This window comes from Dreissena polymorpha, chromosome 1, assembly GCF_020536995.1.
Source record: "Dreissena polymorpha isolate Duluth1 chromosome 1, UMN_Dpol_1.0, whole genome shotgun sequence".
NCBI lineage: Eukaryota > Metazoa > Mollusca > Bivalvia > Myida > Dreissenidae > Dreissena > Dreissena polymorpha.
Window position 1 is genome coordinate 129052346 of NC_068355.1, and position 72089 is coordinate 129124434.

The following is a 72089-nucleotide window of genomic DNA, read 5'->3' on the forward strand; positions in this document are numbered from 1 at the left end:
TAATTCAACTTTTCAGAGGACACAATGTACTGGTTAATCACAGAAAATGTTTTGCGAGTGTTTTTATTAGCATAAGGCTGTCATGCAATCGAGATGACATTAATAATGATTTTGCTTCTACGTCCATGCGATTAATATAATTTTCTTGACGTTATGGAACACATGGTATTTTAAACATATTTTGTGTTGTTGTATACGTACTAGACGAATAAATGACAACAGTCGTCGAAAACATTATATTCATTAACATCATTAGACGTTGTGGTAACAGAATTAAATGAATGAATCACTCAAAGTGTGCATATCAAAGGGTATGATATAGTTCCAACAAATTCATTGTTATACCTGTGCATCGTTAGCTTGTCATTATAAAAAACATCTTCCCGAAACAGCAGTATGGTGCCTGTCCTCAATGCATGCCGACTGTAGCCGCTTCTGGATTTAAATTACCTTCCACATTCAGAACAAAGCCAAGAAACGAATGTTGTTTCTATATCCGTCTGAAAATAATAGGTTAAACTTTGTAAACACATTTTGCGCATAAACTATTTTATATGTTTAAACTATACAATAAAACTGACATGGAACTATTATCGGGAATACGTTTTAATTTTGCCTTACCATGTATAAAACCTTTATAATAATTGGGTTAACGCATAAACGCAATTGGTTGCAGGCTAAATGACATCACATGTACATGTATATTTTGCCGTCATAATGTTATACATCCACAATTATTTACATGAACTAGGTAAAAACGGATGTTAACGAAGCAGTGTACAAAATAAAAACAATACAAACCAATGAAGTAATAATCCGACGTTACGTAGCAGTAGCTTTACGTTAATGTAACAAATCGACCACCACATTTAAACCGAAAAGTATTTTGATTAGGCTTTAATATGTGGCGTAAAAATATAAACCCAGTTGCTTAAGCAGTTTGCTATATTTTCATCAAGAGGGCGAATTTTTCATTGTGAAACCCAGCAAAGATCACAAAATACATGGCGAACAGTCCTCGCTTAAAAAATTTGCACCGAGTAAAGTCGAGTTTTAGCTCGATTTTTAACACAAAATAAACGCTCATACCCTTCTTAGCAATGTGGCTGGAAAGTGGGCAGCCTTAAAAAAATAAATTCCGTCAACAAAGAGTAGAAAACAGCAAAAAATACCTGTTTCGGCACGGTCGTCGCCATCTTGATTCCGTTTAGATCGTCACGTGATTACCCCCTCTGATACAGCTACTCCAGTTTGATTGTGAGTCGGACAGTTTTGATATTGAGTCGGACAGTGAGAGATGTCAGAGTAAATGACCATGCATTATATGGTTTAATACTATTTTAAGTCAATAATGCAAAAAATATTTGTTCTTTTAATGTTTTTCAATATTTGGGTTAAATTGAAATGAATTAATCAAATTATATGATGTAAAATTACTTATATACTTACGCTAATCGACCAGTGGTTGCTACACGCGCTTCTAAGCTCGGCGACCCGGGTTCGACTTCGCTCCCGGTGCATACAAGTTCGATTGGTGGTTGCCATACTAGACCAGCGAGGTTTTGCTAAATTTATTTTCACACTATTCACGAGTATCAGGTTAATATTGGGCAACTATATAGTTACGATGCCTTGCTAAATGCACTACGTGTGTTAGCGTGTGTGGACATGAACGTCTATGAAGCCCATCGGGTATCGAAATCACGTTGAAGATTCGTGTTTTTAAAGTAAAGACAAATACAATGTACAGCATAACTTCAAATTATATTTATGAGTAATCCAGTTACAAAACCAAAACCACTCAAACATGTGTGTACGCGACTTTTTCTTTTCTTTTGGTGCATTACATGTCATGGCCGTGTGCCTGTTTGCTGCAGTTACCTGAGGGCTTCGCAAGGAGAACTCAGGGTTCCGAGCATTGAGCTTTATCAATATCCACCACATGCCACGCTTAAACGATGCGCCTTTCTAATCGGCAAAAATCCCCACATACCTTATAATGTTACCTTTATTTAACCCAAGACATCTGGCCGCTTATGAAGTGGCGGCCTCAAAAACAGACTTTTCATCAGTCGATGACATTTTGGGCATTTTACCCCAGGTAGCGCCGTGCTTTACCAGTCACCCTATCAGGCAAAGACGATTTGGGAACATTATATTCATCGCGGCGAACAGACATCCCGATTATATGGAGCCACTGAAATATCAAAAATTAAGCCGACACGTTTTAAATAAAAAAAATATTTATTGGCAAATATAAACAAACATAATGAATAAAACATTGAACAAAACACGGACTCTAGATTACACGGATAAGAAACGGGACCGTTACGCCAAATATCTTGTTGTGTCTAAGTCACGTGACCGTGTCGTCACTATCTTTCTTTATCGAAGCGCCGAGGTTATACATTTGATGTACCCACTCACGTATTTTGTTAAATTATAGTTTCATTTATAGGCCGATTTTGACAAATTATATATCATTAGAAAGCTTACGTAACGTTGTTTTCAGATATATAAATATATATTAAGTTTTTCTTCTGATTTCGGCAGCCCGGCGAGTTATAACTTTAACTTTTGCAAATATCATACCGTTTTGGAGTTTAAGAATCTAGATTTACGGTTGACATGTTCGTACTTTATACCGATTTGTAGCGTTTATATTTGGAGTCCAGTTTTAAAAATTACATCTTGCTTAGGAGAATAGAATTCTGTATATGATAGAAAAAAATGGTTTAAAAATGAAAGCAAGTAAGGAATGAAGGCGGAAGAAAGTAGCGCGCGGTCCTAACGAACCGAACTGATGCTAAGGTCTTGGCTATTAGGCTTGTGTTAAGATACCGGCCATTGAATTTCCTTTGCCATGATTATTATATTTTTTATGGAATATATTGAAATATTTTGTTCTAGAGACATATCAATAAAGCTAAGTATTAATGAAGCTTAATAAATTAACGATTTCAGCTCTTGATTATAACACAGAAAGGGTGTTAATTTTATGATGAAACAGCGTATATAGCGGACCCTCTTGATATTTTTCGGCTTTGCATACTTCAAATATAATGGGTGTCAAAACATTCATCGTTTGTTGTTTATTATCAAAAAAGGTAATTATGTAAAATTATATGAAAGGTTATTGACCATAAATTATCAATTAATTAAAATTATTTAAAGATTCTTGAAAATCACGGTCAACTGTCTATGCACGTATATTGAAATATCTTTATAAGTTATCAGAGTTATAAATATATAGAATTCTAAATTATAACTCTGTATTATTTGTATTTTTCTTAAAGATTATTTAACCCCGTTGTGGTCAAATGAGAATGCTGTTTTTAATCATGTTGTTCCGTACACTACCATACACTCTTTATAGGACTACGAAATGACAGAGTTTTTTACCGGTACCTGTTAAATACGTTAAATGTTAAGTATTAGATTTTTTTAAATGTTTAAAATGTACATGTATAGGTATTAAGCACTTATAATTATTATGATTAAGCTGGCTGACATCTATACAGTATTTAGTTAATGGCAATCTGTATGGGCAGATGACTATAAATGTTTTCAATACGCTACATATCTTATAAACGCAAAATTGAGTATTTGGCGTTACATTACTCCAAGAAATAACCACTAATACCACGAGAAGACAATGAGGTATCATAAAAAGTGTAAACTGACCAGACATTGCCACCTGTGGTTAGGGACCAATATACAAATATAGGTCCCTGCTGTGCCGTATGACACCAAAGTATTATTTAGTATTGGTCGGCACAGTATCTGATCATAACGAGATAATTGGTTTGTGCTGAACACAGGGGCAATAAAACCACAGATCTATCAATAAACAAGACTATTGAGATATCTTTTATTGAACACCGCGATAAAAATGCTCAAACCACGGACTCTAGATAACACGGATAAGAAACATGGCAACATTATCAGAATCAGCACTGCTATATGTGTAATCACCTAACAATTCGTCTAAAAATAATGTATATATTTGAGTTGAAGACGATGTACTGTTGTAAAAGTCTGAATAAACTATTTGTCTGCCTGTCTAAATCTAAGCCGTCATCGTCCCAGTGAAAAAAAATCTGATTTTGAATAGTTGGACATGATGCCCTGATGTCAAAATACGAAATGACCCGCGTAACACCGACCGTGATTTTCAAGAATCTTTAATAAATCGATAATTTAAGGTATATAACATTTCATATAATTATACATAATTACCTCGTTGATAATAAACAGCAAACGATGAATGTTTTTGACACCCATTTTATTTCAAGTATGCATGCAAAGCCGAATAATATCGAGAGGGTCCGCTATATACGCTGTTTCATCATAAATTTAACATCCTGTCTGTTTTATAAACAAGAGCTGAAATCGTTAATTTATTAAGATTCATTTATAATAAGCTTTATTGATATGTTTCGTGAACAAAATAATACAATATATTCCATAAAAAATATAATAATATGGCAAAGGAAATTCAATGGCCGGTTTCTAAACAAAAGCATCATCGCCAAGACCGTAGCATCAGTTCAGTGCGTTTTTTAAAGAATTTTTTTTCTATCGTATACAGAATTCTATTCTCCTAAGCAAGATGTAATTTTTAAAACTGACCTCCAAATATAAACGCTACAAATTGGTATTAAGTACGAACATGTCAACCGTAAATCTAGATTCTAAAACTCCAAAGCGGTATGATATTTGCAAAAGTTAAAGTTATAACTCGCCGGGCTGTCGAAATCAGAAGAAAAACTTAATATATATTTATATATCTTTTTACTACGTAACGTAAGCTTTTTAATGATATATAATTTGTCAAAATCGGCCTAGAAATGAAACTATGATTTAACAAAAGACGTGAGTGGTTACATCAAAATGTATAACCTCGGCGCTTCGCTGTACGCTAATTGTAAAAGATCGATAGCCACAACACTGTAAAACGCGCGGTGGTAAAACATTAAATGTGTATTTCTTGTGTTTTACTCGCTATAAATCCATTAATAACAACGGGAATATACTAAAAGTTATATTTTTTGAAAGAGGAATTAATAAGCAACAAGATAACGTATAAACCAATAAAATCAGATGAATAGTTTTTGCATAAGATTGAATTTACTACAGTAAGGGTCAAATACTCGATTCATCTCCTATCAATATACACTCCGTGAACAAAAGAAACTGTCAACTGTAGCTGCACTGTCAAATTTCACAGAATGTTAATAAATTTTATATATGTATGAACTCTTTAATATCTCAGGCTCAGCTATGGAGTCTGCATCTGTTTCGCAGCAACGGTAGCCGATACTGCAATTCTACACCGGCCCGCGCAGCTTTGAAAACTTTTCTGGGGACATTTTGGCCCGAAGGTAACACGACCCTTTTGCAATACAGTCTTGAGCTTTAGGGCATCTACGGCGAAGATACTATCGGCGCTGGTGCAGGTGTGAGTCTCCATAAACTGCAATCGCATTATGTACAGTGCTTTCTGTTACCAGGTTCATGACGACAATAATGCAATGCACCGACTTCTTGCTGCTTCGCACCTGTATGGTGCATACCGACAACACAAAACTTGCGGATTATCACGTTCTTCATCCTATTAATTAAACAGTGAAATACGACAGCACAAACTATAAACTACAAAGTGCAAACAGTGTAAAATAGTGGTAAAATCCTATTATTACCAACGTAGCCCAATTTCTCACATGATATTTTTGTATGAATTAACATCGTTAGATATCAACGAATTTCGGAAAGCGCAATATGTAAGAATTTAGTTGACATGCTCATTTTGTGCTGGAAATAAACTTTTAAGCAAAAGTAGTAAAAAACACACACTTTGCACAAATTAATTAGAACAATCTAGCACAGACCGATTTAACTGTTTGATGAATGGAACATATAAGAGCTAATGGACTTGTCAACATTTGCATTTAGTTCCACGTAAACACGTAATAAAATAGGCTTATTTCTGTATTTTAGACCTATCTGTAAACTTTCATATGTAAATATAGGTTCAACATTGTTTATTCAAAACTGACAATGAGTCTGACAGTGTCCGACTTAATATCAAATTGCATTGTTTTGCTGTCCGACTTAATATCTAAAATGGTTCATGTTGTCGGTGGGGAAATTTGTTGATCAATTCAAAGAAACTACGATTAAACTTTAATTTAGTTTACAAAATGATCATAAATCTACAGCTTAAACAATGACGTAAATTGCTCAAACAGATGTCAATACTCCTAAACTGTTTCAAACGCAAACAATACTTACTTCTTGTGTATTGTCAATTTTGAAATTTGCGCCCGTGAAGGTATTTTTAGAAATGAACTTCAGGAATGCTGGGAAGAACACCACAACAGACAAACGACTTATTTGATTGGTTTCAATATTTATTTCGGTTAATGTACACTTGTTTACATGCTGAACTGTCTAAAATCGACAGAAAAACGGGTCCAAAAACGTCCGACTTCAGATCGTGTCCGACTCACGATCACTTTACCCTATGGATATGCCGTGTGTGATCCGATGCATCAATGGCGCCCATGTTAAGGTAGTGCACCTCTAATGATTTCCCGCGATTTCTTCGAAGGTTGAAGAGCCTACTGTTAGGTGCCGTAGCCTAGTGGTTAAGGCGATAGACTAGAAATCTTTTGGGATATCCCCGCGCAGGTTCGAATCCTGCCGACGACGTATACTTTTTTGCGACGCGTTTTATTTATTTTCTAACGTAATTTGATTTAATATGGCATATAAGCTATATTTATTGTTAAATATGTTGCAATTTTTATGCACATTCTTCAATTATTAAAATTAAAACACCGTTATGGCGAAATTGGGTGATTTACTGTTGAAAATACGAACCATGCATGTTGCATTTTTATTTTTATTTCAAAAAGTAAACGGTAAATCTGTCTATTTCTTGGTATATTTGCTGTATAAAGTGTTTCGATAAAAACCAAGTCTAAAATATGACTTAAATGATACTATTTTGAATTTTATGACACTTTGTTTTTAACCGACCCAATTTTTACTTGGCTGAAATCACTTACATTTCATGGCGCTCTTCCATAGATAAAATTTTTTAAAAAATAAATGTCTGTAAAAGAATACTTATTTCATCTTGTTTAAACTTTAAACACCTTTACAGCATCTGTACACACCAACTGCATGCCCATATTTGGAAATTTGAATGAATTATGGAACTTTTATATACCCTAGGGGTGAAAATAAACTGGACAAAAGCCGAGCGTGGGGGTGGTTTTGAAAAAATCGGTATATTTTTTTTAAAAGCATGGAAAGCCTACCTACAAATTTGCATGTAGTTCAATGAAATGATGCTGATTAAGAAAATAATTAATTAGATTATATTTGGATATGTGCCCATTAGAGGTGCACTACCTTAAAATCATTTCTCCGAGATGCGAGAACAGGGAACGACAAAAGTACAAACAAAAACCAAAAACACGTTCGAACTAGTAAAAGTAGTATCTTACCTTTAATAATCCTTTAAAATCCATAAACAATCCATTTAACTCAATAATTGACGATTTTGCATCTAGGGTCTTTAATAAGTAGTTTAGCATAGTTAAATAAAGACCCTTATGCCATCCTATCACTATATTCAAATGAATTTTTGAACTCGATAAACTTTCGTCTTCGTCACTCGCTACGTCATGTACTCTACATTACTGCTGTTCAAATGAACCGGAGCAGTTTATCAAATAATAGCCGTTGGTAAACTCGGATGCATTTGCAGATTTCTGCATACAAACCTAACATAAACTTGCACAATGATTTATTTGTCTGTATAAAATGCCCTTATTGTACAAGAAAATAATTTAATATATTAATACACAAAGAATGGAAAACATTCCATTACACAACAGATAAATGAGTGAATAATACCCGTGTACAAAATGGGATATTCCGAATTCCAGTGTGGTGCTATTTTTACCATCTTATACTTTACACATCCAGATGGGGTAATCACGTGACAAACAAGATGGCGACGTCCATGCCGAGGCAGGTTTTTTTCGTCGTTTTATACCCTTTATTACTTGTATTTTATTTGTTTATCCCGGTCACTTTCCAGCCATATTAGGAAGAAAGTTACTGTTTTTTTTTCATAGTAATATTCGCTCTTTATTTCGACTTTACGCGGTGCGAAATTTCTTAGCGGGATGACCTAATTAGGACTCCACTAAGAAAATTTGCGGGGAGTAAAGTCGAGATATAAAGCGAATTTAAATACGAAATATACAATAATCAACTTTTTACTGATTTGGCTGGAATGTGAGCGTCATTTAAAAAATAAACAGAAGTAATAAAGGGTATAAAACGGCGAAAAATAACTGTCTCGGTATGGAGGTCGCCATCTTGACTATCACGTGATTACCCCCTCTGACATCTCTATGCCTAACAAGAATTAAATCAGAAAGCAAATATTGCAGATTATTTCTGAATTGTGCGATACTTGTATGGCTTGTTGTACATTCTAAAATGTCAAAAGTATATGCACGGATTATAAACATACACATTTCACAAAATACGGAAAATGTTATAAATTGACAATGCAAATATGTCGATATAGAATCTACAGTACATGTACAAGAAAAATAAGTCGCATTTATAATAAATCGTCAAAAAGACTCGCACTTTTCTCAATTGCAATATGCAAGATTTGACTATAGACAGAGTGATTTTTGGATGTAATTTTAAGTTAATTATACACTCAGCGTTGTGCTTTGAATGTGTAAAAATCGTTTTTTGGCGAAATATATTATTTTATAACGCAGTCATGAAAACGGGCTATAAGCTAAATGAGAAGAATAGGCTAGCATGTAACGACGACCATGTATATATTACATTACTTAAAACAACAAGAAAAGTAGGCGTCTTTGCAAGCAGTCTCTCGCCGTTGGAAGCACCAGGGATTCCACTAAATGATGCAAATCCCGACATCATCATATTTTTTCCCCTGGTCATATGTTCGTAAACACTTCAAATAATTTGTTGAACTCATAGTTAAAAAGACACTTTATTTTATTGTGAATTCATTTGTAAATGAATTTGATAAAAAAAATACATGTCGCTGTTTATTTTGTGTGTTAACGAAATCGAAGCGTGATACTTCGCGCGAAAATTATGTCATTAGAAAATGCATTGTGGGAATGTTTTGGTTAAAGTTACCGGTGGTTAAATTCAACTTTGCGCGGTAAGGTTACTTTGCGGTATATCGTGTTTATACAATCGAGTTAACTTGAAGGTTACTAAACCTGAATAACCGCAAACTTACCAAGGTTTGAAAGTTACCGAGCGGTAACTTTAGCCAGCGTTTATACAATTGGAGTAAGCTGTAAAAGTCTAACGCTTAGACCATTTTGCCATCCGTGCTCATACAATGTGTAATGTATTTTATATTTTACATAAGCGACCCTCGTGTTGTTATAAAATACAACGTCAATAACAGAACTCTCCAAATTATTCAATCGTTTCGCGTTGCAACGCTGTATAATTTTCCTGGTTTTTGAATCGTCAAAAGATGCATATAATGGATATTTTAGAGCATGGCAAATGTTAAGTATTACTGTTTCCTCACAAATATCTTAGCAACAACGAAAATGTGCGACTCTGTAACAATTTTGTTTAATTTTGTTAATTTACCAAAACGTGAAAATGTTCCTTTAAAGGAACAACAAAGTAAATCGTATGAATCAAACAACTCAGAGTTTTAGAAAACAGTCGGGATAGTAGTTCTAGGATCTGAACGCCATAATAAAATACCCATCGAAGTTAAAACAGTCCACGAAACTTTCACGCGTGAACATTACCAACATTAATAAGCGTGTGGAGATTTTCTTCCAAAACTTTATTGCAACCGATTAAAATTACCCATTAAAAAACAAACCATCGGATCTACGCAACTGGATAGCGGTATTAGTATACTAGATGTTTTAAGGGGCCTTTTCACAGATTTTGGCATATTTTGAAGTGTGTCATTAAACGCTTTATATTGATAAATGTAAACATTGGATCTAAGAAGCTCCAGTAAAAATCAACAATACAATTTAAAAAAGAAAAAAAAAGTAAACCTCAGCAGGGCTCAAACCAGTGACCTCTGGAGTCCTGGAGTAAAAATCAATTAGACCTCTCGTCCATCCTGCCATGTATGTCTGATAGACGTATTTTACACTTTATACAAGGTAAGTATTGATGCAAAGCATCAAAGTGTAAAAGGAGCTCAATAAAGTTACATGGAACGATTTTTTTCTAGTGTAAATATTAATATATTGGCCAGTTATTTTAAACAAAATAGAAAAAGATACTGGTATAACCATTATCTATGATTTTGTGTTATAACTCCCAAATAACCATTATCTATAATGTTGTGTTATAATCCCCAAATAACCATTATCTATGATTTTGTGTTGTAACGCCCAAACTTTTCATAGTTCATTTTATTTACATAGGTTTCCTTTTTTTACTGGCATCCGTGTGCAGTTTTCATTAATGGAACAGAACTGTGTAGATTTTAAAAAATCTGCTTCATCTTGTAAGCGTAATTTCATATTTTTCTCAACTTCAAGGGGAGATGATTCTGAACTTATTCTTTCGTTGCTCATTTACGATAGGGGTTGAGTACTCATTGATATGAAAACACTGTAAAAGTTTGAAAAAAAATGAATGAAAACTGTAAATTGCATAAAGGAGCTGCATTTAACTATACTTTGAAATTCACTAAAAGATCATAATAGATTTATTGCTCCGATATTCATCATTTTCAATAGGGTTCGAATAAAACTGATATAAAAACACTTAACAAGTTTGAAAAGATTCAGACGAAAGTTGTGAAATCTTTTAAACAAGTGGCAATTCTTTATTTTCTCAAATTTAATATAAAAAATTCTGGACTTATTGGCCCGATGTTTCTCATTTTAAATGAGGTAAAATGCTCATTGATATGGATTCACTGTAAGTTTGGAAAGAATCTGATGAAAAATGTTGACATAATCACCTAACCAAGCAGTTTTTCACTTTTATTTTTTAATTCATAATTCTGGACTTATGGTCCGATATTGCTCACATAGGGTTTGGGTTGGGTCCTCATTGATAAAAAACCTGTGCAAGTTTGGAAAGAATCGGATGAAAATTTTGGACCTTGAACAAGAATTTCAAATTTTCTCAAATTCTAAGGAAGATAACTATGGACGTAATGGTCGGATAATGCTAAAGGGTCCATACCACCTGGATAGTAATACGTGTCGCGCTTCGCGCTCTATATGTGGTTCTTAAAAAAACTCCAAGGAGTGCTTGACTCTAGGGGAACGTGTTGCTGGGACACAGCTCCTCCTTGATAAGCGGCTGCTTCCTTTATCGCAACTCATTGTTACAATCAATAATACGTGTCGCGCTTCGCGCTCTATATGTGGTAGGGATAGTACTTAGGGCCTATGATAGACAACCATAAAAAATACATGGATAATAGATGTGTTGTTTGCATTTATTTGTTAATATTTAAACACGTGTATTTTTATAAGATATTTAAGTGATGTAAGAATTTTTAATTAACGTTGTCACCATGCGACCCCCATTAATTTTAATAAAAATGTCAAATTGTAGTAAAATGGATTTTAAAATGTCTACATCAAAACAAAAAGTTAACATAGAACACAAATAAAATAATTTGATTCTAATGGGGCTCGAACCTTGGGCCTCTCACGTGTGAAGCGAGCGTGTAACCACTACACTACGGAACCGCTTGAAAAATCACCTTCTTACTAAGATATTAATAAATGACTGTAGTGTAACGGTTATCAATAAAGCAATAAACCGTGTAATCGCTGTCGTCTTGTAAAATTGAAGAAAATACGCGTTAACCAAAACTCAATCAGCAAAAGTCTGCGCTATTGTTAGAAAAACCACAAAATAAATATATTTTGATTATATACAAAACCAGAAAGTTTCACCGGTTCGCGTATTTGCCCAGTCCCTGTGATCTTTTATTATAGCCCAGTCCCTGTGATTAGTTATTTATTAAAAGAATAAGCTTTGCATTATTGGCAATAAATGTTGTAGTAAATGTAATAGGCACAAATGCAGTACTTATTTAAACTAATTTACACAAAAAATCATCACTATGCAAGATATTATGACAACAAAAATATATACATTGACCCGTAAAATAACTTCTCCTCCCAAAAGCGAAAAAAAAACGTATTACATACTGGTCGCCGCACTTCAGTGCGACGCCAATGAGCAATCTTCGTAGTTTCGCAAAATTAAACGAAAACAACAGAACTCTCCAAATTATCCGATCGTTTCGCGTTGCAACGCTTTATAATTTTCAGGTTTTTAAATCGTCAAAAGATGCATATATTGGATATATTAGAGCATGGTAAATGTTCAGTTTTACTGTTTCCTCACAAATATCATAACTTAAACGAAAATTTGCGAATCTGAAACAACTTTTTCAATTTTGTCAATTTTCCAAAACGTGAAAAGGCCTCTTTATAACGCAATAAATAGTCTCTATTAAAACATATCTTCAGGCTTTGATCAGGAATGTTATTTGATAACAATACTGGTTTACATTAATGGCACAAATTATTCTGCGTATGTTTTGAGATGGGAAAAATTCCAAAATCATGAAAAAACAGGTAAAATAACACCTGTATTTGAAATCCAGGCGTAGTAAAACTGATCATTTATCAACGCTAACCAAACACCTTATGTAAAAACCGTTTTTCGCTTGAAATAATTATATAAAATATTATTAATAATATCAATAAACGTGCCTATTTAAGAACTAATTAAACAACATATTTTATGTTTCGGAAAGAACGCTCAAGATGAAGTAAATGCTAACAAATATTTACCTACCTGCCTTGATATTAAAAACAAGAGGCCCATGAGGGCCTGAATCGCTCTACTGCTATAAACACTGTGCAAGTTTGGAAACTGTGTACTTAATAGCGCAAACAAGGAGAATTTTCTCACATTCAAGGGGAGATTATTGTGTACTTATTTCTCCGATACTGCTCATATTCAATTTGTTTCAAGTCCTCAATGATATAAAGATACTGTGCAAATTTGGAAATTATTGGATGAAAACGGTGGAATTAATTGCGTAAATATGCGGGATTTCAAATTTTTCTCATATTCAAGGGGAAGTCATTCTGGACTTATTGCTTCGATATTGCTCTTTTTAAACAAGAGCTGTCAGAGGACAGCGCGCTCGACTATTCGAGTGCTTCATATTGAATAATTTATTAGACGATCTTTCAAAAATAAATAAAAGGAAAAAAACATATTTTTTTTTATTTGGGGGTGGGGTAGGGGGTTGAGAGGGGGGTATAATGTGGGGTGTGGTCATTTATTAGATGATCTTTCAAAAATAAAAAAACGGAAAAAACTTTTTTTAAGGGGGGGGGGGCAGAGATTCTGGGTTGGGGCGTGGGGTATTGTTAGGGTGGAAGCCATTGTGGTATTCAGGTAAGTGTTGTTTTGTCAAAGTATTAAAACAATCTGATCATAAATAAATAAGTTATGGCAATGTAACTAAAGTAATATGCATAATGTAAATGGAAAAAGGGCCATAATTCTTACAAAATGCTTGATACAGTTATCTGCTCTTGTTTATAGATTGGAATCATGTTGGTAAAGAAGTTTGCAAAATATGAAAGCAATATGTCAAGGGACTGTGCACTTTTGCCAAGAATTGGATGAAAATTATGGACTTAAGCACATAAAAAACTGAATTTTCCTTTTTTTTCTCAAATTCAAGGGGAGATAATTCTGGACTTATAACTCCGATATTGCTAATTTTCAATAGGGTTTGACTCATCATTCAGATAAAGACACTGTGCAAGTATGGAAATAATTGGATGAAAACTCTGGACTTTATTGCGTAAACAAGCATTATTTCACAATTTTCTCAAATTCAAGGGGTTATAATTCTGGACTTTTTACTCTGATGTAACCCATTTTCAATAGGGTTTGATTCCTCATTAATAAAGACACTGAACAAGTTTGAAAAGAATCGGATGAAAACTGTGGACTTTATCGCGTAAACAAGAAAAAGTCTAACGCACGGACGGACTGAAAGCACGCCATCCCATAAGCTATTCTGGCCTTTGGCCAGTAGAGCTAAAAATGACTTTAAACGTTACGTTTCATAAAGAAGGTGAATAGCATGCGTAACGCATATAGAAACTACTTGCACGCGTTGAAACGTTCCGTTCTATACCCTGGTTGTCTCCTAAAATGGAACTCGAATACCATTACAGAAAAGCTTGTATATCTGTAACTATACGTGTATGATTTGCCGAGAGAAACGCGCCTTCAAGCAATCGTTGGCTTGCGTGATCTGTTAAAGTGCATGCAAAAGTCGAAAAATGTATTATTTTATTCGTTTTATACACATCCAGTTCATGTAAACAGTCATTCGAAAAGTGGAAAAACGTACCTAAAAACGTTATTAATAGTTGTAACTTATTTGGTATTTTAAATAATGAACTCTAATTATCGTTTATTTTTCTATCATTATAATGCAATAGTCTTGTTATGTAATGTTACTAGATCTATTTTTCCCCATTAGAGTAGCCAACACAAGCTGTCCCAAGACTCGACTATTCTTCGTCTATAATTGTATATATTCAAAAATATTAAGATCTAAGGGAGAACACTGCGCAAAAAATCAATCACGACTTATCCCTCCAAAACAGCGGAGCGCCCCTCGTTTTTCGTATACCATTAAGTTTATTAAAGATTAATTCAATTCAAGAGCGGTGAATGGAAACAGGCACTGTGTTTCAATTTTCAAATATTGATTATTGTATAATTAAAATTGAAACGAAATATGATTAGGGAAATAAGATTTGTGTTTTGTTTTGTTATTAGTACACCAAAAAACGATACAAAGAACTCAACTATGTTTTTATTTTTTGTTTTTGTTCTGGTTATAAGAAAATCCGAATATATGAACTAATATACGTTGATTTTTGTTTTTCGTTGTGTCGAATTCAAAATTAAAATGGAAAAGACGGTATATACACGGACCCGATTTCGCTGAAATCGTAGAAAAGCGAAAGTCTTACAATAGTTTTCAATTTTATTTAATTAAAAAATTAACAAAGCACATGTATACGCTAGTGTTATAAAATACACAAATTAAGTTAGAGATATGGCAGTTGTAGATACTTTCAACAACGAATACTTAAGTATAAAATAAGGCACTCATTATCATATTATCACAGTATGTTTTGTTCATTATGGCACTAAGCAACACACACACAATTGTGAAATCTCAATATTGATTTGCAGCCAGTATATGCATTGTATGCATGGTTATTAAACTGTTGCAATAATCAAAATAATAATAGCAACCATAAAAACTCCACACACTTTTATCGGTTTGTGTTACATGTACATGGTAAGCTTTTATAGACTCAATTTAACATACGCATATAAAATATATATATTATAATGTCGTTATTGAGAAACGTATTTTAAGAGACTTTATTTTAAATCCGTAACAAAAATGCTGTTGACATATGAGTATAATTATAATAATTGAACATGACATTTAGTATTTTAACTAAGATATCATACAAAAAGAAGAAGCTATGAAATAAGAAAATATAAATTTAGATCAATTTATGCCCTTTTCAGTCGGTGAACGATTATAAAATTAGCGCTTTACGGACAATGAATCGACTATTCAAATAATATGCACGTTTATATTTCATGTTGTCACGTACTTAAGAAAACCCGCTGTTTGCGTATCCTTGATTCGTCTTATCATAGCTTATTGCATGTACATATGATTGCGGGGCAGGTGCGGACCCAATGGATGCAGCACCGTTTTGTGCAGATGGCTTGTTGATACATTTGGTCTTGACGATGAAGAACGCACCAACGGAAGCTGCAATCAGGGCAACGCCACCAATAACTATTCCGGCTATTGCTCCAGGAGGGAATGAATCTGATTTGCCTTGTGGTTCTGTTGAATAAGACAAAGACTTATATCTTTAAAATAAAACAAAACGTTCAGTTACCAAATGATTCAACTGACAATTTCAGAAGCATATGTATACATGTAGAATATTGTGTATACATTAATGCCGTCTAGGGTCAATGATTTTTATCCGTGAAAGTTAGTCATAATCAGATGGATAGAACGTTTTCAATTGGTTACAGCATAAACGTGTTTGTCCAATCAGATAAGGGAACAAACGTCACAGAATAGCATATTTGTACTTATAAGCATGTGAATAACATATGTGCATCTAAATCAGATGTTTCCAACAAAATCTGCGACGCATTAAAGATTTATGTATATATCTCTATTATACACATATGCCACTTAATATAGAAAACCATGGTTACGCGAACATATGAGTATCTAAATTAAAATGTTAACTTCGAAAAGTGCCATTTAAAAAAGGGGCGAAAATAAACACTAACGTTTTCTACGTGAAAAATCAAGTGAAAATAAAACTCTAGGGGTATCATCAGGTAAAAAATTATTGTTGACCTTCAGTTGTCTTTAATTTAGGACAAGTGACAAATAGCCTTTACCAGACAGGACAATACGTACACCATCGCCATAAACATGATACAGTCCGCACAGGCTAATCAGGGACAACACTTTCCGCCTAAATTGGATTTTTGCTAAGAAAAGACTTCATTTAAACGAAAAAGTCATACAAGTGGAAATTGTCCCTGATTAGCCTGTGCGGACTGCAAAGGCTAATCTTGGACGACACTTTACGCACATGCATTATGCCCAGTTTTCTCAGAACGCGACACCAATAATTAAAACTGAACTCATCCCCTTGCAACGATGAAATACCTGTTTCAAAACAAAATTAGTTACAATCATAGGCTAAAGTGTGTAGTGGAAAGTGTATCATGTGTTGCTATATTAAAACAAAAAGATTAATACCAGAACGTGCTTTCAATCCGAACTTCAGAGTTCGATCACTTAATTTGCCCATTGCCGTGCATTGTCAATACTATGAACTATTTTCAAACTGGTTTATAATTATACATTTGTATTAATCTTTAACTATATTTGAGTTTCGCATTTTACTTTTTACCCTTCCTTTCCGTTCCCTTGCGTCAAATACACACGTACGAAATTTCGCAATTGTAACATATCATATAAATACGCTTTGTTTTCGACAATAACATTACACATGAGTATGTTTCATGCACACACAACTTATTTGTTAAGTAGCATTCAATGTTTTAATATTTTATTTCATAATGAAAACCATAAAAATCGTTATATTTGTGTTGTTAAAGAATTTAAATATTTAAACGTCAGCTTTGATCATTGGCATATTACATACATGTGTACGTGCCAATATATTTTACATATACCATGCCATTTCGTATAAACAATGTCGAAGATAACATGCAAAATATCGATGTAATGTTTTTGTTTTACGCGCGATCTAACGATTGATAATGAATATACGTTTACCTTCTTTAATGCAAACGGTGACGTTGCATTTCAAATTGCCTGTCACACTCCGACATAGAACACTGTCGTCACAGTAACCGCCTTCTGTTCCGTCTAAAACAAAGCCAAAAACGCTTTTGTCATCGACATAGAACAAACACAATTTCAACTGACGTGCACAAATGTCCAGAAGAGAGATCGAAAGTAATAATCACGCTTTCTCTGGACATTTGTGTTTTAGTGTTTTTGCCAATTATAGACCTTTTTGGAAAATGAAGCATGGTTAATAACAGCGTTTGTTGGTTTTGAATGTTTTGAAGATTGCTGACCAAATGCTCTATCCGGATACTTTGGAAACGTCAACCTGATTTGATATAAACAATCGCTATCAATTTATTTTTACTGTAACATTATTAACAGGTTTTTTATCATTATCTACGGAAACTAGATTTACTCACATATTACAGTATAAAGCTGTAAAATGGATTGATGACAGTTGCTTAATCAAGACTCATAGCGATTCATTAGAGATTAAAAAGGAGTCCGCCTTCATATCTGATTCGACTAAACGCTGTTAAGAAATAAGTCTTGTTGATATTAATTGTTGAATACAGTTTGCACATATTGATTGTAGAAAAACGTACGTAAATATACATTTTAGTTAAATAACGAAGAGAACACTTGAAGTAGCACATTTTCCAATATCAATCAGGTGCTAGAAAGTAATGCATTCCCTTAAGTGTTTTATAATTCAATTGATGACACAGTTACCAATGCAACATATTTTGTTGATATAATTATTTTCTTAAATATATGTATTTCCTTGTATACGCAATGTTAAAATATATAAGTTTCTACGTATTAGTAGCGTTTTGTACTTCAATTATAAAATAGTTCTCTTATTATCTTCGAATAGTCAGACAGGTACCCTCTTAGCACTTACCGTAAATTACAATAATCTTATGCTATTAATACATATCGTTAGTCGATCAATTTTCCCTATAAACAAGTATTTCATACCATACCTTCAACGCAATAGTCATTGACTACGCGATATCCATTTGTGCACGTTACGCAGACGAGGGCTTCCTTCAAGCACCCGGCATTGGTGCCGCTACACGAAACGGTGCTGGAGCATGCGCCACCGGGGGATCCAGCTTTACAATAAATAATGCTTAATGTTGGAATTGATATAGGAAAAGCTATTATTGGATGCGTCAAAAGTAAAAAGAGGTTCATGCCTATTGATGAGTGAAACATGAACGGAAAACACATTGTCAAATCTATAGAATATTGTAATCTTATTACACACAATATAGCCACGTCCACATAGATTATTCAACCGTCACACTTATATTGTCAGGAAATTATTTATAAAAAAAACAACCGTTATACGGTAACATAAAACTCAAGATACATTGAATTCAAGATATTATTGTAAAGCTCCAGTAGTCTTCGATTTAACGTAAGATAATTAAAAACCCAACTTAGGAAAATGTTTATAAAACAGAAATGATAATACACTTATAGTGACAAAAAGCTTGGAATTTTGTATAGATATTACATTCAATTTCGTACATACCAGACGGTGATCCTAATTTAGGGTCTGTTATGGTCCCGAATATGAACAACTCCCACCTATATAGATTCAAAGCTGAACAAAAAAAAAAACGAAAAACTATTTGTAAGATATCGTTTGGTAATAGTAGCGATCCAATCAAAGTTCGGTGTAAAATAATACATTAATGTATTTATTTATTTGAAATAAGTTTACATGCCGCATTACATTTGCCAAATCAATCTTCTAAAACATGTCCTATCCGCAACAAATCAATTACGAGGAACGAACGTTTTGTTATGTTTAGTAAATGAGGGTATATGAATACTTCAAGGTACTATACTCATAAATAAGTGTGATTTATTTATATTAAAGCAATCCTACTATTTCCTCCGACCGTGTCCTTCAGTGCGATCTTCCACGTTCCAACCGCAGATTCTCTCCATAAATGCACGGTCATAAAGGTCCACTCAAATGCAGCATTGTTTGCGTCATTATTTCGATTACTGGAATAAATGTGCACCCAGACGAATGCCTATTTAAATACGTCCGAGAACGATTAAAGTGAAAATCACTTCTTAAGTATAATCGTCAAACCATTTGTGTTGCCTTATTTAAAGGTGTTGACATTAATTTACTTCCCAACTCAAACACGTCCCAAAGTGGTAACATAATTTACGATGGGTATCTCTATAAAAACAACATTATGTCACGGTCCACGCGATCTTACTTCAAGACGGTGACGTCTGTGCCAGCAGGTGACTCCAGATGTAGTTGTGTGTCACCTCTTCTCGTTGACTGGAAATAAACCTTGATCTCAACGTGCTCGGTGAAGGTTATCTTGCACTTGCTCATATCAATGGTATCAGTCGCCGTGTTTCCAACTGTATTACTTCTAGATAATCCAAGCACATAATTCGTGTTATATCGTTGACGTTGAAAATTATAAAAAATCAAAGGTCGAAAAATATCTTTACATATATTGATCGTTCAGTTTTGTCTAATGAATTATCGTTTCGGTTAAGTATAATTTCGTTTAGTTATTAAGTTTTATATAAACGTCCCTTATACAGCTGACATCATACATTTATATCGAGACAAACCCTTATAACTGGCTTAAAATCACTTTTTTGCAACCTATGTTATTCATTTTGATATTGATAATCATATTATTGAAACTATGAGACAAATGTCCAATTACTTTTGGGTTGTAGAAAACGCATAGCACTTGACTCTAGAAGGAACTGTCTGCCAATTCGGGGCTGCGGTAACCATTGCATCTGCGTTCATTAACCCGAATCCAAAATATGGGCTCACTACAATATTTTCTTATCGTTGTAAGCAAAATATATAATGTGTGTATTTTCGGAATGTTTCCGTTTGATGCAATAAAGTTAGAATACAAAACAAAAAATAAAAAAAGTATATTGAATTTTATACAAATGACATATCAAGTTTGTAATGCACAATTCACCGAAACGATCTGAGTGTTGATAATCACCTTTTTTACCCGCACCATTGGTGTAGAAACTCGCATTGAGTCCTGCATCTTTTGCATTCTCAACAATCAGATGTTGAACGTCTCTCCAATTCAAATTTGAACTTAAAAACAAATAAAAGCAAATTATGTGAATGTTATATGCTATTCAACTAAATTGTTTAACATAAAAATGTATTTTTGCTCTAAATACTTCACATCATAAACATGTATCTGTGCACTTTATTATTTAAGAATAAGCCTAAAATAAAGAAGCAATCAGGAATTTGTGCACTTTTTATATAAATAACTAGGAAAAAAAGACACGTTTGCACGTGATTTATATTTAAGAGTTCCAGCCTGTAATACCAGCCATTCCTGAATTTATTAAGTCATCAAATGGTCAAAACAAACTATTAAAATGGAAATCAACGACATAAAGGTTCGTGCTTTCTATACGACAGACATTAATTAATGTTATTATCTTGATTTAATTGTGGGTTATAGCATGATTACACTTCGAGGAAAAAATAATTTGTACTGTTGTGTAAATGTATACTTTTTTATTTAATATAAGACATACAATGCATACATGTATATGATCATAAAACAAAGTGAAACCATGTAGCAGCAATAATGTTCAAACATGTTAAACAAGATATGCTAATATATGCTTTTTTGACCTTGTGGTTTCCTTTTTATTAAACAAAAAAAATGTTAATATGTATTGTTTTCTTTGGTCGTTTGTGATTTTTAAGAAAGAAAAACAACAGAATAATCATGAATAAGGATGAGTTGCATAAAGTGGGTAAGAAGCATACTAGACTTTTTTTTATGAAAGTTTAATGTGTTTCCATTTTTTTTATCAATATATATGAAGTGTATCATTGTTTAGGTCTATTTCTTTTTCAATTTGATTCTTCAGTTTTAAATAATTGATAAAACAGTTCATTGTAGGTTTTTGTTTTTTGCATTTCATGCTGAATATAAAATATTTCATTAATATAATTATGTAATTTACAGCGTTATTAACCTCTTGTATTTTGAAGGTATTTATTTGTAAACTGATGTCTAAGAGAGATAGTTTAACATTTAATTGTTGTTTTTCTAGAAAGGTTGTCAATTGATTCCATAGAGATTGAATATGCTTACACTCCCAGAAAAGGTGTTCTATAGTTTCAATATGTTCACTACACATATCACATAAATGTATACTTACTTTGCATGCAAGGTTAGCGCTATTATCCCAGAAGCTAATGGGCAGGCAGACGATGTACCAGTGAAGTCATTCACGCACTTGTTAGATGGGCCAGTTGTTGTCTTAAACACACAATTGCAATGTTCCAATGTCTTGTTTCATTATGACATGTCTAAATTTCCCATTCTGTATAAATAATTTAGAAAAAAGCAGTAGCTTACGATATTTGGGTCTTTAGGATAATTGCCGCTGTATGTGCCGGCCAATGCCGCCGAGCAGTGTTCAGAGTACCAGGTTGGTGATCCTGACTTGCCAATGGCCGCGATTGCAATGGTGTATGTGCTGATGCTGTATCCATCACCCTGACAGTCATCAAAGTGCTCGCCTCCATTTCCTGACGCCCACGTGTAGATAGCCCCTTTACCACCCCTTCCCTGTGGGTATGTTATACGAATTATATTTCAAGTGTATCATTTATACCATTATATGATCTACACATGAGTAAAACAAAATACCACAGTTTCATCGGCATAAGTAGTGGTCGGAGAGGGACACTAGGTTTAACATTCAGGAAAACCGCCTGGATGTAAAATTATAATATTTATAAGAAGTTATTTACGTGTAATAATTATATTTGGTATATAAATACCAACCATTTGCCTTGATTCCGCATTTTATATGAACAACGAATATATGCTGCGATTTGTATGTCGAAAATCAACAGTTGTACCGGGAAAATGGTATTTGTTATTAGTTCTGTGTTATGGTTGACAACTTTGCATGATATTATGTGAGTAAAATTGTGCAAACTACCGTCAAATAACCCCTCAATGAACCAGGTATTCTTTTCCTAATAATTTGAATAATTCTGATTGAACCTTTGCAACGCCTTCTTCGAAGGCTGCATTGACAACTGCTGGTAGGGCGTCAAATTCTGTACCCGTCTCAGCGGGACCCCAGCTGTTGCTGTAGATGTCAATGTCGGACAACTTGTATATTAAGGCACGAGCCTCGACCGCTGCCGTTGCACCAATCTTTTCGTCCAATATTCTATAACCTGTAAATAGAAAAACCAAGTGACCATATTTGAATACCAAATTTATCGCGCGAGTATACTTACATGTATGTAAGCACTGGTAAAAGGCTATTGCATTTGTAAGTATTATGACATTATTAAGACTTATGATTCGTTCAACAACTTTAAGTACTTTCTTACATCGGTAGCTTGTTCAATTCAGTTTTAATACGTTTCTTGTGTTCACAATAATAAAAAATACACTTAATGATTATTATTTACTATACAAATGTATATTGTATACCAGCTATAGAAGCGCCGTGCGCTGTCCCTACCACACACTCAGAGTTCTTCAATGCTGCTGCAACACCGGCGCAATTCGTGCCATGCCTGCAATTTGATTAATTAACCCATGCATGCCTAGCGTCCTGAAAAAAGGACATTGCAAACAGCGTAGACCCAGATGAGACGCCGCATAATGCGGCGTCTCATCTGGGTCTGCGCTGTTTGCTTAAAGAAATTTCTGTAAGAAATATTCTAAATATAGAAATAAATATACCAGACACCCCTACTTTTGGAAATAAATTGATCCAATTTACAAGGATGGGAGAGTCCACTAGGCATAAATGGGTTAAGGATTGATGTACGCCTGACTTAGTGGCAGTCAACGTCAATCATCTTGACAATATATAATGTATCATTGTTGCTTAAAGAAGAAAAAGGTGACTGATGTTTTTTTCACTTCATTCTTCATACTAATAAACATCACAGTACTAGTAAATGCATGTCAGGTGCAATTTAGTCGATATTCTGTACATTTGTAGTGCAATTTATATATTTTACTGATCTAGTGTCAAAATCATAATGTATGTTTGATTATTTCGTACACATGCAACGAAACTTGCACATACACATGTTGTGATTTAAATTAATGTATTTAACCATATAAACGTACAAACATAGCCGTTAGACATGTGTGAAGTATGTCAAATATTTTGTCATGACGCTTTATTTTGTCATGTTTCAAAATTAAGAAAACTAATTACAACAGTAGATTTTTTATGGACATGCAATTAGTAACGTCGAATACTGTATCGGATAACTTAAATTGTTCATAAAAGAAAGACAACAGTGGCATTATAAAATGAACAGATTTTGGTTCTTCGGAGCTTTAACTACATCAATTTAAGTATCAACGTACAGTGATGCCATCAAGCCCTTTCAATTTTATGACACAATTAAGCGATCTATGTTTTATACGCTTAATTTGTTCATTCAAATATCACAAATATTCAGTTTGTTACATTGCAATATTTATTCCGATATACCATCACTTAATATTGCTGAGGTCTCATTCCTAAATCGATCAGTTAGAACTTAAAATCAAACAGCAGTTATTGCAGAATGTAAATACTTTGTCAGATGAATTGTCATACATGAACACTAAATTATTATTTATTATTTCTACAGCATTATTTAACCACTGTATGCCTAGCGTCTAGAAAAAAGGCATTGGCAAACAGCGTAGACCCAGATGAGACGCCACACGATGCGGCGTCTCATCTGGGTCTGCGCTGTTTGCTAAAAGGAATTTCTATAAGAAATTTTCTAAATATAGAAATAAATTTACTAGACATTCCTAATTTTGGAAATAAATTGATCCAATTTAGTAGGATTGGGGAGTCCATTAGGAATAAATGGGTTAAACTTCTAGTGCATAGGTTTTCATATGTAAATTTAAAATATACTTTTATTGAATTTTTGCTTCCTTAATAGTTTCAAAAGATTTTATTTTTGAAATTGCTTACATTATTTTTATCTAGCAAACAGGAGCTTACATATCATACAGATAAAAATCAACCCTATCCTATTCTGAAATAATAATGGGTAGAATTAATTCATTTGAAGCAGGTGCTTTAAACAAACACTTAAGCCAATACATTCAACCCTAGTGTAAAACTCGCATGATTTTATCGATGAAAGTCATGCGCCGGAAAACAAGGTAAACACATTCACTGGCAAAAACTGTCAGTGAGATCCTAAAAGTCAACACAGAGGTCGACCTACAGCCAATAGATGTAGTGGCCATGCACCGCATTCCAACCAAGAAGGGGCAGATCCGCCAAGTGATAATCAAATTACGTAACAACTCCGTGAAATCTGCCATCATGCGGAAAAGGGCACCAATGAAAAGCAACAGGTACAGGCTGGTGGATGACGTAACAAAGCCCAACCAGGGGCTCATCAACTTGCTTCTACTGCATCCGAATATCGACAGTGCGTGGTACTTTAATGGGGCGGTCTATGGGAAAACTGTTGCAGAAGAACGTATAAAGTTTGATATATATGACAATGTTAATGATGTCATAGAAAACTTCTGGCAGTAAAAAAGAATCGGCGGGAGCAGCCAGTAAGAGTGATGACATTTGCAAGCTAAAGTGTTATGTTCCACATCTTACATCTTTTATGATTGCATTTTTTAAATACAAAGTAACTGTAAACAACTGTTCTAACATTTAAATACCTTCTTTGTAATAACCATAAAACTTATTGAAAAATAAATAAATGAGAAAACTACAATCTATAACAAAAAAATCATTTAAATAAAGTGAATACTTGCAAACGTAAACAAAGATGCAAACTATATTATAATCGGATAAACTCTAAAAACTGACTATAGATTTTTGCCTTCTATTTTAAAGTATACCCTTATAGTCTATATTTATTTATACCTTTAAAAGATCATAGTCCTTATCAAATTTCTTAAGTGTATCTCCTGAATAGCACAACAAATCATAAATTTATACACAGGTGACGCAATAGCATGAAAGCATTTATATTTATCAAATGTTTATAGTAGAAATACTTATTTGTTTGTAGGTCTACTTTAAAAAAAACATAAATTAATGCTTCGATGATATTATTGTGTTCGATGTAATTAGACCCATTTTATATGAAGGGATTGTGTTAAATAATCTGTGTAGTTATATCCTATACTATAGTATATTCAGGATGAATATTTGTTTTTTCCTATATGTACATTATAGGTCAATTGTTCAAAATGAACTGTTGTTGCATAACTTGGGGTACATTAAGGTACATTATCTTGCAGCTGTCTTTGCAGTACTGAAAAAATTAAACATTGACAATACTGTTATTCTAACAATTTATCAACTAAAAAGATGTGTATATATGCGCTCTGTATATGCTTGACAAGTTTTACGCTGCGCTATTGTTTATATGAATTACATTATCATCACTAAAGAAGTTTCAATATTCGACTATTTAAATAATCACAGAATGTTATAATCAGTTGTTGTTAAAAATATATCTTAGAATCAACATAATAGTATAATACTCCTTTACCCAGTGAATTGCTATTTCACAAACTCATGCAGTTCATATAGACTAAATCATTGACTTCCCAATATAGACCTATGTAGGCCAATTAATAAGACTCTAGTGTCCTTGTATACTTTATCTTTTTGCCCACCATGGTTGCAATCTACAATTTTTGCTGCCACGCTTTCATTATCTTTTATTATTGAAAAAAAAATCACATTTTCACAATTTTTATAGTAAAAACATAATTTGCATATTGTTCTTGTATATATCTTCTAAAAATGCGCAATTATTAGCCTGCTTAAATGCGCTTTCGTAATTTAGTTGCGTCTATCTATAAATGAATATAAATGATATCTGCAACACATGATCGTTGATGACAATCATTCATTTATCAGGGATGTTTGTACCTTGCTTTAATTATATGATTAACATAAATGTTTTTTGTTGTAATAAGCATGCGTAGATGTAGATTTTATAAAAAAATGTGTTTAGATAAAATGAGTTTTCATTATAAAATTGATGACAATCCTTTATTTATCAGGGATGTTTTGTACCTTGCCTTAATTACATGATTAACACATATGTTTTGTTTGTAATAAGCATGTGTATGTGTATATTTTGTAAAAAACACGTCTAGATAAATTAAACTTTTCTTGTAAAAAATTATTACATAATGTCAGTCTTAAATATGAACGTCAATGTAAATTCTTATTCTATCAGGGATGCTTTGCACCTTACTATAATTATATGTGAAGCACACATGTTTTTGTTGTAATAAAGCATGTGTATTTGTAGATTTTATAAAAAAATATGTTTAGTTAAATTAAGCATTCACTTTTAAAATTTATTGCATAATGTATTAAATATTAAAATATGAAACTTCTGAAAAGAATGCAGAATTTACTGGCCATCAACATCTGTTGCATTCAGTTTTTGTTTTTGTTGTTGTTGTTTTTGTGTGAATCATGAAGACTTTCGTTTTTTTGTCACTTTTTCCTTTTCTTATGTTCACCACAAGGAATACACCACCAAAACAATAAAATGTAAAGAATGCTAGATATGTTGTAAAATTATGTATTTTGATGTAAATAAGTCCATATGTTTGATTGTAGCCACAATCATTCATTTTACTTTAAGCCTCCTTTTGTACATTTTGTTCTTTTGTTAATATATTGTATGTTTGTGTTTAATTTGCTGAATTATTTATGTTTCAACATGCAGAAGTTAAAAGTTATCATTATTGTATTTTATATATTGTACCAAGATACCTGTTTTATGATTTATATGTTAAAGCACTTTTGTCATCTGTATGAAAATGGATAATCTGAAATTAATCTCATACAACTGTAGGGGCCTAAATAACACTAAAAACGTAGAGATGTCTTACTTTGATTTTTTAAAAACAAAGCAAGCGCATATTTATTGTCTCCAAGACTGTCATTTTACTCCTGATATGAAAAATAAAATATATTCAGAGTGGGATGGAGAATGTTATTTTAGTTTTTGGCAATCAAATTCAAGAGGTATTTGCGTTTTGTTTAAAAAGAACTTACCAATCACAGTAAATAAAATTGAAAATGACTCTGTTGGAAACTACTTAATTTTAGATTTGACATATATGACCAACAGTTTTACCTTATATACAGTATACGGGACGAATAAAGATACGCCAACTTTCTTTACAGACCTCTTTAAAAAAATAACCCAATTTTAACACTGATAAATATATAATATGTGGGGACTTTGATTGTGTTTTAGATGTCAACTTAGATTATCAAAATCAAAATTACACATCCATTAACAATAATAATAATGCAAGAAAAACACTGCAATCTATTATAAGAGATAACAATATAATTGATACTTTCAGATATCTAAATGGCACTATCCAACAATTATACATGGAGACGCTTAACACCATTACAACAGGCTAGACTTTATTTTTTCCTAACTTCAAATAATCTGTCATCCAAAATTCGAAAATCTACTATTGATTCATGTTATAAGTAAGATCATTCCATCATCGACCTAAAAATAGTTTTTGAGGATATAGCACATGGAAATTCAACAATTCACTTTTAAAGGATATTGACTATTTAAATTGCACTAATACTTTGATAGAAAATATTAAACTACAGTACTGTATACCTTTCTACAACATAGAAAACATAGAAAATATCCACAATAGCAACATACAATTTGTTATCAACGACCAATTATTTCTGGAGACATTACTTATGGAAATAAGAGGAAAAACTATTTCATTTTCATCATATAAAGCTAAACAGTACAAAAACCATGAATCAAATTTAATTAAGAAAATTGATATGCATGTACTCCAAAATTCCTTAACTGAAACTGATTCAGACCAGTTACGTGCGCTACAAAATGAATTAGAAACTGTGAGGGAAAATAAACTTAAAGGGTCTCTTATTCGCTCTAGAGCTAAATGGATAGAAGATGGAGAAAACCCCCCTAAATACTTTTGCTCGCTCGAATCTAATCATAACACAAACAAGTCGATACTTTTTATTGAATTAGAAAACGGGGCTAAGTTATAAGAGCAAAACGACATTTAAAAAGAAGCTGTTTCATTAATAAAACATTATACAATAAAAATGACAACGAAATGAATTCTGTTTTTCTTTGACAATAAAAGATATACCGTTTAAGCTCTAGGTATACTATATTTAAATCATTCATTTTTGGATTAAAAATTCCAAGTAGTACATACCATTTAAGAGACATGTAGGACAATAAGTCAGAAATTAAGATGCGTGATATCAAATCACTCGACTTTCGCATAAGGGATATTACCATTAAGCCTCAAATCATGGTGCATTCAACAATAAAGTATGACCTTTAAATATTATATCTTAAAACACCATTGCTATAAACCTGCAGGGCTATAGATAACAAGCGCATTTGTGTTATTACCCAATTAAAATAACCCAAAACGTAATTAAATTCAAAACAAAGCGTACAAAAATGCACATGCAAATTTAATAAAGTAATTCCCGTAAAAAACCTTGCGTAACAAAACGCAATTCTTACGAACACCGGGCGTATTTTTAGACTAGTTATTTATCGAAAAAAAATGTACCGGATAGTTTATATGCCGTCCTATTTAGGTCACATAACCCCAAACCGGAACTACTGTTTACAGGGTTACATGCAGTCAACTTGATACTTAGCACACATTGTTCAGTGCATGCTGCATAGGATTTGTAAAATACACTGCAAATGGTATGTTTTGGTATCAAATTGAAGGAATATTTGTACGCAATTAAAAAAAGCCATTTTTGTGCTCTACTTTTTCTGTTGATGGTTCCCGGCTTTGAAAGTAGGTCATACTATTTGAGCCCAAAATGGCGGCCTCCACATCTGTCAAAACCGATGTGCCTATTCTAAGGTAAATATTTTGAGTTACAACTCATAGAATTTAATGACATGCATTTTTTTGGCAAAAGATTATGCATTTTTCTTTTTAATAATGTATGATGATATAGTGACTATACGCTTTTTCATGGCAAAAATTGATATTCTTCAACTATTTTATATGTAATATAGAAGGAAATTAATTGCTCATGCGTAACCTATTTAGAAAAGAAGGCAGTCTTTCTTGCGGTTATCAATCTTTGGGGTATTATTGTAATTATTGGTTTAAACATATTTATTTCGGAATGCATATACATCAAATAAATACACAGTAATATGTGGATTGACCTGGAAGCTAAACTTAGCTTATTGTAGGTCGTTCCACGAGCATGAATAAGCGATGCATTAGGCGAGAAGTACTTCACTACATAAATGTTAATGAAGAGTGGTTGTGGTGGAAAGTACATGTGTATTATTAAATTGAAGTAAGGTTTAATGTGGGAAAAGTAGATGAGTATGGATACATAGATAATGTGGATGTGTAAGTGATAGTAGGGAAGAGTTAGAGAAATGGACGCGGAGATATAGTGGTAGAACGAGGTTGGAGAAAGAGTTTGAAGGAGCTGGGGAGCACGTTATAATAATGTGGGAATTGGTACCGAAGGCGTCTTATCAAAACGTTTAGATATATCAATAAAGGTATGTACTGCTGCAAAAATAGTGCAGTTGTCTTCCAAAGAAAGAATAGGATTTCCAAAAAGCAATACCTTGGTTGAGGGTAGGCAGAAGTGCGATACACAGTTCAAGAGGCGCACTCGAATGGTGGAGTACAATGGGCAGTGTAAAAAATAGTGGCTAGCTGTTTCTTCTTCGCCACAAGAGCAAAGATGGGATTGTATAATGTTTTTACTAAACAGGTCATGTGAAAGCACACTGCAGTTTGTGCGTAGTCGCGTATGCATTATCTGGGATATAATATTGTAATTATTCGTAGACCCGTCCGATTTCTACTTTCTTTTTTTATAATCAAAATGGTCAATCGTAATTATTTGTTATAATGTACAGGTAACTTTTTGAATTCCATTTTTAAAAATAATATAGTAAACCTAGTAGATTTTTATTATATTATATATATCATTCCATAAATTACCCAATTGGTTAAAAAACCGGGGGTGAAAAACCCAATTAATCTAAAAAGTAGGGGGTGAAGTTTTTTGCTATAACTGTATTGAATTTACAAAAAAAAATATTGTTGTCAAAAACAGGGGGCAATTGCCCAATATACCCAAAAAGTTATCTAAATTCCTGAAACCTATTTACAAATAAGGGGATTCAATGATAGATTTTAAAAACTATTGGGTAACTATTTCATTTAAAAGCATATGCACGTTGAACAATCATTTCGATTAAGTACAATCCCTAGAATAAACGACCGAAAAGCTGAGCGACAGATTTAATGAGTTTACGCAACTCAATAAAATTATACATTCATAGCATAATATTCTGTGTGTTGCTAAAAATGTTGTTTAACTCAGATGTTTGTTGATGGAATAAAGGTAAAATGTAACAATGATCATAATAACCATAGCAAACACACGTGTATATACAAGCGAGGATCAAACAGATCCGAGAGTTCTTTTGTATAACGTTTTTATTGGACATGCAATCAGTTCCATTTTTTCCCTTAAAGCGAATACATGTATATACGATTTTAATATTACATTTTCCTAATAATAAACGTTCATACGGATATAAACACAAAATATTATATTATGACATTAGACTTTTATTTAACGATTCATTAAGTAAAATATTGTTAAATTAAATGAAATTTAAAACGAACGGGTTTAATCTGATAAATATCACTCGTTTCTGCTGTAAGCCAAATAGTGTTTTGTGTTGTATGACCGAAAAAAGGGATTCCCCAAATTGTTTTTTATTATAAACGAATGTTCGACTGTTCAAATTAGCATTGATGTTCTATGTTTATAACTTTAATTTCGTTGATAATTTTCGCTTTTAAATAATAAACTTGGGATACGTATTGAAAAAAAGACGATATACTCGCTTTAAACTGCAAACTATATGGACCGTGCTCTGTGAAAAGGGGGTTTAATGCATGTGCGTAAAGTGTCGTCCTAGATTAGCTTGGCTGTCCGAAAAGGCTTATCAGGGACGACATGTTCCGCTTTTATGATAAGTATCTATTCAAGAAAGTATCTTAGCAAAAATCAAGTTTAGGCAGAAAGTGTCGTCCCTTATTTACCTGTGCGGTCTGCACAGGCTGATATAGGACGATACTAAACGCACATGCATTAAACCCTTTTTTTACAGAGCACGGTTCATAGACATCTTATCTCGCCTTACCCGTCATCAGGATACCGATGACTAGCATCAACCACGTCGTTAATGAAATCGTAGCTGAGCGCGGCGTTCTGTATATGAAAAAATACATCATAGGAGTATGTGTTAACTTAACAACCAAGGTACTATTTTTCAAATGCTGTTTACTATCAATATTATACTAAGTTCCTGCATACTAATCTACTTGAACTGTGTTTTACTGAACGATTATATGTTTTTAAATGTAGAACATATTAACAGTGGTAAAAACATGTTGTCATTCCGAAAACAAATATGGTTTCTATAGTTGCTGTGATAATTTGCTTTGAGTGCATTTGGTATTATATTTAAAAACAATATATTGTTTCTATAGTTGTTGTGAAAGTTTGCATTTAGTGCATTTGGTATTATGTATAACAAAAACAATACATTGTTTGTGGAGATTAAAAAAATAACATAATTATATCTAAAACTTGTTTAGAAGTTGATGTATTACTGAAATGATTGTTTTACTGTTCTAAAATGTATTATAAACATACATATGGGAGATCGGTATGCGTCGTGTCTATACCATCGTCCACGATGGCTATCTTAATTCCACTTCCGGTAAAACCTTTGTCCCATGCTCCTTGAACACCAATGTCAGGCGTCTGGGTGCTTTTCTAAACATAGAAAGGAAAGCGGAAACATTTAAACCAAAATTTCGAAACTGTAATGTTGATTAGTCTCACAAGATGTCACTCACCTATGGAATTTTAGCCCGTATGGGATTTTGGACAAAACACCATTTTTCGAAAGGCCTTGGCGAAGTAACAATAACATACTTAAGCCATCATTCTAGCTCAACATTGACTTTTCTTCAGGTTTTTAGATGAGTTTCATCATCATCCTTAATTTGGTGTTCACAAATTTGTTTTTTAAGGGTGTTGGGTCCAATTTAACCCTGAGTTTTAGGATAAATACGTACATATTCTTACTGCTGAGGTTTGACATCGTTTGTAAGCTGACTGACATCCCCAATACTCAGCTGTAGGGTTACATCACATCTCATCTACTGAGTTGAGCTTACAAATTGAGTCGCGTTCTGAGAAACTGGGCATAATGCATGTGCGTCAAGTGTCGTCTCAGATAGGCCTGTGCAGTCCACACAGGCTAATCAGGGGCGACACTATCCGCTTTTCTGACATTTTTCGTTTAAATGAAGCCTCTTCTTAGCACAAATCCAATTAAGGCGGAAAGTGTCGTCCCCGATTAGCCTGTGCGGACTGCACAGTCTAATCTGGGACGACACTTTACGCACATGCATTATGCCCAGTTTTCTCAGAACACGGCTCAATTGAGACTGGTCATGATACTGGAATTTGTCTGTCGATATTGCTATATGAAATAATACTTATGGGATTTATGTTTTAATCAATATCTATTTGGTTACTACCTTATCCAAATATAAGGAACATTGTCATGATATCTAACAGAATAAGACTGAACAGACCCATGCATTTTCTTCTTGTTTAGTTTGTTTTAAATTAACTGTACTGCAACAACGCATTCAGTATTTTGAAATGCTATGATCCCAAACAATTTATCATTTTCCAAACATTATTTTGGAACGTTTACGAATGCTATGGTGCTCAGGCCACTTGAAACTTCAGTTTTTCTAATTACCCTTAACTTTATACAGTGAGATATGATAAAACATTACCATCTGACATTACATCAGAGTGTAATACGACACGAAATCGACGGAGCAACGAAACACAATCGACGGCGTAACGATACACAATCGACGGAGCAACCTTTGGACCAACTTAAATTAAGTGTGACGGTAATACGATACCCTTTCAATGGGGACATTTTTATAAGCATTTTGAATACAGAAGCCAAATCCCAGTGGTGGTTCAAATTACTTAAATTATGAATGTATCCTTTGTAACACATTCTTTAGTTAAAGAGTGAACGTAGTGCGTTGTTTAAAGTAGAAGTGTTTTATTGAACCATCCAGTTCAAGATGAATCTGCATTTTGTGAAACATTATTTTTACACTTTAATCATTCATGCCTAGCGTCTGGAAAAAAGGTCTTGGCAAACAGCGTAGACCCAGATGAGACGACGCATGATGCGGCGTCTCATCAGGGTCTGCGCTTTTTGCTTAAAGGAATTTCTGTAAGAAATATTCTAAATATAGAAATTAATATACTAGACATCCCTAATATTGGAAATAAATTGATCCAATTTAGAAGGATTGGAGAGTCCACTAGGCATAAATGGGTTAAATCAATGTTCAAAAAGTAAGACAACAGACTAAAACATTTTCATGCAGAAAACTTGAACATGCACATTCAATATAAACAATACTTTTGTCGCAGTAGACAGATACTATTTTTTTAATTAACGACGTATAATTCATTATGTAACTCTTAAAATTTAAAGCTTCATGCTATTTATACAAAATTACATTACTTCAACAACGAACTAAGACTAAATGTAGTAAATAAATGAGCATAATTTACATTTGTAGGAAATGCATTTCAATGAAACAAAATACAGTTGTCGGAAGACATTAAATTAATTTCATTAAACATAGTAACATTATAATTAATATCAATCTTTATGATTTCGAAAAATTTTCCCTATACGACAATATAATTTTCATATCATAAATGATTTATTAAAACAAATAGTATTTTGTTACGTGTTTTTGAAACATTACTTTTGTTGATAATTCATGTCCGAATGTATAATGGTAATGAATTTATAAAAAATTCGTCAGATATTGAGCTTATTTTGTGTTACGGTTTTAATGTAAAAATGACCTAAATGTCTTACATAGTATTAACCTCTTTTGAAAACAAAACAATATGTATTGAAACATTTTAATTGTTTTGCAGATTTGCGAAATGTATTGTTCAGATTCAAGCATTCGAATAATTCAATTAACCCCTGTCGTATAGTATGACGTCTTTAAATAGAAGTTATGCTTAAGAGTCGATATTGAGTTCAATTACGTATTCGGATCCTACTAACAGTTCACAAGCTCGTGCGAATAAGCAACGTGTGCAACGTGCGCCTTAACAATCTTAACGGTTGTTTATTCCTATCTTTAACGATATGGTGATTTATTTATATCATTTAAACTGAAATATGAAATTAAAGTAATCTTTTAAAAAGAACCATCGATCAACCAGCTTGACCAATTGCGAATCGATGCTAAATGTTTGAATATATCTATCAGTTGATATATTGGCGGCAAGCAAGGTTAGAAGGTAATGTTAATTAACTTAATCAATTAACTTAAAATGTTTTGATAAATAACCTTATAAAAAATACTTATCAGCAACTTTTGCAACTGGTAAATAAATATACAATAAATAACAAATTTAATACTATTTAAATACATACTAAGGCAATACTTTTTAAATTAAAATCGATGTATAAACTGATTAAGAAAGAAGAAAAATAGCACACGCATAACATTAATGGGAACTTACTGGCAAACACGTTGTTCAAATTAATAAAACAAAATACATATTTTTTATAGATTTGAAATGCATCTTAGTGGACATAGTATTCAAACATGACTTATTGTTAATCAATGTCCTGCAATGGCATCATTACATAAATTATACGTTTAAAGAAGACACTTAAAATAAACAACCGGTTATTAAATAAAAAATCGCTCTTCTCAGAAAAAATATACACGGTTTTGAATAAACATGAAAAAAAAATCTGGCATGAATATACCGTCTATTACTGGCATGAATAAACCGTCTATTACTGGCATGAATAAACCGTCTATTACTGGCATGAATAAACCGTCTATTACTGGCATGAATAAACCGTTTATTACTGGCATGAATAAACCGTCTATTACTGGCATGAATAAACCGTCTATTACTGGCATGAATAAACCGTCTATTACTGGCATAAATAAACCGTCTATTACTGGCATGAATAAACCGTCTATTACTGGCATGAATAAACCGTCTATTACTGGCATGAATAAACCGTAGTTTACTGGCATGAATAAACCGTCTATTACTGGCATGAATAAACCGTCTATTACTGGCATGAATAAACCGTCTATTACTGGCATGAATAAACCGTCTATTACTGGCATGAATAAACCGTCTATTACTGGCATGAATAAACCGTCTATTACTCAAACACTTCTGAATTTAAGTATCAGCTCGGGAGTTAAAGAAAAGAAAAATACCCCACAACAAATATGCCAACAACAGAAACGCGTCAGCAAACAACATCAATCCATGATTAACCCCTACCAAGTGCCACTGATCGGACCACTTCGCATCAGTTGGAACTACAGCCCTCTTTGTCCTCGGATGAGAATTTTCAGTCTTTCCATCGGAAACTCTCTGAACAGGCGAAGTAGACTTCGGTTGCCTGAAGTGAGCTTCCATCTGAACGAAGCTTTTAAGCTGTCAATAGATACGGTATTTGTTTTACAAACCATGCAAATAGATCGTGCAACTACCCCATGCATTCGTAATATCATGTTACATAGACTATTAATGACATTGATTGCCGAAGAATCCAACCTTTCCACAAATAACTGCCATAAAAGATATCTCTATACAAAAGGTCCAAATATTACTCAAACATATTGCGAAATTACCTTTTTGTCTGTTAGTTCTAGCCGGTCTACATCGATTTTAACTGGTTTCGTTGATCTAGATTTCGCCCCCTTTAACCTGAACTCGTAGAAGTTACGGACAACCTATACGGGGTTATACGGGTAAAACATCAAAGGTCATATTCTCTTAACACCTTATATCTTTTAAATTAATACACTGATAAAACGTTGAAATGTTCCACTAAACTGGCATCTTTTTTGATATAGCATTTCAAGGAAAACTAACTTAAACCAGTCATAAATGATATATATATATATATATATATATATATATATATATATATATATATATATATATATATATATATATATATATATATATATATATATATATATATATATATATGTGTGTTTTAAGTAGCTGAAAACATGACTCCAAATAAAAGGTCCTTTATATTCTTTATGACATAAAAATATAAAAAGAAATAAGAAATGGTATATATCAATCAAATTATGTATGAAACAAGTATATATAACAAAATGAAAATCGACAAACAAAAACAACAGAATATTACATGTCCTATGTACAGTAGATTGTTGGCGTAGCCGAATTCGGCGACATCATCAGCTGAACCGTCGAATTCAACCAAAATCCTGTCGGTGTAATGTATCGGTTTTGCATATTTGTCTGTCGTTTCTCCCTTCACAGTGAAATTAAACAACAACGAAACAATTATCCATTGCGTTAAAACTTTGCACACCTCCATTGTCGTCTCTAATTAGAGTTATATGATCAAGCACTAGTACACCAATCGCTAGGTATTTGTTCGCTGCAATAATGTTTATTTTATTTTTATTTAATGAAGAATAATATCACGAAGACCATTAACACTATTCTTACACAACTTTCTTGTTATACCTTTCGGATTAACAATCCGACTGCTTTGCACCTAGTACGGAGATGAGAATGTCAAACATTTCAAAAAGCTTTGTAAGTTGATACACGTACATGTGTGGGTAGATGGCACGGTTTGAATAACCGATTTTTTTCAGGTTAGCAGACGAAGTTAAACTTAATATCCCACCATATTTTAAATGAAATCCGATAGTGTAGGTATCCAGAGATTAGTATGACATGCTCTTTGGTTTGTATTGCGTCCAATTGAAAACAAAATATACACTTGTAGAGATAATTTTTAGTCAGCGGGTGAAAATTTTGCAAAATCCTATACAACTTAAAGTGAAGTGATATAGTAAAATGCATCAGCCGTGCTCTGAGAAAACTGGGCATAATGAATGTGCGACAATCCGCACAGGTTAATCAGGGACGACACTTTCCGCTTTTTATGACATTTTTCGTTTAAATGAGGTCTCTTCTTAGCAAAAATCCATTAAAGACGGAAAGTTTCGTCCCTGATTAGCCTGTGCGGACTGCACAGGCTAATCTGGTGCAACACTTTACGCATATGCATTATGTCCAGTTTTTTTCTGAACGCGACTTGCATAATCTCAATCTCGTTTAAGCAAATATATGAGCCTTGCTCTGTGAAAAGGAGTTTACTACATGTGCGTACATTGTCGTCCCATATTAGCATGTGCAGTTCGCACAAGCGAATTAGGGACGACACTTTCAACTTTTATTGCAATTTTCGTTTAATTGAGAACGCTATTTGAACAATGCGGGGAATCACGTGGTCAGAATTGAGTAAACATGGCTGCCGATGCCTCGATAAGATGGAAAATTTGAGTGTTTAAACAGGTACATCTTCCCTTTTACTTACTTGTTTTTAATCGGATAATGCCTGTCACAGGGCCAGCCGGACGCGGTTTCATCGAGTATCAACCATTTCCCTCTGGTTGGTCTGTGTTGAGATTACTCATGGAATATTTTGCGATTTCCTGAACCGTCAATTGCTGTTGTACACGGACTAAGAATAATATAACTGTTTTCACACTAATTAGCACTGTTTAAGAACCAGTTGTTCATGCGGACGAATTGAAACTGGCAAAAAATGGATACATCGATTGCTAATGGCGTCAAGGTAAAGTTGAGTTTCGATTGGTTTTGACGATTGCTGTTGAGCACGCACATGACTGTTATACACGGACAACTTCTAGAACAACTGTTGTTGAGCACGCACATGTCAAGGAATATCGATTTCTCCGCCGAATAAGTCTAAAACAACGTCGCATTGGCATGTTCTGATACATGTAGCGATACATATCTTATGCAAACGCACTGAAAATGTTAATTCGTGTACGAAATTGGCAATCTGGATCATCAAAATTTTATTTTCAATAGAAATTTTATTGCTAGCCTCTTTTGGTGTAGCTGCCTTTTGTAATGGCTTGCGAGTATTTGAAAATGTTGCTTTGCCTCCAGACAGTTTTATTTATATTTGTTTTGGATTGCTGTTTTTTGCTTGAAGAAATCCCTTCATGATATTGTCATTTAAGTGAATGTTCAATTGTTTTCAGAACAATTTTTCATGCTTGAGGGACAAGTACAAATAAACTTTATAAAGACAGGATAACATTTTACCCTATTACTATACAGTTTGTGACCAGAACATAAAGGATAAATATGATTTGGAGTTGGGCATGAATTTAAACAACTTGAAAATGTATTTTATTTCCTACAGATTGTGTACTGTGTTTTACGTTTTCAGAGATCAATTCATCAAGTATTTTTGTAAAAAGTATATTTTTTTCCGAGTGAATATACTTAACACATTTGATGATGTAGATTAGTAGCATTTTTTTTCGTCCCAGGTTAGTATTAATAAGAATATTTTTATTGAAATCATTGTCGTGCATTGGTCTCTTTTCAGTACTCGTTTTACATGAGCCGGATAGAGGACAGACTGTACATATAACCTCGAAGCGGACATAAAACCTTATAGCTACAGACACCAACTCAGACACATTTCATTTCACAAGGTAACTAGTTTACAACAACAATCATCAATAAGCTTTGATCCTATAACTTCATTACAGTGGCAATACAAAGTTTAGGTCAGCGTGACCGCAGGTAAGTATTTATGTAGTACTTTGCTAAAAAAGCTATTAAAATATGAAGTAGTACTGAAAATAAGCCATATCAGACATAGAATAACGTATAAAACGTATCAAATATGTTTTGGACACGACATTTATAGTCAAAATAGCAAGATGGTTTAATATAGACTTGGAAGCTGCCATCGTTGGGAAAATCCAGAGTGGGGTACAATTATTTTATCTACGAAACAAATGGTTTAACAGTTATGTTTGAAATTACCGTTGTTAAACAAGTCTGTCATACAGTCTGAAGCCATTATCTGATCGAGCTGTTGTTGTGGTAACAATCAGAAAATTGTATTGGTTTAACTGTTCATTCATTTGTCAAGATTTGGCAATATAACACTTAAAGTGATATTATGGGCATTTTTCACTGTTGAATTGAGATAAAAAGAATTAACAGGTCAGAAGTGTTAGTTAAAATGTGGTTACTGACCAATTATCTGCAACTCATCTTGTATGGCAAGCGGTTCGACGCATAATCCCAAGAAACAAGGTTTCTCATGAGAACCTAAGTTCTCAGAATGAGAACCTAGGTTCTCAGAATGAGAACCTAGGTTTTCGATTGAAGATTGCACATGGCGTCAAGAACCAAAGTTTTCAAATGAGAACCTAGGTTTTCATGAAAACCTAGGTTCTCATTTGAAAACCTAGGTTCTCATGAGAACCTAGGTTCTCATTTGAAAACCTAGGTTTTCATGAGAACCTAGGTTCTCATGAAAAACCTTGTTTCTTGGGATTATGCGTCGAACTGCTTGCCATATCCGTGGTTTTCATTTGGGAACCATAGGTTCTCTGAGAACCTAGGTTCTCTGAGAACCTAGGTTTTCAGAAAATCTAGGTTCTCATGAGAACCTAGGTTCTCATTATGAGAACCAAGGTTCTCATAGAACCCAGGTTCTCTTGAGAACCTAGGTTCTTTGAAAACCTAGGTTCTCTGAGAACCTAGGTTATCTGAAAACCTAGGTTCTCTGAAAACCTAGGTTCTCTTAGAACCTAGGTTCTCAGAGAACCTAGGTTTTCATAATTACGCGTCGGACGGCGTAAACTTGCTCGTTTGGAATACGGGACACATATTATTCAGGGCGCAGGATCAATGGGGTTCACATATGATTACACACGGGCTGGACAGAATGAAAACACGCCGTTAAGAACTTTATTTTTGCAGATATCTCAAGTTATTGAAATATTTTGCAGATATCTCAAGTTATTGCAAAGTCTTTAGCGCATAAGTTTTTCTTGCAGTGTTGCCGATATCTTACTATTGAATAATACATTATTACACATAATCAATAGGGATAAAACTTGTATTTTATACCATAATGATTGCTTCCTACATGTAGGTCACAGACATACTTAAAATAGAAAACTGTACCGTACAGTCGTTTGAGGCCCGAACAAGGGAATTGAATATTTGAAACTCATTTAATGCTGTAACAATATATTATGTAACGATTGATCTGAATTTTTAGTCTCAAAATAATATTTACAATTAAAGATGTATTTCATAAACAGTTCAATTTTTTATTAACGTGTTCAGACCAATGTCGACCGATTACTTTACTAATTTCATTCCTAAATAACACCCATGCACGGAAACATGAACAAGAGGCGGTCACTGACGGCTAATGCCTGTGGTCACAAATATTCAACAGATAAGTTTCGTAGAATATTACTGAGCATTGTCTGAACATTGTTCAGAAAATGCTCTTGGGGAGAAACATTCACGGTTTCACGCCTATTTCTATTCATGTTACACATATGCCGCCAGCGTGTACCAAGCAATGGGAGACAACTGGAGGTTAATTATGGCACGCGGTTCGACGCATAATCCCAAGAAACTAGGTTTCTCAGAGAACCTAGGTTCTCTGAAAACCTAGGTTATTGAAATCCCAAGAAACCAGGTTTCTCACGAGAACCTAGGTTCTCATGAGAACCTAGGTTCTCATGAGAACCAAGGTTTATGAAATCCCAAGAAACCAGGTTTCTCATGAGAACCTAGGTTCTCATGAAAACCTAGGTTCTCATGAGAACCTAGGTTTCTCATGAGAACCTAGGTTCTCATTTGAAAACCTTGGTTTACGCTTGAGAACCTAGGTTCTCATGAGAAACTAGGTTTTTCATGAGAACCTAGGTTCTCATAGACACATAGAACTTAGGTTCTCATGAGAACCTAGGTTCTCATGAGAACCTAGGTTCTCATTCTGAGAACTTAAGTTCTCGTTTGGTATCCTAGGTTTTCAAAAGAACCTAGGTTCTCATTTGAAAACCTAGGTTCTCATGAGAACCTAGGTTCTCATTTGAAAACCTAGGTTGTCATGAGAACCTAGGTTCTCATTCTGAGAACCTAGGTTCTCATTTTGAGAACCTAGGTTCTCATGAGAAACCTAGTTTCTTGGGATTATGCGTCGAACCGCTTGCCATAATCTTGCTACCAGTTGTTTATAAAAATATATTTTGTGTTCGATATTTTACGTGACTGGTGAGTCCTGTAAGCCGAAATGATCCGTAAAACAAAATTGTGTCTTTGTGTCGTATGAACGAATCTGCACTAAAACTAAATTTAGTATCACATCGTACATGCATGATCAGTTGTCAAACGAAAGTACGGTTGATATTCAAATGCATTATTTTTCTCTTTCCGAGATATTGTTTTAGTATGTTGATGCTGCATTAACAAATATAAGTGTATATGAAGTGAAAACACCAAAAATAAACAACGGTTGCGATAGACACCTATAAACTGTTAGATGCCCATAATATCACTTTGATGCAGCATCAACATACTAAAACTTACTCTTTTGACCTGTTAATTCTTTTCAGCTCAATTCAACAGTGAAAAATGCCCATAATATCACTCACTACATACATATGCAATTATACCGCACAAAAATGGAAATATACAACATGCCAGACAAAATGCTCGTTTTTGTGTATGTGTGACCATATATTCCATGTTAATTAACCACGCCGATATGCGAACATTTACGAGCTAACGCCAGATTAGCTTCGGGCAGCGTCGGAAGCACGACTAGTTCTCGTGAATACGCCTTTTTATGTGTCCGGATTTATGTACTGTCTGAATGTATATACTGCATAAGTACGATAAAATGGTTGTATAACTTGATAATGTAGTACATGTTCATTTGCATTTGAAGCTAATACATCGTTTAAATTCAAATTAAATATTATTAACAGAGGTCTTATGTTAACAACGACATGATATCTATGCTAATGAAATCATGGATAGCAAACTTGCTAGGCTAGATTCCAATCAAACAGCTGTAATTGGAGCATGCAAACCATGCGAAAAAATCAGTAGCCTTCACATGAAAGTGCTTGATATTGAAAAGTGTCGCAATTTTGACACTCACACCATGTCAGAAATAAACAATAAACACACATACGCTGACTACTTTATACCAATTACAACCAAAATGGACACATACGCTCAGATGTCGACGAATTAAAAAAACGAAATGAAGACGTTAAATACCGCAGTAAACGTTACATTCTTTTATTTAATAATTTTCCCGAGAAAAAGAAGGAGGATTGTCTCTAAATTTAGCGAGTATCCTTTTCGGGAAATCGAACGACGATTGGCAAAACAAAACACAAGGGAACAATCAGGGATTTTAGAGCAGTACATGACCGAGTTCGTCGATAAGCACGAGAGGCTGATACCAGTCATGCTGCAGGCATGGAAGGAGTGAGAGTGTTATAAAATGCCTTTCATGGAATGAAGTAGAAAGTTACATCCGACAAAAAGCAGTTACTGTAGATGTATATGGATTTTCTCTGTATGGACGATAGTATATTCTCTAGTGAATAATACACAAACAATAACGCTAAAATTGATATTGCAGGATACTCCAACCCTATACATTCTTTTCGAAAATATCAAAATCGCCGAGCTTAATGACCAAGTGGTAGCCTTATTATTTACATTAAAAACAGTATTAGAAAAGGTCTAGCTCTAGTCCGAAACCAAATCGTCAGTATTATCGGGATTAAATTCGACAAGATTTTTTTATATGGATGATATCATAGGTACGCTCTTATTTATATATATTTGTTTTACCTATATTGACCCATACCAATATCCTATCCATAACATGTCTTTTGTAGGTGTGTTCTCTCAAGTAGAGCAAGATATTCTTTTGTTTAATGATCGTGGAAAAACTATTTGTAGCTGGTGACCAAAGAAGGTCGGTGTTCGACTTATGCAATATGTATTCTTAATTCTTTTGATCAAAATTATTTATTTAAAAATACGAGATAATATATTCTATTTATGGACATGATGAACTGTTTTGATAGTATATATAGAAATGATTATGGTTAAACATGTATAAGTGTTGCATACATTGAAAAATTCTTAGTTTTTTTATCGGGACATTTATCAAAAAAATACATTCTTGTGTTAAGGAATTATCTTCGTAATCTGAATAGGCCTGCTATCGCACGGGGAGGTAATGTCTCCTTTATTTTTTTTGTAGAAGGTGTCGAGTTGTTTTTACAAAAATATAAACAATCTGGATTGCATATCGACGGCATTGTGTTGATGCTACTGATATTTGCTCATTGCATTTCTATTGTAGGTAAATCGCCAGATAATTTTTTTAGTCATTTAGATAATCTGCATAATAATTGGAAATACAGAGAAAACAAAAAACGGTATTTTCTAAAAGAGGCAGATTATTTCCAAATTAAAAGTATACCTACAATAGACATGTCATTCCATTAGTGAATGATTTTCGCCGTCTTGAAGTTGTTTTTATGCCCCCTCCTTTGAAGAAGATGGGGTATATTGTTTTTGGCCTTTCTGTCTGACATTCTGTCCCAAAACTTTAACCTTGGTTTAAGTTTGATAACTTTTGCAATATTAAAAATAGAAACTTCATATTTGGCATGCATGTGTATCGCATGGAGCTGCACATTTTGAGTGGTAAAACGTCAAGGTCAAAGCCATCCTTTAAGGTCAAAGGTCAAATATCATTGTATTTTTCTTTCCTAAAATTTTAACCTTCGTTAAAGTTTGGTCATAACTTTCTTAAATATTGAAGATAGCAACTTGATATTTGGCATGCATGTGTATCTCATGAAGCTGCACATTTTGAGCGGTGAAATGTCAAGGTCAAGGTCATCCTCCAAGGTCAAAAGTAAAAAAAAAACAATCCAAGGGAAGTAATAAGCTTGTAAAGGGAGATAATTTCTAAACCTGCCTAATGATATATTGAAATCGTATTTCAAAGCAGCGCAATAGGGGGCATTGTGTTTCTGACAAACACATCTCTTGTTAATCATACTGCGAGTTTCATCTTGTATCAGGTATACCTAATTGTTAAATTATTAAAAGCAATACATATTTTATCATCTAAATTCCATGTTTATCAAAGGTTTTTAAATCATTTTTGAATATGAGTCTACATTGACATTCTTCCAAGCTTTTTGAAATACCTTTTCAGTAGATGAAGATTGTCAGCCACCAATTACATATATACAAACAATGTGGCGAAATTCTCTTTGTTGTTATGCTATGAACTTTATTTTAGTTAATTGTTACGCCACACCGAGATTTAATTTCTAAAGACGTAATTTTAGTTTACAGGAAGAATAAAAGACATTATTTTTTCATTTAATCTATTATTTCCATAAAGTTATAATTTCAATATAATCCAGCAATTTAAAAAAACGTATTCCAAAAAAAGTTCTTTTTAAACAACGCAACGATCGCTATTTACAAGATACATGGTTACCGTTAACGGTTATACTGTTAAAGGCAACATGTTCATGAAACAATCGTACAAAAACATTAACGGCAATTATCCATTTAATAGCGTTACCAAACGGTTTGAAAATCCGTTAACAAACGGTGTCAAAATTATAACATTATACTTATACAAACAAATGAATACAACAAATACCACAATCGCGTATTTCGCGACCATCCAAACAGCCGAAAGTTTATGAAATCGTATCAAAACAAATTATTAACAACATAAACAATTTACTTATTGTTTTTTGTATGGAACTTTCCGGCGTAACTGTTAAATTCATTGCCTACAAATTAAAAAATATCTGAAATATCTTTAAATGTAATATTTTCCGCATATCCTAGAGACACAGTTTTGTGACGGTGCTCAATTTGTCCATTTTTTATTTTATCAGTTCTGTTAAAAGTTTAATTAGTGCCTTTCTTTACAATTTCGATTTCTTCGTTATTATCACTATCACTTTCAATAAGAATGACATTGTCATTGTCATCATCGTCGTCAGGCGGGACCTCCGGCGCGAGGATCCCATCAGAACACGGCATATCCGGAACTCCCTTGCCATCACTATGGTTTAGCAGAACTTCCTGCACAAGGCTCCTGTCCGAACACGGCACTTCCGGAACGCCCACACAAACACTATGGGCTAGCGGAACATCCAGGGCGAGGCCCCCATCCGACGATACTGCCGGAACGCCCATAGAATCACCATGGGCTTCGGAAAACTCCGGAGCGAGACCCCCCAGCCGACGACACTTCCGGAACAAGGCTTCAGTCCAAACAGGGCATTTCCGGAACGCCCACACCAATAATATGGGCTAGCGGAACATCCGGAGCGAGGCCCCCATCCAACGACACAACCGGAATGCCCACACAATCACTATGGGCTACGGGAACCTCCGAAGCGAGGCCCCAATCCGACGACACTTCCGGAACGCTGACGTCAGATAGCAAACGTGTAGAGGTATCTGGATCTATGAAGTCGCTATATGGCTGGATAGCAACATATTAATTGTCACTTATATCGATGCAGTAGTTGCATTGGTCAAATATTTCGGAAGTAGCAGTAGATGTGACGTTTGAATCAACTTCATTGAAAGAAAACATATCGTTTAAACTATCAATATCCTGAAACAACTCAGTTTCACTAATATCCTCTCATCCGAAGTAAGGATCATTATCCATTTTTTCTCTTGATACAGATGTAATTCCCCTTGTCAATTCTTTTGCAGTATTTTTATCCGGAGCGTAAATCTTTTTCAAATGTGTTAGCAAATAACTTCTTCTAATGAATTTTGCCTTGCATGTTTTGACTGTATAATGGTAAGCCTTGTTATCAAAGTGTCGTTCTTTAACATGCCGACACAGACTACCCTTTGAATTATAAGTCCTTCTACACGTTTCACAAACATACTTATTTCCTTCATGTTTTTATTTATATGTCTATCTAAACTATCCTTAGATGGATTCCTACTTTCACAATCGTTGCACACGTACATTGATTTAAAAAAAGCGTTCAAATTGACTTTAAAAATAAAATGATAAATTAACCAAGGCGAAATCATTTATGCGTGTATTAAAATCCGTTGCATGAGGGACCTTTGTAAGCAACGGTGATTGCACGGACTGTATTATCGTTGCACGAGAAATCTTTGTACGCGAACGACTACAATGTCCATTATAAAAAACAACAACCGTTAAACAGCATATTTTAACATGTTTATATTTTAACACAATATGAAACTTTAAGTGTATTACACAGCATTGCTAAAACTTCATTATACTTTTAATGTTTTGTAATATATCTTTGATCTTCTGATTTGATTTCTTCGAAAATTGTCTGACGGTCATCGAGTTATTATTTTCACCCGCGTATCTGATCTTTTCTTTCCCATTTTCTTTCCCGTTTGAATCAGTTACGTCAATGCTGTAATCATTGACGTCATATTTCATGACCTCAAGTGGATAAAGTAAATTTACCGGACGATGTATTTCTTTTTCCGAGGAAATTTTTAACTTTTGATGATCGCACGAGATCATCCCGACTTGGCTTCAAATAAGTTACTTTTCCAAATTGTATTTGTCCTCTGGAGCATGTATCTTTTAAAAGCACGACACCACCAACCGTCGGTTCAAAATGGGACTAAATTTTCCCAGATTTTATTTGATTTTAAGTCTTTTCTTTTAAACTCAAAAGATACTCAGTCCTCCAAATATTCCAAAACATGTCAAGTAAGTGTTGTCCATTCTTCCACATTGGCCATAATTTTTCAGTAGTGCTTTAAGTCGGCGAGTAATCAGTTTCATCATTAATTTCTTTTTCAGGAATACCCGTTCTATGATTCAAGGTCAAGAAATGTGAAGGTGGTATTGCTATGTTGGAGTTAATGTCGGTTATCTATGTAAACCAACGGCCTTGAATTCAACACAGCCTTGATTTCTTTCACCAGTGTTTGAAGTTGTGTGATTGTCAGTAATCGTCGTCCAATGGTTTTTCGCAATGATCGTTTCACTAGTCCTACCAAACTCTCCGACCAGGGAGCAAGTTCTACATTGAAAGACCACTTAGTTCATATACCCGAAACATAATTCCAAATATCTTTCTCTTTGTGAATCTTGCTCCAGATACGATCTAACACTAAACGTGCACAATGAAACTGCTTAGCATTGTCACTGATGATAAGTTTTGGTGCTCCTCTTTGCGCAACAAAACGTTTGAAACATACAAGACACTCTTTTGTAGACATATCACTAACAACTTCAAGATGAATGCTCGAGTCACAAGACACGTGAATAAGCAAACCCACACGTTTTCACTGGTTTTTGCATGTTTCGTATATATCGGCCCTAAATTATCCAATCAATCACCGTTGAATGGCTGCTCTTGCGTAACACGACTCTTGGGATACGAGCACATGGGTGGCAATCTGTACGGACCACCTTCATGTTTACGACATAAGGAACACTTTTTGAGAACATATTTTACCACTGCTCGACCCGATGGAACCCAATATTGACTTCTTAATGAAGACAAAGTTTGTGGAACACCTCTGTGTAGTAATGTTTTGTGAGTTTTATCCACTATCAATCATGTGATATATGACCACTTCGGACGAGGTATAGGGCGTCGGGCACTTTCGGTCAGATTTGCGTTCTCTAAGCCACCACTGCAACGAAGAAATCCATTCTGGTCAACACACAGACCTAACTGGCGTTGTATAGACGTGCTTTTGTTGACACTTATAGCCTCAAATACTGACCCGAGATATTCTTTTTGAGTGAATTTGATCCACATTTGCTCGGAAGACTTTAACTCCTCAGCCTGCAAAAAGCAATTTGAAACATTTTCTGAGCTTCGCAACGAAACGGAGTACTAGGGCCGAAACCCGAACAAGTTTGGCAAAGGAGTAAAACCTTTCAACATCTGTTTCAAGAGGTTTGTAATCCACTTCATCGCTGATATTTGTTATTTAACTTGAATGAGTCGCAATTAACACTTCACAGCGTGCCTTATATTGTTCTTGTTCACATTTATGTCCTGTATCACATGATTCCTTTCTAACACCCACTGTTGGCCATATATCAATTGGTGACCATTCCCATTACGGACCGTTCCACCACACTTTGTTATCCTTTAGTTACTTAACAGATAAACCTCGCGATGAAATATCAGCGGGATTTTCAGACGATGGCAGATATGCAATATTGATATCACTTAGTATGTTTTCTGATTTCCAGTACCCTATTTTGAACAGACACTGGTTACTGTTTTTTTTACTTCGCATCAATTGCAATGTGCACTGTGAGTAGGACCAAAGATACATTTGCGCAATTGGCAAAACTAATTGTGACTTCATAAAGTTCAAACACCACACCCCGATCACGACAGCGAGTAATTCCAACCGAGATGTTGTAGTCTTTTTCGCCGGCGCAAGCCTTGCCTTGGCAAAGACAAACTCACATTTACACGAGCACTCGTTTGACTGATGCACTTACACTATTGCTGAGTATGCACTTTAAGATGCATCACAAAGACACCATAGTTTATATTGAATGTCTTTAGAGTCAGGAAGACCAACACGTCGATTTACCTTGGTGATTGGAATGTTCAAAAAGTCCGAATGTATATCATCCCATATCTTCACATCTTCATCACTAGTTTTTCCATCCCAGTCAATTTGTTTTTTCCAAAATTCTTAGAGAAAAACCTTTCCACGAAGTATCACAGGACAAAACAATCCAACCGGATCGAAAACTGATGCTTTTTGGCTTAGCAACATTCGCTTCGTAACGACGGTTTGATGTGTAGATATGGATGGGCCACATATTGTGAGTGAATCATTCTGCAAATCCGATTTGTGACCCAAAACTTTCACTTCCGTATACTTTGTGTTGTCACTTGATGCAAAGGTTTTGGTCACAATGTCATCGTTGGCATCCATTCCCTAAGATTCATAGAACCGGCATTGAATATTTGTTTTGCATTTTTGTACAATTCTTAAGCCTCTGACACCGTGTTCGTATCAGTGATTAAATTGTCAACAAACATGTCTCTCTTTATTTGTTCTGATGTAGAATTTCCGTAAGTGTTCAGATGGGATTCGATCGTTGCTCCTAGCAGAAACGGAATTGATACGATACCAAACGGCACTCTTGTAAAACGATATTGCTGAATAATGGTGGTGTCTATGACTTGTGTTTCAATAATCTTCAACCAAACAAATCTGGTAACATCTCGTTGATTATACTGTTGACCAATTTGTAAAAATGCTTTTTCTATATCTGCTATGACTGCTATAGGATGCATTCTGAATCTAAAAAAAGTCAAATAATTTAGCATCACTGGCCCCCTATATAAGCACTCATTTAAGCTTATGGTATCTTTTCTGGTCTTTGCTGACGCGCGTAAACGACTCTTAATTTAGTCGTTGACGTATCGGGCTTGATAACTGCATGGTGGGAAATATAATGTACAGGCTCTTCTGGGTCTTTTGTGTCAATCTTTTCTATTATACCCTTTTGTAACTGATCCATAGTGATGCCATTGTATTTCTCTAAAATTTTAAGGTTTTGACTTCAGTCGATTTACCGTTGATCTCAAACACCCAAGCGCCAAATCTTTACTGGTCGGCAAGTCCGGTGTGTCTTTTTTCCACAGCCAAGTCACTTCGTATCGACCGTTTACAAACTTCAATGTGTCCCTGAAGTTTCCCATTGCTATGTCATCTGCTGGCGTTTCAATTTCGTCGATTATTCCAATCGACTCCACCTTTCACGGATCCTCAATCATAGCCGTATCAGGCAAGGAAGAATCTAGGCTGGTAAACACCCTAAACTTTGTAATGTCCTTTCCAAAGGAGAGAATCGGTAACTTGTACCTTCACAATTTGTACATCACAATTTTCATTTGTTCTGCCACTATGAATCCACCCCAACTTTGATGCCAGTAAGTACAATCCTGGGCAAACCTCTATCTTTTCACCATGTATTAATTCCAGATAGTAATCGTTTCCCACTAGTAAATTGATGTGTTGTTTCCCTCTCAGTGGGAATATTGTCAGCAAGATCCATCGTTCACACAATGTCCTGAACATGATCACTTGACAAGTCGTTCAATGGCTTTCTATGGAGTGCACCACTTATATAAGGTACTATGTTCACAGTCAACATACACTGGCCACTTTTCAGCTTTACGTCGATTTTAGCATACTTTGTTTTGACACATTTTGATTTAGTACTCTCAAATGTGGCAATATGTATCTCCTCTTCTCCAATGGCTTTAAGACATAGTTTCTTTTCCAGAGATTCTGTTACTTAACTTCTTTGAGACCCACTGTCCATGAGAAGACGAACATTTTGAGTTTCATTTGCTTCGGGGTTTCTGATATCTGTTAGCGCAGTTTGCATTAAAACCATCTCATTCATGGATAAAAGCCCGCTTTCGTCAACAACCTCATTTGACGGATTTAATTCGTTGACTTCGTTCACTTCAGTTGCCACGTGAGATACGGTATGTTTCAATGTAAACCTTTTTAGGACACAGGCTTCTACGGTGCACATTCATCTCACCACAATGTACGCATTTGTGATCACTTCTGCAGTCCCGGAAGACATGTCCACTTCTCAGACATTTGTAACACTTTCCTTTCACTTTTGATTCCCTATCATGTTTTGTATTCGTCAAATTCGTCACTCCAGTGACTGGCAAAACAAAAGTGACACTTTCTTCTGTTAATATTTGCACTTTCATTTCTTGGATTCTTTTGAACAGTTCCCGTAGCAGTTAAGGCTTGTGCAGAAGATATTGACCGAAATTCATTATACGCCAGCGATTTCTTATGAAGTGTAACATTTCCTTTACAGCCATCGGGTTTACTGGCCCTTGCCGGCCTTTCACGAGCAACAACATACTCGTGTAAAGTGTCGGTAACTTCCTTAAACAACCACATCTTATCTAAACTGTGTTTTCATTCCAGTTAACTTAAACTTCCTCTGGTAGTTTTGACCGAATAATGGAGACAAAAACATTTTGACATATTTTGTTTCAGTGCCTCCAAACTTCTCAAATGTCGCTCTATGCAATCCAAGAGATAACGAACACTACTCAATTTTGTTGTTGCCTTGGGGAGGCTTATCAGTTTGTTATAGTGCGCTTCAGTAATTTCTTGTGATTGCCAAACCGTTTTACAAGAATGTCAACGGCTACACTGAAGTTGTCATTTGTCAAAGACAATCCCTCTATCGACCGTTTTGCTTCCCCAGATAACTTGCTTTTCAGATAGTTAAACTTGTCCACTTCTGAAATTGTTGAGTTGTCGTGAATAGCACATTGAGAGGAGTCCCGAAACTAAATACATTTTGTTTTGTTACCATTGAAAGTGTTAATTTCCAATTTTGGTTATTTTACATTTGCTGCACTTTTCACGTGTTTTGTCTCACTTTGGCGTTTAAAAAATTCTCCTTGCAATTTTATTTGTTGTTCAAATAGTACTTAAACCATATCCTGTTAAGGTTTTTTGTACTTTTAGTCTTTCATACGCTTTAAGTCTATGTTTTAGAGACTGAAGATCGACGACAAGATCAATAGCACTATCGCACAATTTGCCAACCTCTTCCAACACTTTTTTCGTAAGATCCGCGTCTGAATCGCACAGAGCTGTCGCCAGTTTATCTGAGTGATATTGGAGTTTGACACTGTAAGATTTAATTTTGCTGACACTTTTACGAATGTTATCCAGCATTTTGTATCTACAAACATCTATTTTATCAGACCACATCTGACATTGAAATTTCGGCAATTGCCATAAGGAACACTGATTTTTAATTGGGTAAGTTTATTTTACGAACAATTGTACGAAATTTTCGTTGATTTTGAATAGTAATGTTACTTTAAGATGAAAAGCTGAGTAAAACAAATACGCCGAAAAAGCGCATTAATGCTCTATACCCATGTATAGGTAAAGGTTGTTGACACCGTGTGAACTGCTAGGGTTACAAGTAATGCATAAACAACAATGTACGGGTCAACAGGGCTGTCTTGACTACCTAATTCGTGAGTAAAAAGTATTGCTCGCAGATTTATTTATTATTTATTTTCATCAATGATCTTCTTGTATATTTTGAATTTGTATATGGTGTCAAAAATCAATAGTTTTGTAAAGTGAATTTTCATCATGAAATTATATTCTTAGTTAGATAGGTATTCGATATTTAAACAATATTCATTTAATATGATAGTGATTGCAAATTGTCTTTATGTTAAGTTCTCACTACCATTTTCATCATACTTTCCATGCTTTCAGGACGTCCAAAAAACAATGCGGGGAATCACGTGGTCAGAATGGAGAAAACATGGCCGCCGATGCCTCGCTTAGATGGAAAATGTGAGTGTTTAAACAGGTACATCTTCCTTATAACTTACTTGTAATTAATCGGATGACGCCTATCGTAGGGTCAGCCGGACGCGGTTTCATCGAGTATCAACCGATTCCCTCTGGTTGGTCTGAGTGTGGAGATTACTCATGGAATATTTAGCGATTTCCTCAACCGTCAATTGCTGATGTACACGGACTAACAATAATATAACTGTTTTCACACTAATTAGCAATGCTTAAGTACCAGTTGTTCATATGGACGCATTGTAACTGGCAAAAAATGGATACATCGATTGCTAATGGCGTTATTTTCAAGGTAAAGTTGAGTTTCGATTGGTTTTGACGATTGCTGTTGAACACGCACATGGCTGTTATACACGGACAACTTTTAGAACAACTGTTGTTGAGCACGCACATGTCAAGAAATACCGTTTTCTCCGCCGAATAAGTCTAAAACAACGTCGCATTGGCATGTTCTGGTGCATGTAGCGATACATATCTTATGTAAAGGCACTGAACATGTTAATTCGTATACGACATTGGCTATATGGATCATCAAAATTTTATTTTCAATAGGAATTTTATTGCTAGCCTTTTGTAATGGCTTGCGAGTTTTTGAAAATGTTGCTTTTCCTCCAGACAGTTTTATTAATATATGTTTTGGATTGCTGTTTTTTGCTTGAAGAAATCCCTTCATGATATTGTCCTTCAAGTGCATGTTCAATTGTTTTCAAAGAATTTTTTCATGCTAAAGGGACATGTACATATAAAGACAGGATAACATTTTACTCGATTACTATACAGTTTGTGACCAGAACATAAAGAAACAATATGATTTGGGATTGGGCATGTATTTAAACAACTTGGTAAAAACATTTTATTTCCTACATATTGTGTACTGTGTTTTAAGCATTCACTGATTAATTCATCAAGAATTTTTGTAAAAAGTATAGTTTTTCGTGTGAATATACTTAACACATTTGATGATGTAGATTAGTACCATTTTTCGTCCCAGGTTAGTATTATAAAGAATATTTTTATTGAAATGATTGTGTTGAATTGGTCTCTTTTCAGTACTCGTTTTACATGAGCCAGATAGAGGACAGACTGTACATATAACCTCGAAGCGGGCATACAACCCTATAGCTTCAGACACCAACTCAGACGCATTTCAATTCACAAGGTAACTAGTTTTCAACAACAATCATCAATAAGCTTTGATCCTATAACTTCATTACAGTGGCAATACAAAGTTTAGGTCAGCGTGACCGCAGGTAAGTATTTATGTAGTACTTTGCTAAAAAAGCTATTAAATTAAGAATAAGTACTGAAAATAAGCCATATCATATATTGAATAACGTATAATACGTATCAAATATGTTTTGGACACGACATTTATAGTCAAAATAGCAAGATGGTTTAATATGGACTTGGAAGCTGCCATCGTTTGGAAAATCAAGAGTGGGTTACAATTATTTTATCTACGAAACAAATGGTTAAAAAGTAATGTTTGAAATTACCGTTGTTAAACAAGTCTGCCATACAGTCTGAAGCCATTATCTGATCGAGCTGTTATTGTGGTAACAATCAGAAAATTGTATTGGTTTAACTGTTCATACATTTGTCAAGATTTGGCAATATAACACTTTAGCCCCCGCCAGAGGTGTGATTACATACTGAATTAACACAATGGGCTCATTCCTTGTGCATATCCGCCCCTCTGGCGGGGGCCAAAGTGGTTATATTTTATTATGTTTAGACTAAACTTCGATTATTGACGATTTAAACAGTGTAAGAATCAGTTTCCAATATTATATCTCTACTATACAGCATGTGTAAAACAAATAAAAACTTTTAAATATCTCTTGCTTTAACAAAGTTGACTCAATGAAACAAATAATATGATTTTAACATACGAGATCTATAACAGTGTTTTATAATGTATGTTCATCCGAGAGACAGGCAAGATGTGCATCAGCAGATACAGATGAACACCCAAGTTGCAACAATGTAACATGAAAGAGTCTCAGACTAAGTATGTATATGTGTATGTATAAAACGATTCGTGGAACTAGTTTCATTTATATAAGCTAACAATTCAACTTTAAACTATAAAATGACAATGTCATATTCTTTAAATTGAAATTATTTACTAACAATGAAACGGACATACTGAACCAATAGAATAATATCATTGTTTAACAATAACCGTAATAACTGATGGCTATCAATGATCAAAATCATTCAGAACAATGCTCATCATTTTTGTAAGTAGTAAATAGAGTTAACCTATAAAAACAAAAATATTTAAAAATACACAGGTCACTGAGCGAGATGCAGATGTTGTACTATGCCAAACAGAACAGCTTGGCAGACAAACAAGAAAAGTTCACGAAATAATCATAGTACTGACTGGTATTCTCATAACACAAATACAAAAAATGAGTGAGCACAAATGGGGTTATTACCTAAACATTGTTTCAAAAATATTATATAGGCATTGAAATATTATATTTTGTTCACTTGTTGAATGGTTGTTCAAATGCTGGAAAACCCACATAAACAAACAAGGAACCAAACTATCAGTGTATGACTCAGAGATATACAAGCACAAATATAATGAAAACATTTATATTTAATCTGTTAATTTCCTAAGTAAAGTAATTTGCGACAATGGTATCTCTTACTCTTTTCCCATCCGATACAGCCTGAAACATATATCCCTTGGCAACCTCTTCTAAAGGTTCCGGATCAACTGATGGTTCCCCCCACATCAACCGAAGAACAGCACAGACAATGATGGTGCGGGTGACATTGGCAGGCTTCATTCTAATCTGTTATAAAAAGAAGTTTGAGGAATAACATTGACAAATAATGTTACATCAAAAGTCATTGTTAAAAATAATGTCAAATTTGACCCCAATGTTTGATGCAGAGTAAATGGTAACAACTTCTTTTTGTCCCGAGTGTAACAATTAACTAATATCTTATGTCTTTCTTATGAGCTATAACAAATACACAAATACGTATCTAAAAATGTTTAAATTGTTTTAGCTGGCATTCAGTAATGTATCAGTACTTCACAGTAATACTAGACAGTTGTGTAAAATGCTGTTACATTGACTTGTTCAAGATGTCAAAATGAGTGGCATTTATTCATATTTAGAATATTCAGCATATTTTTCCGTCTATAAGTAAGTTGAATTTAAGAACTGAAGTGTGTCTATGGCATGCAAAAATAATGTTAAGTTATTTATAATTTTTTTCCAACTCTTAGACTTGATATGCCTAGAAATATATGATAATGTCAATTTATATTAACCATCTGTGTTGATTAAATACATTTTTTATAATCTTTAATAGATTTTATCATTAATAATATAAACAATTTCCTTACATACCTGACCATGAAGGACATGAAAGGTTCTCTTCCAAACCCCGAAGGCCCTTTCAATACTGTTTCTGGTGCCTATGCGAGCAGTATTGTATTATTCCTGAGCTTCTGACTCTGTGAAAACAGTTAAAAATATTTTGATAGTTTTAATACTGAACTATTTTATTGGAAATGTGTTAGTTTCATAATTATATATGTTGATTATATGTTTAGCATACATGAAAATTGTTTTGTGCGTTTCGTTTTGTTTTGCAGGTTATGAAAAAAAAATTGTCATAATATTTCCACTAAAAGAAACATTGCAATTTTCAACTTAAATATGTGTTTTGCTGGATACATTAGATATTTATCGCTACATGTACCAGAACATGCCAATGCGACGTTGTTTTAGACTTATTCGGTCGAGTAAACGGTATTTCTTGACATGTGCGTGCTCAACAACAGTTGTTCTAGAAGTTGTCCGTGTATAACAGCCATGTGCGTACTCAACAGCAATCGTCAAAACCAATCGAAACTCAACTTTACCTTGAAAATAACGCAATTAGAAATCGATGTATCCATTTTTTTGCCAGTTACAATGCGTCCGCATAAACAACTGGTACTTAAACAGTGCTCATTAGTGTGAAAACAGTTATATTATTGTTAGTCCGTGTACAACAGCAATTGACGGTTCAGGAAATCGCTAAATATTCCATGAGTAATCTCCACACTCAGACCAACCAGAGGGAAACGGTTGATACTCGATGAAACCGCGTCCGGCTGACCCTATGATAGGCGTTATCCGATTAAAAACAAGTAAGTAAATAGGAAGATGTACCTGTTTGAACACTCAATTTTTCCATCTAAGCGAGGCATCGGCGGCCATGTTTTCTCAATTCTGACCGCGTGATTCACCGCATTGAAAAAGGCCATGTCGTTTTTATTGTGTCTACGTTATCTCTATGAAATAAATAGGATGATAAAAAGTGCACACAAAGCTCGACCAGTGCGTTATGACACACTCTTCATAAATGTGAATGGCGTGTGTTCATTTCAAACTTGCGATTAAGTTTGAAAAATGAATTGCGTCTTAAATTATGCAAAAGCGAACAACTTCAGTGCCTTCAGCGCTTTGATTTAATCATGACAATGTTCCACTGCGTGTTACGTTTGAATCGCGTAACTCAGCGACGCAGTGGGGCCTGTAAATGAACTCTGAAATACACACATACACGCTTGCATCACTACAGCTGAGGCTATTCATTAGCAACCTTAATAACAGTCGAGTCCTTATCAGATCATTGGAGGAAAAAAGGCAAAACCAATACTGTTTACAAAGATGATCAATAGAACCATTATTTCATAATGTAAACCAAAACAATATACATATAAAGTCTATTTCATTATTGTTTCATAACGATAGGTTGATTGAGAAAATTTGTGACAATCGGAAATAATTTATCCATATTTGCTTAAACTAATAACACACATTTCATGGTGTGAATATGCGAAAAAAGTGACAAAAAACATCAATGTTAACCTGGTTTTAATGTAATTATTTATAAACGAAATTATTCTAACTTAATTTCAAAGTTATGATTTTATTAGCGTTTCCGAATGCCAAAGTCGCCGATGGCGATTGAATTTTTCAGCTGGCGATTAAAGTTGAAAATGTAAAAGATAAGTGCGGTTGTCAAAATAATCAAGGTATCTCTATACATGTGTCAGTATTCCCTACTTTAAAATATCACTCTGTACATAATTCTACGCATAATCGCCTAAACGTCACATGGGGCAACAGATACTCCTATGGAACGCCATTACTGACTTCATATGACTGTTGTCGTTGTTTGCAGTACATTAATCATTATTTTCAGTGGAATATACATTATGCTTTGTGCAATTTTCTTTACGTTCGGTACATTCGTCATTATATGCAGTAGTTAAAGCATTACGCGAAGTAGTAACAACATTATGTTCTGTCCAAACTTCTTGACGTTCTGTACATTCGACATTATGTGATGTAGTGACATTATTACGCACTGTTGCAATATCATTACGTGCTGTGATATCTTCTTTACGTTCGGTTCATTCGTCAGTATGGGCTGTAGTCACAGCATTACGCGCAGTAGTTACAGTATTAAGTTCTGTGCTAGCTTCTTTACGTTCGTTAAATTCGTCATTACATGCTGTGGTTACATCATCACGTGCAGTCGTCACATCATTTTGTTTTGTGCAAACCTCTTTATGTTACGTACATTCAACATTATGTGCAGTGGTTTCATCATTACTTGCTGTGCAAACGTCTACACGTTCAATAATTCGTCATTATGTGCAGTAGTTTCATCATTACGTTCAGTAGTTACATCATTTGGTGATGGTGCTCCTCATTGATAAGCGGCTGCTTCCTTTATCAAGACTCATTATTACAATTAATAATACGTGTCGCGCTTCGCGCTCTATAGCGCCTTTATTAGTAACTAGGTGGTTGCTAGGATAATGGAACAAAGAAGTTTTGTTTGTATACAAAACCAGAAAGTTTCACCGGTTCGCGTATTTACCCAGTCCCTGTGATCTTTTATTATTGCCCAGTCCATGTGATCAGTGATTAACTAAAACAATTAGCTTTGCATTATTGGCAATAAATGTTGTAGTAAATGTAATAGGCACAAATGCAGTACTTATTTACACTAATTTACACACAAAAATCACCACTATGCAAGGTGACATCAAAAATATATACATTGATCCGTAAAATAACTTCTCCTCCCATAAGCGAAATCAAAGCGCTGAAGGCACTGAAGATGTTCGCTATTGCATAATTTAACACGCAATTCATTTTTGAAAATCAATCGCAAGTTTAAAATGAACACACGCCATTCAACTTTATAAAGTGTGTGTCATAGCGCACGGGTCGAATTTTGTGTGCACTTTTTATCATCCTTATTATTTCATAGAAATAACTAAGACAAAATAAAAACAACATGCTTTTTGGAAGTTCTGAATTCATAGAAAGTATGATGAAAATGGTTATGAGAACTTAATATAAAGAAAATTTGCAGTCACCATCATATTAAAGGAAGATTTTTCTAATATCAAATTACTATCTCACCAAGAATATAAATTCATAATGAAATTTCCGTGTACAAAACTTTTGATTTTTGACACCATATACAAATTCAAAATATACAATAATCTTCGTATCTTGAATATGGAGGAATAAAAGTATATATACATTAGTGTTTATGCTTTACTTGTTACCCGAGCAGGTCACACGGTGTCAACAACGCTAACATAAACATAGGTATAGAGCACTAATGCGCTTTTAGGCGTAGCTGTTTCAGTTTTCATCTTAGTGACTTTTACATAACGCCAACAGACACGCATGAATATTTTCGAATATTTAATAAGATGATTCGAGATACAACCTCTGAAGTTTTGCTACATCACTGCGTATGTGCTCAATTCAAAGGATGTAGCACTGTTCAGTGTAAGAAATTCCGGACTTCTCTCTGTATGCTCAAACGACACAAATTGTGGCCCTGTTACAATTACGCGTTACAATCCATCTCGCAGAATATCACTTTCGCCTCCAAGATGAGAAAACAATCATTAGCGAAATAGTATAGTGTCACGATAAGAGAAAATCGTTAAATTATCATACCACAATGTTTGCCGTACTTGGTCAGCACGTCTAGAAATCATTCCTTAATGTGTGGATAGGCTGCCATTATTAACAAGTTTGCTACTTTGAATTCAATTTTGTATCAAAAAGCATTGTTCTTAAATGTGGCATTTTCAATTCGCAATGAGACGTTATGCCAGAGCATGTTCGTGTATTAAAGATTTAAATGATCGTAATCTAATATTAACTAAACAATTGCTAAAACAAGGCTTTTTGTATCATAACCTAAGAAATAAATTTGCTAGATTTTACTCTAAGTATGGTGATTTAATTTCAAAATATAATGTTTCTTTAAAATGGCATTTAAATAATGGAATCTCCCATCCACCATTTTACAGAGATGTTTTGAAGCGTGTCCGCAAATTAAAATATGTTAAACCAAATGTTCATATTAAACTTTTCAATTTAATTAACTTGTTTTTATCAAAAGGATACGATGCTTATGTACTAAAAAACACGTGTTTGATGGTTTTCGATTCACTATATCTTTCTTCCCTTAAAATTTGGAATAATTAGTGATATTATAGGCATTTTTCACTGTTGAATAAAATTGTGTCATTGTGTCGTATGAACAAATCTGCATGAATACTACATTATAGGCATTTTTCACTGTTGAATAAAATTGTGTCATTGTGTCGTATGAACAAATCTGCATGTAAACTACATTTAGACTCAAATCGTACATCAAATCATTTCTGTCTTCAGTTGTCAAAACACCTATATACTGTTTGATTCCAATAATGTCGCTTTAATGGAATTACCATTTTTATTCATTTGCTCCTTAATATTAAATCACCTAAACCTTGGAATTTGTTCATGTCATTATGGATTTTTGTGACGTCATACGACCGACTTTACCAGTTGTAATCTACGTGCATAGGTCATTGGCTTTATAATGTTCCATTTTATTTATATTTTCTCTCTGATAGGCGTTTCTTGTTTGATTTAATTATTTTTAATTTGTTTAGCAGTCACATAAACAACCAAGCTATGTAATATGGAATTTGTACACCCATTATTTCTGCTTCTTCCTGTATTTGCGCGATGGTTATCTGAGATATTAACTCTATGATTCTATATTCTCAAATCTTTTCTATAAAGAAGGAATGTAGTTGACCATTGTTAATAGTTTTATTTGATCGTTCGTCAAAAAGTTGTAATTCTGTTACTCTTGTATCTTCGATGCAATTGAGTAATTAAATTGAATGCGTTTTAATTCCCTTTTATTATTGTTTAATTTGAATTACAATGCTATGACGTTAAATTTTATTTACACTTAAATGTATTATGAATATTGCTGGGCCAAGTGTGAGGTTGAGCGCTCTATAACCAGGTTTAAACCCCCAATGCTTTGCATTGACCGTTCCAAGGCGGTGACCCCAGCTTTATTCATATTTTGTGTTTATGTTGGTTTGTATTGTTCTGTATTGTGCTGTTTTGTACTGTTTGGGCAATCGGTCACTTGCCTTAAATAAAGAACCAACTAATTGTTTTTAATGAAAATTCAATACTGCTCCAGCAGCTGGAGTTTAACTTCTTTATATTGTAATGACCCTCGTCATGCGAAAATGGGTCTTAATCCATATGCGCCCATCATATAAATAGCCCACTCAGCTATCCCTCCTTCTGGTAAGGAAAAACATACCATATTGAGTGATTTTAAAGCGAACAGCATCGCCTATGGCCTGACTGCGCAAAAGCACATGTTGGGTTTAACAAACGCTTGCCGAAACGCATAAGACCCATTTTCGCATGACGGCGCTATTGACGTGTGATTTAAATGTGTTGAAAGAAAACTGCAATTAAATCAAATATAAACATACGATATATTTCGATAGTGAAGAAAGATACTCATAACAAGGCATATGAGGACACATATGAAGTGCTCTCCCGTAGTATATTTTTTATTTACTCACACTAATGTGTGGTTTGAAATGCTAACACACATTTCATGCGGTGAATATGCAGCTTACAAGTGAAAAACACAACACAATAGTTTAACTTTTGTTTAATTGTATTTAATTATTTAGAAAAGAAAATTGCTAACTTTATTTCAAAGTCAGCGTATACGCCGACTACATTTCTAAAAGACATTTATTGTTATAAATATATTTAATATAATATATTTAGTTGTTTTCGGTTTTAGCGATTATAAAGCATTTTCGAGGTTGCTTTTAGTATGCCTGTAGTAATTGATGAACTCATATCCAACTGTCTATGTATTGAGAACTGTGAATATAAACAAGCTAAACCTTCTACCAACCTTCTACTTTTGCGTTGCTAGCACCCGTAAATACAAAAGATCGCCGCTATCTGTTCAGAACCAAAGAACGTTTTTAGAAATACCCGCTGTAGTAGCATGAACGAGGTTATGAAACAGGTCATTCGTATTATTATTATAAATTGTTTGTTATATTCGGGTTTAGCGATTATGAAACATTTTTTTTGTTTTTGTCTATCGTATCGCTGAAGTTATTGTTTAACTTATGTTCAACGTTTTATAAATTGAGAATATAAATAAGCGTCAACTTTTTCCCGAATCTCTCAATTTACGACCTGTACTACGTCATTGAGTTGTATGTGAGAGCGTAACCTATTGCGTTGTTATAACCCGTAAACTTTCCTTTGTTTATCGACAGGCGCATCTATTAATAGCCTCATATCATGAATGCCAAAACACCCGCGAAAAAAGAACCACGTGACCAAATATGACGCTAAACGCAAATACCATGCGACTATGACTTTTATTCTCTAACTGAAGTAAGCAAAGATAACGCAGCACCCAATTGACCCATTCCTTCTATGTGAGAAGCAGATTGAATTTTACTAATGTACGGTTTGCCTATTATAACACACATTATAATGCGGTAAATATGCGACTAACAGGTAAAAAACACTATAATTAAACTTTTGGTTTTGAATTAAGTTATTTAGAAACCAAAATTCCAAACCTTATTTCAAAACAGCAAGACTACATTTTTTAGAGAATATTCGTGTTATATTTAAATGTTTTTTAACAGTTTCAGCGATAATGAAACATTTTTTATGTTGTCTATCGTATCCCTGTAATAATTGTTGAACTCGTGGTCAACGTATTATTAATTGAGACCTGTGAATATAAAGAAGCCGGACTCACATTTGTTTATCGCCAGCCGCAGAGTTATGAATGAGCTGAGCGAAAATACTACGTCACGCAGACGCAGCAGAAAGTGGACTATTTTAATCATTCATAAACAATCTCCTCCGCGACACGTACAATACGATAATTGTTTATTGATTCTTTTCTATTAAACACCGTTCGAAAATATTGAATGTAACACGATATTAATATAATGTTTCCATTTGTGAATACACATAATTGGAGAACTCAAACCTCTTGCAAAAATTATACAACTCTTTCTTGCGCGGATACGCAAGCGGGTATTGGGTTAATCATACCTTGGCCGTATCGACCTGAATTTCACATCAAGCACTTTAGACGGTCGCTAAAGCGACCATCTAAAACAGTATTACGTACTAGTCGCCGCACTTCAGTGCGACGTCAATAAATGCTCTTAGAACGATCTATCCGACGAACGAAAAGGCGTAACTACCAAGCACAAGATCGTTTCTATCAAACGTAACGATGTAACCAGTACGCGTATTGGCGAAAGTACTGAATACAATGGAATTTGCACAGCCCGAAACTTTAAAACCACAACGCGTAATCATATAACTAAAGCACACAACGATAAATGTACCGAACGTTAATTTATGTGGATAGAACATAATGTTGTTACTACTGCGCACAATGCTGTTACTACTGCGTATAATGATAACTGTACCGAACGTAAAACTATTTGGACAAAACATAATTTTTTTACTACCGCACTTAATGCTGTAACAATAGCACATAATGATAAATGTACCGAAAGTAAAGGCATTTGTTCACACCATAATGTTGATAGTAATACACGTTATGCTGTTTCTACTGCGCATAAAGATAAATGTACCGAACGTAGTCATTTTGACATTACAATGCTATAACTACCGCACGTAATGCTGTAACAACCGCACATAATGACGAACGCACTCAACGTAGAGACGTTTGCACAGCACGAAATGATGTAATTACTGCACAAAATGTTGAATGTACCCAACATAAAGACATTTGGAGAGAACATAATTCTGTAGCTACTGCACATGATAACGAATGTACTGAACATTATGAAAATTCGAAGCAAACAGTGAAGCTGCTACTGCGCGTAATATTGTAACTACCGCTCTTGATGAATGAACACAACGCCAAGAACTTTGCACAGAAAAGAAGGAAGTTTGCACACAAAATAAAACTTTGTCCACGGAACGTTATACTGTAACTACTGCAAGTAATGCTGTAACTACTACACATATTGACGAATGTACCGAACGCAATTAAGTTTTGACAGAACATAATGATGTAACTACTGCACGTAATGCTGTAAGTACTGCACATAATAACGAATGTAAAGAACGTTAAGAAGATTGCACACGGCATGAAGCTTATCCCACCGAAACTAATGATGAATGTACTCCAAACAGCGACAGTACTCATATAAAGTCAGTTATGGCGTTCCATATAATCCACTGATATGAGATATCATGACGTGCGCATCGGATAATCAAGCCATGTTACACAATAATGTGTACTCACACAGATGCGTCACGAGAAATTTTCATTTAACTTTTTAGTCGCAAAACTGCGATGTACACCGTCCCATCGGTTACCAGAATTCTTATGAGGACGGGGTTAACTTGCGACTATTATTTTCGATTGACGTCGGTAAATGATTTAAGGGTTAACCGCATATATAGATTAACATGTTAATTTCAGTTTTACCATTTGCGTTATATAGATCGGTAACTAAAACAATACATTCAAGTGGGTATGCAAGATTTTGATATGTGTAAAATTGTAATATATTGATAAAAATATGTTACAATAACACAAAATAGGCAAGAAAAATTATACATTGAAGACGAATTTCATAAAATGCAACAAAGACAAATTAGCGCACCGAGCCAATTTTGACGAAGATATTTCGTACATATTTTCCTACAATAACCGAAGCTTTCGTCTTTTTATTAGGATCGGAGTAAGTGTTCGTGTGTCGTATGAATATATATCGTTGCAGGAAATTAAAGTGATCCGTAAAACTAAATTTAGATTCACATCGTGCATGCATGATATACATACTGGCGTATTCGACTGTACAGACATTTTCGATTTCAGAATTAAAGCGAGATTATACGATTTTTATATGTGGTAAATTGTAGTTTATTGATAAAAATATATTACAATAACACGAAATAGGCAAGAAAAAATATACAATAAATACGAATTTCATAAAATGCAGCAAAGACAAATTAGCGCCCCGAGCCGATTGTGACGAACATATTTTCCTACGATAACCGAAGCATTCGTCTGTTTATTAGGACCAGAGTTGGTGTTCGTGTGTCGTATGAATATATATAGATGTAGGAATTTTAAAATGAACCGTTAAACTAAGTTTAGACTCACATCGTACATGCATGATACATGCTGGCGAATTCGCCTGTACAGCCGTTTTTGATTTCAAAATTAAATATCTGGCTTATTTGCACTGTTCTTCTGAACTTATATTTAATTTTATATTGAAATATATATGTAAAAAAGTTGTTACACATTTTATATAAATGCATTAATATTTGACAAAATCGTGTAATCTCGCTTAAAATATCTGGCTTATTTAGCATTTTTCGACACATGTTCTTCTTAACATTTATTTTAATTTATATTGAAATATTTGTATAATAAGTATTTTACACGGTGTATATAAATTCGTAAATATTTGACAAATCGTGCTTACAAACTTTAAAAACTATGTCGGGCATCATCATTTCACCTTTTACAGCGGAGGTAATCACGTGATAGTCAAGATGGCGACGTCCACGCAGAGACAGTTATTTTTCGCCGTTTTATACCCTTTATTACTCTTGTTTAATTTTTAAACAACGCTCACTTTCCAGCCATATCAGTAAAAAAGTGATTAGCGTTAATTTCGTATTTAAATTCGCTTTATATCTCGACTTTACTCCCCGCAAATGTTCTTAGTGGAGCCCTAATTAGGTTATCCCGCTAAGAAATTTCGCACCGAGTAAAGTCGAGATATAGAGCGAATATTGCTATGAAAAAAAACGCCAGTTACTTTCTTGCTAATATGGCTGGAAAGTGAGCGGAATTAAAAAAATAATACAAGTAATAAAGAGTATAAAACGGGAAAAATACCGGAATCGGCATGGACGTCGCCATCTTGATAATCACGTTATTACCCCCTCTGTTTTAGCTGTAAACAATAGTTACTTATGAACGTTAAAAGCAAACGGTGAGCAATTGAAACGTTATGCCGATTAAATTGTGAACACAATAACCTTTTAAAACTTGACGGGGTAAGAATTTATTTCAAGAACATGTATATTGCATCATGCCTATTTATATAGCTGATGAAACATTTTTTTATTGCTACGTGATGATGTATGCGTCTTCAAGTCCCATCGTACGCATCTACAGGGTACATCATTCACTATACATGTACGACTTGTGAAACCCGTGTTTTAATAAAAGCGCGAAATTGTTGCTGTCGTCTATAAAAGTGTTATTATGGGCGTCTAACAGTAAACGCTATGTGTATATGTGTCTATCGCAACCCTTGTTTATTTTTGGTGTTTCACTTCATATGCTCTTATATTTGTTAATCCAGCATCACCATACTAAAACAATATCACGGAAATAGAAAAAAATGCATTTGAATATCAACCGTACTTTCATTTTGACAACTGACGACAGAAATTATTCGATGTACGATGTAAGTCTAAATGTAGTGTTCATGCAGATTCGTTCATACGACACAAAGACACAATTTTGTTTTACGGATCATTTCGGCTTAGAGGACTGGGTGAGTCATGTAAAATATCGAATATAATATATATTTTTTTTATTAACAACTGGTTACAAGATGAGTTGTAGATAATTGGTCAGTTATCACATTTTAACTAACTATTTCGACCTGTTAATTCTTTTCAGCACAATTCAACAGTGAAAAATGCCCAAGATATCACTTTAAGATCCACGCATGAAAAGCGTGCGTGTTGCATCTTAAATCGGAATTAATGCACATGATAAGAGAGTATTGACCACTTGAAAGTATTGAAAATAAATACGTAAACTTACAACTAATACATACAGTAGATGGTACGTTCGTAGAAAAATAATTAAAAAATTTATTTTAATGTGCTTTGCCTGATAATTTAATGAAATGCCAGGCCCGTAGACAGGGTTTTTAAAAGGGGGGGGGGTGCGAATTTTCCCATCAACGATTGTTATTGAGCAACGAAGTGGCGAAGGGGGTAGGTGTGGGAGGGTATTTCCCTCTCCTGCAATCGGGGGTTTTGGAGGTTCTCCCCCTAGCAAATTTCGAAAATTAAACGTAACTTCTGCATCAATACTAAACAGAAATCAAAATGGTATAACTTGTGACCTTTTTTAAAACTATTTTTAACAAATTAGTTATCTTTTTCTTAACGAATTTCAGACACATATAACAATTAAGGTTTCATAAAGACCCTTTAACAACAAACTACTGGCCTTATGGTCTCAAAGTCCGTAAAAATGTATACCAGGACGTTGAAAAAAAAAGATGGACTTATTTGCCCATTATGCTGAAGATACGTCACAGTTAATGAACATTAAACGTCCACCTGATCATATGTTATAACGTTTTAAATTCATTATAACAACTGTTTAAAAATAGGTGTCAAGTTTGACATAATAAAAAACATTGTGGAAAGTTCTGTATGTTGAGCAGAACAGATGTCATTAAGTGTGTTGTTAAAATACAAAAAAGCTACATGGCTTTGTAGACATGATTTGTTTTCTTGTCATACAACACACAAATTATCCTGTCATGAGCATAGCTTATTTTCTTTCTTTTTTTTGCTGAAAAACCCTTAAGATTATAAGAAAATGGTTGTACAGGAATATAACAAAAGACAACACAGTCTGTCGAAAATGCTGTGCACAGAGTGCTATTGTTATATATCGTGGTATAATGCAAAATGATAAACCAGTGACTCAATAGTCTTCGGCAATAGTCGACAGGGTGTCCTTTAATTTCAGTCATTTTCGGAAGCTGGCATAACATTCCGTTAATAATCATTTACAATTTAATTTCTTTTTATAGGAGTAATTATTCAAGTTAATCAAATAGTTTTTCTAGCCATTTAGATGATTGTCGAAAAAGTTATTATGATATCTATTACAGTTATAGCTTTTACAGACATTACTTACGATGACAAAAGTTATATATATATAAAAATATATGTATACATATAATATCGATTTTTTACGGATTAGAGTGCCAGGTAAATAAGTTGGCATATTACAGAAAAACAAATATCTATTAATAACAACAAGGCAAATTCCATTTTGCGAGGATTTAGGCTGGAAAATCGCGATATGATGGGCAAGTCGTTCTGGAATCCATAGTGGATGTTTACAAGCGCCAATGAAGACAGGCAACTATTTGTCATAGACGAACGCTGTGCCGACGCCTTAGTGTGCTATCTGCACTTGTGACCGGTAAGGTGCATGTAATCTGCAACAAGGTATGGAAGTTAGGAAATAAACACCGGTCACAAGCATGTAAAGCCCTTGCACAAGAGGAGTTTGGATCACTCCGAAGAGAAGAGCTACATCCATCGACTTAACTCTTTCTCTAGCAGGGCAGGTGAGCTTAAGTCATCCCTATATGCCTCGCCTAGTTCCATGATGGCCTTAGGATAGGCCGACTCAAAAACGGACGGGACCAAGACTTGTAATTTAGAAGCGGTTACTGCCAGTGGAGGAAACGTTTTTGCGTCGAATAAAGTTTGGTGCAACTCATCGTACAAATTATTGTTGCTCGTCAAAAAATGCGAACGCACCCAAGGCACCGCCCCTGGCTACGGGTATGAATGCTCGTAGATAAAGTTTATTATTTTAAGTGTTTTGTGGTTCATTCTTAAACTCATACTAAGTGACAGGAACACTCATGGATAAAGCGTCATTGTAACGCTGAAACTAAGCTACCGTACTATTTTTTCCTTACGGCAAACCTATTATATTACACGTCGAATGTCTGCTTTAAAGATATTTATTGTTTAAACTAAGCTTTAACTTCGTAAATTTATGTGCAGTTTGTTTGAATCCGGTAAACAATAATGAGAGATGGTAAATCAATGCCATTTCAATCCTTGATGTTTGTGCAAATTCTCACCACTGTAGACAATACAATTAAATTTAAATTGGTTATTGAGTTTTCGCGTCCGTTCGATTGGCCTACGTTATACTAGTCTTAATTCGTGTCATTTGATTGCAATATTAAATAAATTCAAAGAGCGAAAAACTGCGATGACTTTAGCGCTTTGATCATTACGTGTTGTTGAAGACGTTCATTGAAATAGTAGAAATGTAAATGAATTGTCTGTCTGTTCGTCTGTCTGTCTGGTTGCTGCCTGGCTGTCTGTCTGTCTGTCTGTCTCTCTGACTTTCCACCCGCACGCCCGCCCGCCCGAACCCACCCGCCCGTCCGTTCGTCCGTCTGTCTGTCTGTCTGTCTGTCAATAGTTGTTTACTAATATATTTTATAATGATAATAATAAATTGAGTGTATCCATCAAGTTCTGATTTAAAAAGTCATCGATTTCAACATTTCAAAATACTGATTGCCATAATGCAAAGTTTTCTCTCACCGTTGTACACTTCTTTATATATGTTTATTATTTTATAAAGCTGTATAACGAAATGATATTCATAAGAACATTTCAATCGAACATGAACACTCGTTCGGCATATGAGGCATTGAACTTAAATCTCCTGCTAATTTAAGACTTATAATTCGCGTTCTAAATGTCACAGTGTTCACATGTGCTTGTCCAACAAACGGGACATTAGAGTCATTTACTGCATGCTGTCGTTAAATGTGACTAGATCATTCATTTCTACACAGCATTTTTATTAATTCTTGATTTAGTCAACAGATAAAACAAAGCGTTTCACTTACTAGTAAGTAAAACATGTTCAAGTAAACCACGATTATGTTCTTCAAGTATTAAATAACTAGATATAATAACATGGGGCGTTGATAACCTCCAAACATTGGGGAGGCGGTCCAATTCCTGTTTTGGGAACATAAAAGGGTTCGTTTGAGAGGGTTGTCCTCTCCCGTGGTTCCGAAAAAAATTACAATTTCAATTTAAACGGTGCGTTTTGGGGGAACTTTCATGTTGATATAAATGCTCGATTTTTGTCTCATTCTCAGTTTGTCATAAAATCATTTGTCCAATGCCACAGACGACGACCCAGAAATCTCAACAGTATTTTTTTTCTTTCCAAAACCTCGTGCAAATTAAAACATAAAATAAAGTAAATGTTTATGTATTTTAATGACGGATTTTAACAAGTGATATGAGAAATAATAACAATAACATTACATGCACAACACTAATATTGTATTACTGATGGACATGTTTACCACCTGAAATCAGAAGACTATAATAAATAAGAAATAAGGTATTGTTCTGTTCAAACAACAACCAATACAATACAAAAATATATTCAATCAAATTAATGTTTTTTACGCGTATATTTACTCAAAATTGTTTTAAGTGGCAGTTACCTTTGAATTAAAGCGATAAATTTAAATTAAAAGAATAGCATGTCCTTAATCAAAACACCGACAGTGCAATCATGGAAAAGAACAAAAAAAAACAATTAACGCAATGACATTTACCCGGGCCCCTGGTTTATGACACCTAGCAAGGGATATTGACACATCACTATTGGCAACCTCGGAGCAGACGGGGAGGGGACACATGGCTTCTGCACTGACGGCGCGTGATTTCAAAAATACTGGTTTTGGGGCAGCGATTTTTGGGGATTTTACTTTACGTTTTATTTATATAACGACGACTAGCCGACATATTGGGGAGGCGGCCGCCTCCCCTTTCTCCCCATTATCTACGCCCCTGAATAACGTAACACAATTCGATATGATTAAACTTGATTTTGCTTGATTTAAAAACGTTAGTATTACACTGATACTCGTAAATATTATTAAACGACGAATCTTCGTATATATTTACTACAATGGTTTATGACAATCCTGTAAATAATAACCTGAATTGAAAGCCAATCAAGTATTAAAAAATGCCACACACACACATTGCCTTTCAAATCGCACGGCTTCATGTATGAGTATGGACTTCAAACTAGTCTATTAGACACGCTTCAAACGACTCAACTCGAATGATAGAGATTCTCAAGCGTTCATGAGAGCGCCGTGTATGTACATATTAATGTAGCACACAAATTGCAATTACCACATACATGACGGCGAAATCAAACGTATAGGACATACGACACAGCCTATTGATAATTGGCGATGAACTTTTTATCTTAATAAAATAACTGACTGGTATTTATATTTGCTTTTATGGTTCCATTCCGGGTTCCCTCTGTGATTTCCGAAAAAATATGTTTTGATCGTTCTCTTTAAAATTGGCAAAACGTTCCACCGATGCAAGAAGTGCAGTTTTCTCTAATGATCATGAAACAATAACAGGAGGTTAATGTAACGCCTTGATTTGACTCAAATACTGTTGAAAACCAACACCGTTCAATCGCCTCCAGCGACGACTGTGGATCAGGCGACGACTGAGATACTGTATACATGTCTTAGGAAAGCGGAGTGTGAGTATTTCTCTATTCTTTATATTATACGTATTGGATTGAGCAGGTTTGAGTGTATTCTTTAAGAGCCGAAGTAAGACAGACTTTGTGAACGTACTCCCTACCTTCCTAGTTGCCTACTTTTCAAGAAATCCGTTAGCATGTG

At 34.3% G+C, this 72089-nt stretch overlaps 1 protein-coding gene across 1 annotated transcript; it reads right to left on the reverse strand.

Moving 5' to 3' along the window:
• Positions 1 to 15120: 15120 nt before the first annotated feature.
• LOC127849517 (furin-like protease kpc-1) lies at positions 15121 to 37516 on the reverse strand. Its single transcript, XM_052382142.1, has 17 exons — positions 36972 to 37516; positions 36439 to 36540; positions 36086 to 36241; positions 32345 to 32467; positions 31830 to 31897; positions 23044 to 23129; positions 22603 to 22781; positions 21946 to 22158; positions 21746 to 21846; positions 20551 to 20651; positions 20251 to 20365; positions 19780 to 19944; positions 19434 to 19555; positions 19074 to 19145; positions 18517 to 18648; positions 17513 to 17605; positions 15121 to 16024 (listed from the first exon to the last, which is right to left on the reverse strand). The coding sequence occupies exons 1-17, from the start codon at positions 37161 to 37163 to the stop codon at positions 15783 to 15785; spliced, it is 2262 nt and encodes a 753-aa protein (XP_052238102.1). The 5' UTR covers positions 37164 to 37516; the 3' UTR covers positions 15121 to 15782.
• Positions 37517 to 72089: the final 34573 nt, after the last annotated feature.

Coding starts and splice junctions, on each gene's coding strand:
- LOC127849517 (XM_052382142.1), bottom strand. CDS start 37,163: ATGGAGGTGTGCAAAGTTTTAACGCAATGGATAATTGTTTCGTTGTTG. Junction 36,541..36,971: donor ATCTACTGTACATAGGACAT/GTAATATTCTGT, acceptor AACCCCGTATAG/GTTGTCCGTAACTTCTACGA. Junction 19,556..19,779: donor ACAGACGTCACCGTCTTGAA/GTAAGATCGCGT, acceptor CATTTATTCCAG/TAATCGAAATAATGACGCAA.